The sequence below is a fragment of the Aegilops tauschii genome, chromosome 6 (genome assembly GCF_002575655.3).
Source record: "Aegilops tauschii subsp. strangulata cultivar AL8/78 chromosome 6, Aet v6.0, whole genome shotgun sequence".
Classification (NCBI taxonomy): domain Eukaryota; kingdom Viridiplantae; phylum Streptophyta; class Magnoliopsida; order Poales; family Poaceae; genus Aegilops; species Aegilops tauschii.
In genome coordinates, this window is record NC_053040.3 from 344662036 (window position 1) to 344734124 (window position 72089).

At 47.5% G+C, this 72089-nt stretch overlaps 1 protein-coding gene across 2 annotated transcripts; it reads left to right on the plus strand.

The window, feature by feature from the left end:
• Positions 1-25975: 25975 nt before the first annotated feature.
• LOC109779305 (mitogen-activated protein kinase kinase kinase YODA) lies at positions 25976-39671 on the plus strand. Of its 2 annotated transcripts, none has more exons than XM_020337903.4 (13): positions 25976-26277; positions 27154-27806; positions 27905-28642; positions 29852-29939; positions 30040-30102; positions 30379-30539; positions 30650-30725; positions 31073-31132; positions 31268-31375; positions 36349-36585; positions 36887-36978; positions 38126-38836; positions 39347-39671. In XM_020337903.4, exons 2-12 carry the CDS (start codon positions 27310-27312, stop codon positions 38640-38642), a joined length of 2637 nt encoding a protein of 878 aa, XP_020193492.1. In that variant the 5' UTR covers positions 25976-26277; positions 27154-27309; the 3' UTR covers positions 38643-38836; positions 39347-39671. The 2 variants fall into 2 exon arrangements, with proteins under 2 accessions (XP_020193492.1, XP_040248548.1); XM_040392614.3 differs by having other exon boundaries at positions 25980-26277; positions 27080-27806.
• The last annotated feature ends 32418 nt before the right edge of the window (positions 39672-72089 follow it).

Here is a 72089-nt window from a genome sequence, read left to right on the forward strand (position 1 = left end):
CCTCCACCATGCCGGAGCTGATACCCCGACGCCGTCGGCCATTACAAGAGATCGACCTCTCTCATCCACGGCTTCGGACCGGGATCCTTGCATCCCGTCCTCTCGCTTCATCCCCTCCATTCTCCACCTTGCCGGCACCGCTCCCACGACCGTCTCGTCCACCGTGCCCTGCCGCCACCGTCTACCCTCCTAGATCTGCTTCCACGCCGCCGACAGCCATCGCTACCACAACACCGTCAAATTCTCAGCAGATGCATACACGGCGCCGCACTAGAGGGGGTACTCTTTCATATCTGCTCAACTTATTTATTGCAGCAAGAAAATAGATCGCCACTTCTTTACTCTGATTTCTTGTCCATCACTTACTTGTTTGTTGAAAGCAATGCGACGTTGCCTTTGTCCGGTTTGCACCTTCAGACCCACCATGGCACGCTCAACACTATACTCGCAATGCTTATGGTTTTCCCCTTTTATATTCCACAGTAGTTAAATGACAGTAGACTAAATTTCAAAATTGGGTCAGTCGATTTTTGAGAGCTCGCCGGAGTTCGCCGGTGCGAAGGAAGGGGCTCGGGTGGGGACGGTGGTTGTGGGGGGCGGTGGTGGGGCCTTTCCGAACAAAGAAAACTCGACGCGGGTGGGAGCAGGGCTGGGGGGTGGTGGTGGCGGAGGAACACAGGCGGTGGGGGCCGGTGGTTCGGCCGGCGGCCCGTGCGGTGTTCTGTATGGGAAGCACAGTATGTTCCTTGTCAAGAAGGGGAGCAGGGACATCTGCAGTCAACACCTCTATTGGGCCGGTTCTACTAAATGATTTCGCACTTCAAATTGGTCTGCTATAATACCCCGGAAATGGTGGGAGCCGCGCGGTCTTTGATAGACTAAACTGATAGTAACAGTTGTGCGCCTTCAGATGAATAGAGTTGGTCTGTAGGTGATCGATAGGCTGCATATTAGTAGCGGCAAAACCCTATGTTTTCCAGCCAGTTCCGCTTTCCTGATTTATTTATGGTGGTTATGGTGTACCCCTATTATCTACACTAAGATCTGCCTATTGGCTCTGCGCTCTCGTTATCATGGTTTGGCAATAAACTTTCTATACGGTATATTATGAACCTATCATCTGCCAACTATCCTTACATTTGGGCCCCCCAACAGGGAGCCTATTTTTTGTGTAGTTGTGCCAGATTATATTAATCTACTCACCATATTACAGCACACATGGGCTCTCTCATCAGAATCCATAGCACACAAGGGTTTACATGGAGCCTCTATTATATTACAATATCCTCTGCATTACAAAGATAATCTCACTACTATTTGTGTTTTCATGTTTTACAGATATTGTACGTAATCACAATGAATATAAGAATGCGCACATCAGAAGAATATTGGAGAACAGTTCAATGGGTAACAAACTTGGCATCAAGGGATTGAGGTCCATTGTGGATTCAATGAAACCCACATGCTCCCGACCTATAGATTCGTATTCAGAATATGATCCTAATGACTATTCTGAGCTCAAGGAGTCAAAGGCGGATGGCCTATCCTGTTCACCCAATAAGGTGCCTGTTCTAATTTGGCAAGGTTTTATTGGTTGCACATATCTTGCATAAGGTGTCTTGCATTTCTTTTGCTTCGTTGCACCACCATCTGCTTAGTTTACTCATGATATATGTGAAGATGCCATGCCCATCCATTATCAACACCTATTCCATTTGTCGTCATACCATGTTTTTCCATTCAAATGTTGTTCTTGTGTTTCAAACATCCAAAAGGAAGAGGGTGATTGCAGAACCTGAAGGAGTACAAGCAAAGTCCTTGAAAAAGGTGGTGCTACCGGAGAAATCACATAGCACCCGACGTATATTGGCGATAGAACCAGCGCCGCAAAACCTAGGATATCGCAACTATGCTGGTCGCTGCTTTGCTCTTGTGAGTACCTATTGTCCTATCGCTGTCCTTACATTCATACCTGGTGGATTATGTGACATCATTATGCATTATAGCTTGCTTATCCACTGTTCGCTCCAAATTATCAGATCTATATTAATACTTAAATTAATGTAGAATAAACCCAATGTCTATGAAGAAATTGAGTTCTGCATTGTTCTTGGTATCTGTTGTCCTTATATTTGTCAGCTAGTTCTTCATGTACACTTTGCAGCTTATTTTCCCTTGTCCTCCATTTTTCTACACATCAGATCTACATTTACTCTTGCCAAAATATTGAATAAAACCAATGTTACTGAAGAAGTTTAGCTCCGCATTGCTCTTGTCAGTGTCTTCTGCCTGTATGCTGTATTTACATTTGTACTCTGCATCTTAAGTTAAATAATCGCCATTTGTTCCTATATTTTCACATTTATATTTACTCTTAACAAAATGTAGAATAAAGGCAATACTCTTGAAGAAGAGTGCGAGGTAAACTTCTTGAATTGCCCCCCATCAATATGGACAAGGCCTTTATAGAGGCTGTCTTCACTACTAATGTAAGTTTGTCCTCCTCAAGCCTTCAAACTTTGTTGTTTATATTTGGATAGCTATGAGTGCACATGCTGTTTATTTTTGTCGTCTACATCAAATTGCTTGTTCAAAGTTTATAAAGTAGAAGTACATAAACATAAGTTTGTCATTCTCAATTTCAGTCTTTAGTTGTACAATCTAGTTCCTTATCCGTACCATGTAAATTAAACTAAACATAGCAAGTTATCTTCTTTAGCACTATGTGTATGCTTGTGTTCTTGATCTGTAATCCAGTGGTATGGTGAGACTACCAACAACAGCACAATGTCATATCCTGCTATGTCTCAACTATGAACAATGCCATATTATATTAATATTATTTAAATCGTGTATCTCTATTTACCAATCTGAAATGGTATAAATTGACAGTACACTCACCATTCATGCTTATATGTTGTTTAGAACTACATCTATGCTTGTGTTCTTGATCTGTAATCCAGTGGTCTGGTGAAGCTGGCCGCTCCTGCACAATGCCATTTCCTGCCGTCTTAACTATGAACAATGCCTATTATGTTAATGATATTTTAAACCGTGTCTCTTTATTTCTAACAAAGAAATGTGATGAATTGACAGCGCTGATGCTTATACGTGCAAAACCTGTTATCTACCTACTTGTTTCTCTTTCAGGGTGACAACACTGCTGCTAGGAAGAACTGCCACAATGATAGTGAGATGAACCCATTGTTTGTCCCTCTAACACATATTCCAGAGGAGAAGGCAAAACATAATGAGGGTAGGGATACAACCACGAAGTCACATCTTGATGTAGTGTCAAACTTACTCAGTGACACAAGCTCGATGAAGTCACCGCCTGAATCTGTTTGACTTCTTCAATCTGAAATTCAAGCAGAAATACATGCTTCCGCTCAAATACGACTGGAACTCCAATCTCATGCAAGATTAACTGTAAGTACATGATGTTTATTGATGCTATGCATCTTAAGTTGGTGGATATGAGCGCCAAAGAAGCGCAGTCTCGTCAGGTTGCTAAGCTGCTTGCGCTGCAGCTGCTGGGCCGGGCTAACCTTTCTTGAACTGTGTTGAAGTGTTGTAGGTTCTGTCTATTATTTTGTCCGCCTGTTAACTTCCACTGGTGGCGACCTGCCCAGTTTATGTAATCTGCTGTCTGGTTGCCCTTTATTATCACTGGCGGCGAACTTTGATGCCGAGGGTAATTTCTTTGTTGTATAGTCTTGGTCGGTATGCTGTAATTTAGGCCGGAAGGTTCAGTGGATCTCAGTGTTGTCGGTTTTCAGGGCGGCCCGTTACTCATATGGGCCAAAACGTGGGCCTATAATCATCTTGGGCCATTAGCAGGTCTAAACCTTATGGTTGTTTCCCGCCTTTAACAGGCCGAGTAAAGTTCTGGCCAGCTGGGCCAGAGAATACAATGGGCTTTTAACAGGCTAAAACCTAGATTGGGCTAGCGTTGAGCCAAAAAATTCACGGGCCAATACAGGCCGAAACTGCCTAAGGCCCATGTTTGGCCCAAATAGGACGAGCAGTTAACAGGCCAAAATATATCTCGGGCCCGTTTGGCCCAATAAAATTATGGGCTTTAAGCAGGCCGGTATCCACGCGGGCCATAGGCCCAAAAGTGTCACGGGCCGTTATCAGATGGGCTGTAAGCAGGCTGGATTCAACGCGGGTTGTAATTAGGCCCAACTGTTACACGGGCCATTAACAGGCCGATAGGCCAGTTGGGCTGAAATTTATCCACGAAGACTACGGGCCATTAAGAGGCCAAAAGTTACTTCGGACAAGAAATAGCCCAGTTTCTGCATGGGCCGTTAAATGGCCTAAAGTTAAACCGGGCCGACAACGTACCAGATACTCCACAAGCCGCTAACAGGCCGAAACTATTATCGGGCCGAACTGGTAAACGGACATTTAACAGGCTGAAATACAAACGTGTCTTAGAATGGGCCCAAAGGTACAGTGGCCTGTTAACGGGCCTGACCCGATATGGGCCGTAATTTGGCCCAAAACTCGGCAGGCTGTGAACGGGCCTAATCTGATATGGGCCTCAATTTGACCCAAAACATGGCAGACTGTTAACGGGCCAGCCCACTAGTGTCTGAAAAAACTCGGCAGGCTGTGAACGATGGCATGTGACCCGTTCCCCATCAGCACGGGAGAAGCCCCTGTGACCTAGTAAGAAGAAAACATGGAGGCGTCAGCACAAACATGTACATTGGCACCGGTGTCAATTAACCAATCAGGAGATTGAAATACTGAAAGGATGGTAGGAAGAATACCGTACCCAGATTCCTTCATATCAGTATCACCGATGACAACATTAGCGGACTTGCCGCTCTTCTCATGTTCGCGCTCCTCAAAGCGGTTAGGACACTTCGGAGCCTAGTGATTAGGATCACCGCAAACATGGCAAAGTCCCTTCCCCTTCTTATGAGAATTCTTCTTGAAGTTGGTAGAATGTGACGGCTTGTTCTTTGCATCAAACTTGGCTTTGCCCTGAGTTTTGTTCTTGTTGGGCTGGAAGGTCTTCTTCTGTACCATGTGGGCACTAGAAGCTCCCTCGGCAACTCGAGCACGTGTGTCCTTTGCTCTCGCCTTCTCTTCAATATCAAGAGTACCAATGAGATCCGCAACGGAAAACTCTTGTCTCTTGTGTTTTAGGGAAGTAGAAAAATTGTTCCACGAAGGTGGAAGCTTGGCAATGATGCCTCCGACAACACACACTTGAAGTACTCAAGTTCTTTTGCGAGTGATTGTATCTCATGAGCCTGCTGTACAGCAGAGCGCTCATCAGTCATCTTGTAGTCATAGAATTGTTCCATGACGTACAACTCGCTGCCGGTGTCCGAGGCACCAAACTTGGCCTCGAGCGCAGCCCACATGTCCTTGCCGTTGTCAAATGACATATACGAATCCACAATGGAATCATCAAGAACACTCAGAAGGGTGCCTTTAAAGAGAGTATCGATCTTCTCAAAAGCTTCCAGCTGTGCTGGATTAAGATCACCCTCAGGCTTGCCCTTAGTGGCGTCATAGCAGCACATGGTCTGAAACCAGTAGACTGCTCTCGTGCGCCACCTCTTATATTGCACCCCCTTAAAGGCAGGCGGCTTCAAATGCGCAGCAAAACCACTCGGAGTAAATTGCCTATAATCAGGTTTTTGGATTGTTGGAAATATGAGCAAATTACTACGAGATTTAATCCGAATAAACAGAAGATAAATCATGACAGCAATAGCAGAGATTAAACTAAACATGCGAACTAGCATAGTAGATGAACAGATCACATCTAGGGCACATACTAGAGACATGAATTCTACCACAATCTCGAACAAGAAGGATAGAATCACATCCAGTGCAGCGGGAGCAGCACCGCCGGCGTTGAGGTTGTCGCCCATGTCGTCGAGGATGAGGTTGCCGAGGTCGGGGAAGAAGTCATCGTTGACGAAGTCGTCGCTGCCAGTAGTCGTGCGAGTGCGCTCCCCAAATACCTGATCGCCCCTCTCTCGTACAGGATCATGAGAGGCGGGGTTCCGGAGGCCTGCTGTCCCTTCTCCCGGTGCACGACGAAAGAAGGGATGGAGAAGACTTGCTTGGCGAGGCAATGATCTGGAACGGTGGTGCGAACCATGCCAGACGGCGGCGTCTAGGGTAGACGTCTGCCTGACTATATAGTGCGGGCCGGGTAGGTCGTGGGAGTAAACCCCACGTCCGAGTCGCGATCCAAAAGAATCGGAAACGGTTCAGTAATTAACGCGTCTGTTAATTATTAATTAATGACTCATTATTTTTTCTCGAGCAGCAAAAATATAGACAACGTGCATAGCTCTGTCCTCGGCTCGGCTCATTCCCGCAAACCCACGGCGCGTCGTGACGAGGCGAGGCGTGGCGTGGCGAGGCGAGCGAGGAGGAGGAGCGCGCGTGTAGGTCTCCTATTCTCATGCTCATACAAGTGGTAGAAGAGCTCACCTTATAAAGAGGTGCAACTCTCTCTCAACTTATGGGGTGGGACTAAACTTTAGTCCCACTCACACCACTCACATGTGTGCATGAATGGGCCAAGAGAATTTTAGTTGGGCTTTGGGCCAAAGGCCTACTAGCAAAATTCCAACACCCAGCACCGCCGGGAGAGGTAGGCCGTTGAGAGCGCTCCAGGCAGGATTGAGGAGTAGGTAGCCGGCGCTTGTTTGATGTTATGGTGGAAGATGATGTGGGAGGAATAGGACCCAAGGAGGCGGTGAAAGCCGAGGCAGGAGGGTGGTGAAAGCCGAGGTGGGAGGGCGGCGGGCGTTGGCGGCTAGTTCGGTCACAGAGGCGGTTCGAGTGTCTAAGCAGTGTAGGGTCTGTGGCTACGGCTCCATGGCCACACAAAGGTTGAGGAGGGGCAGAGGAGGGGACATGGTAGAGGGAGGGAGCTCCGGCAATGGCATGGCAAACAACTATCTGGCAGTGGCATGGGTGCGGGGCTACGATGGACCCGAGGAGGCACTCCCTTTTTTTCTCTCTGGCCCTCTTTCTCTTTAGAAGAAAAAAAAGGAAGGAACCAAACTGTCCAAAAAAATCAATTGCAAAACCGCTAGAAACCAGGGCAAGAACCAAGGACACGTGTCGCTCACGGAAGCATCAATTCCTAGCACTGGGAATGCCCCGCGTCGCTCGTAGCTTAGATAGTTTAATTACCTTAATGCACATGATTTTCTTTGATTTGCTTATCCTATGGTGTCCAACAAAAAAAGTTAATTACCTTATATATGGCACATAATTTTCTTTGATTTGCTTATCCTATGGTGTCCTGGAAAAAAAGTTGCCAGGTATGTATCACATCATAATGAACATTAACCTAACTTTATATAGAAGGTAGAATGAGCAAAAAATGCTATGCTTTATACTACTCACCACGCTATATGGTTAGGGTGCGTGTTTGTGCGTTTATAGGGATGAGTGTATGTGCGTATATGTGAGCATCTGCGTTGTACTGTGTTGGCACTGGTGCTTGCATTTTCCTAGAATTATTTTAGGCTCTCTCTCTGGCAGGCTCTCTGGTGATATTTGTTTAGTGGAAGGAGATATTCCCGTTGACTACAAAGGCGTCTGCGGCCACTTCGTCAATCTGAAGATATTGTGCAGCCTCAGTATCTCCAAGGTTCTCATAAAGATAAGATGTGCATGCGTGCATTCATAAGGGTGTGTATGTGTATATGTGAGCATCTGTATTGTACAGTGTTAAAAATGGCAAACACAAAAAGAAAGTATCTGATGAATCAATGAGCATCTACAAAGCAGCCACAAGATGCACGCTTGGGGACGGGGAGACAACGCATTTCTAGATGGACTGGTGGCTCCGGGACGGTCGCATTGAGGATACTATGCCGCATTTATATGCCATGGTCAAGAAACAGGGATGGAAAAAGACGGTCCGTCAAGCGCTCACGGACGGATGGTGGCAAGACATCTCACCGGATATGAGCATGCAAGCACTACTCGAGTTCATAACATTGGTAGACGTGACTCAGAACATCGAGCTGGTGCAAGGCGTGGATGACGCGATCGCATGGAAATGGGAGAGCACGGGCAGTTTCTCCGCCCAATCGGCGTACCGTGCACATTTTGCAGGTAGAATGGAAAAGGCTGGAGCCGTCTAGATTTGGAAATCGCGGGCGCCGCTGGCATGCAAATTCTTCACGTGGCTAGCGACACGTAATAGGTGTTGGACAGCGGACAGGTTGCAGCGCCGCCAACTCCGCACCCATCGGCATGTCCCTTCTGTGATCAAGCCTTGGAGACTCTAGACCATCTGCTGCTCAGATGTGTCTTTGCTAGGCAGATATGGGCCAAGATCACAAGCACATGGGGGAGACTGGACTGGACACCGTCGTTGGATGCAAGCCTCGTGAAGTGGTGGACTGATCTAAACCCGCAAAAACATGTGAGGAAGGAGACGTGGACAATAATTGTTTTGGTGCTCTGGAAGTTGTGGAAGCATCGAAATGACATAGTGTTCAATGGAGCCTTGCCATCGGTTGAGGAGGTGCTTGCGAGGATTGAGTTGGAGGCACAAGACTGGAGGGCAGCCGACCTGCTTCGTGAACAGGGTTCCGTCATTTGCACAGGGCCCACTTGTGGATCTTGGGCTTTCATAGCCGTGGAGGGGTTTGTAAAATGCTTGGCCCTTCTTGGCCTCTTCTATCTATCTTCTTGATGCGCCAATCTTTGATGTATCCCTTGAAAAAAGAGAAAATTTAGTAGTGAACCAACACATGTCAACTAGAAGATCACTCACACCAACATACTTAAAATGCATGATAGCAAGGCTAGCTTAGCATCTTTAATTATTTTTTATATAAAGGGTAGCATGTAACGGTACTAGATACCTAATTATGTATGCAATCACTTTCCTACAACGATGCAACTCGATTACACGTATAAGATTAGAGTCATGGGGAAGAAAACCCAAATTAATGGAATCCTATGCCGCCAATAACAAATGAATTACTCAATTTGATCCGAATTAATTGACACAACCTCTATACAATGTCCTCTATACATTGTATAGATGTTGCATCAAATTTGAATTAGAGGGAGTAAGTAATAAGCCATAGAAACCAAGGTTAACTCGCCCTTATCCCCAATAAACCCCCAAAATGGCAAAATGGAGTAGTAGGTAATGATATCAGTATATAATCATGGGAAACACTTACTTTCTGTATTCTGATAGGAGACGAGCGCCATACCACTCGATGGCCGTTGATTCAGTTTGAATCGCACGTTCACTGTTGTGGTTTTGTCACGGCAGATGTCCTAGAGAAAGGACTTAGTCATGGAGCCATCGCTACGGGTTAACTTAAAGGGGTTAAAGCGGACAAGGGACGCAAGAGAGTTTTTATACTAGTTCGGCCCCTTACGATGAAGGTAAAAGCCTACGTCTAGTTGTGATGGAATTGCTAGGGTTTCGATGACCAGGGAGCGAATACGCTTTGCCTGGGCCTCGAGTTGTTGTCTGTTGTCCTTGAACCGCCGCCGGGTCGTCCCCTTATATACATGGGTTGACGCCCGTCGGTTTACAGAATCCCGAGGCCGGCTCATAATCATGTCCGGCTCGGTCTCTGCTACTTCTATCTTACAACACAAGTTTACATATCAATGCCGGTTTACGTCTACAGGCCTTAAACCGGCTTTGGGCCCTGGGCCTCCATAAAGCGTCACCATCTGTCTTCATGGACTTCAGATACAGATGAACTACTTATGGGGTTAACCCGGCCTCTCCTGGCCGGTTCACGCCCAGTAGTAATATCCCCAACATTAGGCCCAATATTGATTTGAACTGGTTCATGTCAATCCTCAATACTTAAGAAATTTTCTTCTTCAACATCTTCACATGATCTTGTAAACCGCCGTGACATCATCTTCTAGGATCATGGTAAACCGCCGTGACATCACATGTGATTTAAAATTGTGTATAATCCACCCTCATTAATGAGCCTCCGACAATCGAGGCGACAGCTCTGCCTCATATCCAAAATTTAGGCTCCTCGATTTTCGCGCCTGACGCTTATCTTTCTGCCCTTATAAATAGGGCCAGGGGGTCTTTCCATTTTCCCCCTCGTGCCTCTTCGCGTCGTCGTCTTCCTCGCGCCGACCGACCCTCAAGCTCTGCCGCCGTCATCCTTCGCCTCTGCTTGACAAAGGCCACTGCATCAACCTGATCGTATCAGAGAAAAGCGGTGATCCTCCGCTGCTTCCTTCTGCACCAGTAAGTCCCTCTTCTTCTCGCCCTAGATCCGCCATTAGGGTTCGGTGTTCTTCATGGCTTGAAGCTGTTCTTCCTTCGGTAGCGCCAATGGCCGGTTAGATCTGACTATTTTCAGCGCCTTTTGTAGTTTAGACTCCTTTCTTCTTGTTAAGGCACCTGCTTGACATCCAACTCATCTGAACTCACTGAACTTTTTGAGCGCTTGATATTAGACCAGAGTATATTTTGATTATCCAATGCACGGCAGATCTGAAATTCTCATGCCAAACTATGAAACTTGTTTTTCCCTTCACTTATACATCTTTAATACCAGATTGGGCGGTTTAACTTCACAGAAAAAATGATGACCCGGTAGATACCATTAGTCCCCTGTTGAACCGCCAATGCATTACACCGTTTCCATTGCCAGACTCCGGTTTACGAATAACCAAATCCGGTTTATCAATATGCTTGTATCCTTATACCGCTGTATAGTTGTCCACTGTAAATCTTAAACCGGCAATCATCATGTTTCAGATTTCCATTGTCATGGCGAAGCAAGTCTATGAATGCAATTGGGCTCCCTCTCGAGTAACTGAAGAGCAGTTAAACAATCTTGTTAAAATGGGCGCTTTAGCCAAGAAAGATGTCATCCACTGGAGGGTCCCTAGTCCGGAAAATCCTCCTACACCCAAGGACGGAGAGGTAGTCGTGTTTCCTGACCATCTGAGTCGAGGTTTTAGCCCTCCCGGTTCGAAATTTTTCCGAGATGTACTAGCCAATTTTCAGCTGCGCCCTCAAGACATCGGTCCCAATTTTGTGACCAACATCTGCCACTTCCAAGTCTTCTGTGAGGTTTATCTGTAGGAGGAACCTACAGTCAAACTGTTTAGGGATTTCTTTCACTTAAACCATCGCACAGAGTTCTCGGATGGACCCAATACGGAACTGGGCGGAATGGCGGTTCACAAAAGGAAAGAAGTCACCTTCCCTCATCCCAAACTCCACAGTCACCCCAAAGAGTGGAACCAGACTTGGTTTTATTGCATGGATACATCTCCACCTGATGAAAACCCCCTGCCGGGTTACCGCCCTGAACGCCTAAGCAACACACATCCTTTTCCTCAGAGGTTGACTGCAAGAGAAAGGGCAAACTATGCTCCTCAATTATCAAATCTTAGAGCCTTCATGGCAAACGGTTTGACAGGAGTTGATCTTGTTCGCTGTTGGATAAGCTGGAGTATTTTGTCCTTAAGCCGGCGCTCCGGTTTGATGTGTGAGTATACGGGGAGTTTGAAGGATGCTCAGCGGCACATTGACATTCAGCTTACAGATGCAGAAGTCACTGAGGTTGTAAAAAAGATACTGAACGAACCAGAGGCTGTCTGTGCCCAAACCGGACTACTCCCTTTCTGCACCTTCAACAAACCACCAGCTGTACGAATCATATAATCTTTTTATCTGAAGTTGCTTCTGTCCAAATATTCTGTGAAACTGTGATTATTTTCTGACAGGGTGATGATCCGTTCTGGAACAAGAAACCATCACAAGACAAACCAGCGAAGCTGCAAGACAAACTGGCCAAGCCAGTTCGTCCAAAAACCAAGGTTGTTAAAAAACCTGCCAAGAAAAGGACCACTGCATCCTCCGATCTACCAGCTGATGATGATGTGGGTAATCCGGAACCAGAGGTAGAACTTGACTCTCTTGGTTCATTTTTCATACACCTCATTGACAATGATTATTATCAGGATGACGCTGAAGGCAGTCATGCTGATGATGTAGAGGTAATCATTCTTTCCTCCGATTCAGATCCTCTGCCGACATCAAAAATCCGTTGAGCAAACCGGAAAGTAAAATTTTCTCACCCCCTTGCTTACTTGGATCCAAACTTTCTTTTGAAGACACAGCAGCACGAGGCTCGCCGCACAACCCGGCACAGCGGCCAGGTAGTTACCTCCGCCGGTTTACCGAACAGACCGGTTCGGAAACGCCGATCAGAGGTCTCTTATCCCATTGATACTTCATGCCCCAAAACAGGTTGTTTCCGCCAGCCTCTTAACCCGTCTGATTCAAATTATCAAGGTACTTCTCACTCATCTTCTGGCGAGTCGTCGGCCACAAAACTTCCACCCCTCAAAATGGTTCTTGGGTGAGCTATACACTTGTTTTTATCCTTGATGTTGCTATTTTGATATACTGTACTGATCCTCATGTTTATTTTTCTCAGCGCCAAGCCCAGACCCAGCAAGAAAGCTCGGTTGAATAAACCGGCTGATGAAGACATGGCTGTTGAACCAGAGAAAACTCCAGATCCTGAAGAGACCAACATTGATGCCATACTGAATGACCCACCACCTCAAGATCATGACTTCGTTGCTGAGCAGGCAGAAGTTGACACCACAAGCCATGATGACCAGCCAACCAGCCCTATCCGAACTGACAATAAACCGGCAAGTCCAGTTAAAAATACTGACAAACCGTCAACCCCAGTAACGGTTGCTGATGACAAAGATGATGACATTATGATTACTGGCACTAGCCATACCGCTCTGGGCAATCCTGTTGCTTTGTCAAAACATACTGCCAAAGATGAGCTCTCTACAATTGGCAAAGGCAAATGGAACGCCGATTTGTCAAATTATGCCCATCTGAATGCTCAAGACCTTCACTCTGGCTTCCTGAACCGTCTGTACACCAGTCGTGACTATGAAGCCAGTTTGGTAAATATGATGAAGGAGCAATATGAGGTAACTTCATAAGTTTTTCTCTCTTATATTTAATTGCAGCTTATCAACTCCAGTAGCCCCCAAGTGACGGTTTAAGATATCAATTTAAACCGGGACTTGGTAACAATTTCATGTTTGCAACAATGCATCTTAACTTCACTGATGTAGCCCCCAAGGGCCGGTTTAACTTTATAAAGATGAGCCGGAACTTTGTAGAAGAATTCCCATATCAGCATTTTATGAGCAAATACACATTAGCCCTCAAGTGCCAAGCTTAATACTTGTATTGTGCTTGGGACTTGTAAAAATTTCTGATAAAGAGCAAATATGCATTAGCCCCCAAGTACTAAGGGCATAACTTGTTATGTGCTTGGTACTTCAAATATGTACTGTCAACTCATTATATATCTGTCTCTTTATAGGCTGAACTGAGCAAGAAGGAAAACCAAACCGCTGATCTGCAAGAGAACCTCAAGTGCCAACAAGCTGAAACCTCCAAAGCGAAGGAAGCATTGACCAGCGCTCTAGGTGCTATGGAAAAACTGAAAGAGGGCTTCAACAAAGAGCGGGCGGATTGGGAGACTGAAAAATCCACTTTGATAAAAAGGGCTGAAAACTCAGAAGCTGCTCTTAAACCGGTGGTTGACGAACTGACCGGCGTAAAGCGGCAGATTCATGCCATGACTGTTGCTGTGTTCGGTAAACATTTTTCCCTTAATACTTTCAACATATCTTTCCCATGTGTTGTCGGTTTACTGATGTGTACAATGGTACAGGAACTCGCATTAGCCATCTGGGCTCTGACGTACAGAAGAAATTGAAAGCGGCCTATACTCTGATAGAGCAGCTGTATACCGGCGCACAGCGGATCATCTGCACCGCTTCACACAATAAACCTCCTCCAACATTGATCAAGGACACCTTAGAAAGGCTATCCATGCTGCCTGCCCAGGTTGAAGAACTAAAGAAAGCTGCAGCAAGGGCTGGAGCTCTGACCGCTCTAACCCGGGCAAAGGCGTGGGTGCCTGATCTTGATCCGGTGGACGTGGCTAAAGGCTTCCCAAGCTTAAAAGAAGACGGATCAGAATTTGGCCAGGAGGATCTCTGCGCCATAAACCGGGAAGTACGTCCACTAGCTTGTCAATTGGCTGAAGAAGCTGATCTCTCATACTATCAGGCAAGTTATGATGACAAGAACAGACGGGTTGCTGCACCAATTCCGGAAGCGCAAAATCTGATCCCTCCAATCTGTAAGCACAATTATGCCCCTGATATTGAACCGTCCACCCTTATAAGCGACGAAGCTGTGTTCCAAGCTTTAACTGGGATCGACTGGGCAACTGTTGACTTCCAGCCGCTGGGTAGAGATGAAGAAGATGAATCGGTGCAAGATGATCCGCAGCCGTCAGGTCAAGCTGATAAGCAATCATAATCCGGGGGCCGGTTTAGTCATCCACGTGCTGCAATGCTTATTAAGAAACAATTATCCCTTTGGGCACTGAAACGCCTTGTAATAGGCTAGTCAAAACACTTGGTCTGTTATGCCTTCGTGCATATTTATCTGCAACTGATGCATGCTAATCCGCCATGCTTAAGATATGATGTTCATAATCCATAGCTATTTATTCAAGTTGTTCCTGCAGATAAGAAGCTTAAAGCGCCCTGGCGGTTTACCACCGGGCGGGTCATGATACCCAAATATATATATGACCAAGGTTTATAACCAAGGTTGTAAAAGATAACCAAACATGGAAATATATGATACCTGTGACCTTTAGGCATAGTGTTGGCTGACCAACTGTGTAATGAGGGTAATAACCCTAATCTGGAGTAGAAGTAACTCCTGTTATATGATGCCGATTTATCAGAAAACCGTTCCGGGATGTGATAAACACCGGTTTACTCCATACTGGTGACTTTGAGTCAGAACCAGACCGGGCTGATAGTCTCCGGATTATACTTTGATCGTGTACTGACAACTTGTAGTTGACAGCCTAACCGGGTTGATAAACACCGGTTTTAAAAACATCACAAATCTTATGAAACAAAGAAAACTTAGCAAAAGGCAAATAAAAACCGTTGTAGTCGAGGCTTTTCATGGGCTGCCAGGCCCCAAATTCGAGGCTTTTCATGGGCTGCCAGGCCACTGAGTTAAACCATTTTTGCAAAGCCTTTTAAGATGGTCCTCAATCCTTAACCAATCATCATTTTAACTTGACAAGTTCAGGGTCTTCATTTTAGAGTAACTTGTCAAAGTTCGAAGGGTCATACCAGGTTTACCTGGGCGGAGTGACTTACTTAAATAGGCAGGTTAACCCGGGGTTTTAGGTGTATACACCAGGCTTCCAAGCCATGGCTTGATAGCCTATTACAAGTGTAGATTCTGAGTTCATTTCGACAGCAAAGAATCCCCAAGCAACATTGTGAGCTGTGCTCAGTGGGTGCCTATGTTTGAGCTGTTGTTTTACAACACTCTCTTTGGCCCCCGGATTGATGTGGCTTTGAGCCGATCAAGAGGTGTAGCTATGGTTCGGATACGACCAAGCCCCCAAGTGATGCTGTGGCATTGCGCCGATCAAGAGGTGTAGCTATGGTTCGGATACGACCAAGCCCCCAAGTGATGCTGTGGCATTGCGCCGATCAAGAGGTGTAGCTATGGTTCGGATACGACCAAGCCCCCAAGTGATCTAATATAAAGCTTTGAGAAGCTAAATCAAGGGGTAAACCGGACGCCGCTTTGTAAGCTCCATGTAACCACACATGATGTAAGAAAAACAACACATACCCCGCTTTAGCTGAGGTTCCAGTTTATTATATTGATCATAATATATACAATGTCATAACATGTACATAAGCAGAGCCTGTAGCTCAAGTATAGTAGGGCCGAAGATGAGCAATATTCCACGGCCGGTTGGTCTCCTCCGATTTACGTGAGTCTTTGCGCTCTCGAACATCGATTAGGTAGTATGACCCGTTGTGCAGATTCTTGCTGACCACAAAGGGTCCTTCCCAAGGGGGATAGCTTATGCATATCCGTCTGATCCTGGATGAGCCGAAGCACCAAATCGCCTTCTTGAAAGGTTCTGGTTCTAATCCGGCGGCTATGATAACGACGCAGATCTTGCTGATAAATCGCCGAACGGGCTGCCGCCATGTCACGTTCCTCATCTAACAGGTCAAGAGCTTCTTGCCATGCTTTCTCGTTGTCAGCTTCAACATATGCCGCTACACGAGGCGAGTCATGACGGATGTCACTAGGAAGAACTGCTTCCGCTCCATAAACCATAAAGAATGGTGTGTATCCTGTCGATCTGTTGGGTGTGGTATTGATGCTCCACAACACAGAAGGTAACTCCTCAACCCAACAACCCGGCGTCCGTTGCAAAGGAACCATAAGCCGGGGTTTGATGCCTCTCAAGATCTCTTGATTGGCCCTCTCCGCTTGACCATTGGACTGGGGGTGAGCCATTGATGATACGTCAAGCCGGATGTGCTCACGGTGACAGAACTCCTTCATGGCACCCTTTGACAGATTGGTACCATTGTCTGTTATAATGCTGTGTGGAAAGCCAAACCGGAAGATCACCTTTTTGATGAATTGAACCGCCGTGGCTGCATCACACTTACTAACTGGCTCTGCCTCCACCCACTTCATGAACTTATCAACCGCCACCAAGAGGTGGGTCTTCTTGTCCTTGGACCTCTTGAAAGGCCCAACCATATCCAGCCCCCAAGTTGCAAACGGCCAGGTGATTGGAATCATCCTCAATTCTTGAGCCAGTACATGAGCGCGCCTTGAGAATTTCTGACAACCATCACATCTTTTGACCAAGTCCTCGGCATCAGCATGAGCTGTCAACCAATAGAAACTGTGACGAAACGCCTTGGCCACCAAAGATTTTGAACCGGCGTGGTGACCACAATCTCCTTCGTGGATCTCACGCAAAATTTCACGGCCTTCCTCAGGAGACACACAACGTTGAAACGCCCCTGTCACACTGCAATGATGTAACTCTCCATTGATAATAGTCATGGACTTGGACCACCGGATTATCTGCCTGGCCATAGTTTCGTCCTCTGGTAACTCGCCCCGGTTCATATACGCCAGATATGGAACCGTCCAATCCGGGATAACGTGAAGAGCCGCCACCAACTGAGCCTCCGGATCAGGAACAACCAAATCCTCTTCACCAGGGAGCTTGACGGATGGATTATGCAAAACATCCAGGAAGACATTAGGTGGAACCGGTTTACGTTGGGAACCTAGGCGGCTTAAAGCGTTCGCCGTTTCATTCTTCCGCCGGTCCACATGATCCACCTGATAACCTTTAAAGTGACCTGCAACAATATCCACCTCACGACGATATGCTGCCATTAGTGGGTCCTTGGAATCCCAAGTGCCGGACACTTGTTGAGCCACCAGATCCGAGTCACCAAAGCACTTAACTCGGCTTAGGTTCATCTCCTTAGCCATCCGAAGACCATGGAGTAAAGCCTCATATTCAGCTGCATTGTTAGTGCAAGGGAACATTAAATGGAGAACATAACAAAACTTATCACCTCGTGGGGAAGTTAATACGACTCCAGCCCCCGAGCCCTCCAATTGCCTAGACCCATCAAAATGAATAGTCCAATAAGTATGATCCGTCTTCTCCTCTGGCGCTTGTAATTCTGTCCAATCATTGACGAAATCCACAAGTGCCTGAGATTTGATCGCTGTTCGGGGTATGTATTTCAACCCGTGAGGCCAGAGCTCCGGCCAGTTGCTTCCATGTTCTGGATTATATCTCGCAACGGAGCGGAGCTGACCACCGTGATGGGATGACCTTGGAAATACTGCTTAAGCTTCCGGCTTGCCATAAAAACCCCATACACCAATTTTTGCCAATGCGGGTACCTCTGCTTGGACTCAATAAGTACCTCACTGATATAGTAGACCGGCCGTTGAACCGGATATTCCTTTCCGGCCTCCTTGCGCTCCACCACAATAGCCACACTAACAGCCCGGGCGTTAGCTGCCACATATAGTAGCAATGGCTCTTTGTCAATCGGAGCAGCGAGAACCGGCGGATTAGCCAGCTGTCGCTTTAAGTCCTCAAATGCTTCATTAGCGGCGTCACTCCAGATGAAGTCATCCGTTTTCTTCAGCATCTCATACAAAGGGATAGCCTTCTCGCCAAGGCGACTGATAAACCGGCTCAACGCGGCAATCCGGCCTGCCAGGCGTTGAACATCATTGATACACTTCGGTTTGGCCAAGGAGGTGATGGCCTTGATCTTTTCCGGATTAGCTTCAATACACCGGTTAGACACCAAAAAACCCAAGAGCTTGCCTGCAGGTACACCAAAGACGCACTTGGCCAGATTAAGCATCATTTTGTAAACCCGCAGGTTATCGAAGGTTTCCTTCAAGTCATCAATCAATGTCTCCTTCTTCCTTGATTTCACCACAATATCATCCACATAGGCGTGAACATTGCGGCCAATCTGTTTATGAAGACAATTCTGCACACACTGTTGATAAGTCGCCTGGGCACTCTTGAGCCCAAAGGGCATGGACACATAGCAGAAGGCTCCAAAAGGAGTTATGAAGGCTGTCTTCTCCTGGTCTTTAACTGCCATTTTGATCTGATGATAACCAGAATATGCATCCAAGAAGCTCAAACGCTCGCAACCCGCCGTAGCATCAATAATTTGATCAATACGAGGGAGGGCAAAAGGATCTGCTGGACAAGCTTTGTTAAGATCTGTGTAGTCCAGACACATACGCCAAGTGCCGTTCTTTTTAAGGACCAGCACCGGATTAGCCAACCACTCAGGATGGAATACTTCAACGATAAATCCAGCTGCCAAGAGCCTGGCTACTTCTTCTCCAATAGCTTTGCGTCTTTCTTCATTGAACCGGCGGAGAAACTACTTGACCGGTTTATATTTGGGATCAACATTGAGAGTGTGCTCAGTGAGTTCTCTCGGTACACCTGGCATGTCAGAAGGCTTCCATGCAAAGATGTCCCGATTCTCACGGATGAACTCGATGAGCGCGCTTTCCTATTTCGGATCCAAGTTAGCGCTGATGCTAAACCGCTTGGACGAATCGCCAGGCACGAAGTCAACAAGCTTAGTCTCATCAGCCAATTTAAACTTCAGGGCCGGATCATGCTCTGTAGTTGGTTTCTTCAACGAAGTCATATCTGCCGAATCAACATTGTCCTTATAAAACTTCAACTCTTCCGTTGCACAAACCGACTCAGTATAAGCCGCATCACCTTCTTCACATTCCAGAGCAATCTTGCGGCTCCCATGCACAGTTATAGTTCCCTTGTGACCCAGCATCTTGAGTTGCAGATAGACATAACAAGGTCGTGCCATAAACTTAGCATAAGCTCGCCGTCCAAATAGGGCATAATACGGGCTTCTGATCTTCACCACTTCAAAGGTCAAGGTTTCTGATCTCGAGTCATGCTCATCTCCAAAAGCCACCTCCAGAGCTATCTTACCAACAGGATATGCCGACTTACCCGGCACCACACCATGGAACACCGTATTGGATGGTTTAAGATTTTTATCTGTTAACCCCATGCGACGGAAAGTTTCATAATAAAGGATATTGATACTACTCCCTCCATCCATGAGTACCTTAGTGATCTTATAACCTCCCACCTGAGGTGCCACCACCAGAGCCAGATGACCCGGATTGTCAACCCGGGGTGGATGATCTTCTCTACTCCACACAATCGCTGCTCGGACCAGCGCAAATAACGGGGCACCGCCGGTTCAACGGCATTCACCGCCCTTTTATGAAGCTTCTGATCGCGCTTGTCCAAGCTAGTGGTGAAGACATGATACTGTCCACTATTCAACTGCTTCGGGTTGCTCTGGTAACTCGACTGCCGCCGCTGCTGCTGATTGCCCTGATGATTATAGCCACCTTGGTTACCCTGATTACTTTGATTGTTATGTACACCCTGATTATCGTGGAAGCCTGAACCGGAATTTCCTCCACCATAACCCGGCCCATGAGACCCGGGGCCCGAACCGCCTCCTGGTCCATGATCATACCGGAAAGAATCAGAATTTTTTAACTCTTGCATGATGTAACAATCTTTCCAGAGGTGCGTGGACGGGTTCTCCTTCGTCCCATGCTTTGGACAGGGCTGGTTCAACAGATAAGACAAACGGTCCGGATTAGGGCTTGGCCCTCCACCGCGCTGGGGCGGTTTACCCTTACGCCGCTGGCCCTTGTCATGCGTATTAGTATTAGCCACAAAGTCTAAACCGTGGTCCGCCTTACGCTTGCCGCCGTTTCCATGACCCGCCGGGTTGTGGTGCTGCCCCTTGGCGTTGCCGCTCTTTTTTCCCTTCCCTGTCTTATCATCGTCAGACTCGGGATCCTTGGTACTATCAGAGTCGGCATACTTCACCAGTGCAGCCATGAGGGTTCCCATGTCATTACAATGACGTTTGAGCCGTCCCAACTTCAACTTCAGGGGTTCAAACCGGCAATTGCCTTCCAATGTTAAAACTGCGGTGTCAGCGTTGATGCGGTCCGATGAATGCAAAATCTCCGAAACCCGGCGCACGCAATGAGTTGTTGACTCTCCTTCCTCCTGGACACAGACAGCTAAATTCACAATTGACATGGGTTGCTTGCATGTATCCTTGAAATTCTGAATAAACCGGGCTCTCAAATCGGCCCATGACCCAATAGAATTAGTCGGTAAGCTCTTTAGCCAAGTGCGGCCGTCCCTTCTAGCATCATGGTGAAGTATTTCGCACATGCCGCATCATCCACATCCAGCATCTCCATGGCCATCTCATAGCTTTCGACCCATGTTTCAGGGGATAAATCGGCGGTGTAATTCGGCACCTTGCGCGGGCCCTTGAAATCCTTGGGCAGGCGCACATTGCGCAACGCCGGGACAAGACACGGCACTCCCAAAGAACTAGAGGTAACTCCTGGTTCCACCGATGTGGTCGGACGAACCGGAGTAAGCTGACGGGCTTCATGCTGCGCCCCTAGCTCGGCCTCTCTGCGTGCCCGAGCCCGGTCCACCACCTCATGAGCATCACCAGCACCACCCGCCGGGTTATTGCCATGGGGCGGATCACGGTTCCGCGCATTGCTTGACACTGCCGGTTCATCCATACGCCTGCTGTAACTCTAGCTTGGACGGGGAGTGGAATGAATCCGATCGCGACTATATGAATAAGCCTCCTGTTGAACCAAGGCTGTCTGAAGAAGCTCCTTAACCCGACGCGTCTCGACCGCCGCCGGAGAATCGCCTTCGATCGAGATGGCCGCCAGCCGTGAAGCGGCAGCGACAATGTTGTCCATCGGGTTAGAGTAATGACCCGGTGGCGTGGGGACATGCGGTGTTACAATGTTGTTCTGACGAGGCAGATCCACCAAACGTGGCTGAACCGGCGCCCCTGCTCCAGGTGCCTCCGCCCGGTTTACCACCGGCGGATTACTGGTCCCTGCTCCTGGGGTGTTAAAGAGATTTCTAGCTTCATAAACCGGCGGCAGGCGAGATGTGTACCTCCTCTTCAGGACTTCGTTCGACGCACTCTGATCCAGCATAATCCGGTAAGCTTGTGCATCCAAAGCGGCACGCTCCGCGGCCATCCTGACATCCTCAGCTGCTAAGTCGGCTTTGGCCTGGGTGATCTGATCTTTCACTTTCGCGATTTCCGCATTGTGTGCATCCTGATCCGCTGGGTTAACCTCCGCCATCAGCATTGCCAATGCATCAAACCAATTAGATAGAACCTGAGCTGGCGGTCGCACAGGGCCTCCTGCCCCGGCCGCTGTTGCCGCTATCAATCCGGAAATCATCGCCGCTGCGGTCGAGGAGTGGAGCGCCGGTTGCGTACCGGCCATGAAGATCGCAACCCGGTTTGGCAGATCGAAGGGGTCCGGAATACTGTCGCCATCGGAACAGCCCCCAATCCGGCCATCTTGTAACTGATATAACGACTCGGTCTCTCCGGTCGATGACTCGTCGCCGGAATAAACGACAGTCTCACCACCAGATTCCGATCTATCCTTAGATTCCCCTCCATGGATAACTCTCACGAAGGCATGCTTCATGACGGGCTTGACCCGGGCAGATCTCGCACGCTGAGCCGTTTCGACGAGGTTGGTGCAGATGTCCGGCTCAGGGCCCGGTTCGCCGATCTTGCCAATGAAAACGTGTATGCCACCAAAGGGGACCCGGTACCCGTACTCGATTGAGCTGGCCTCGGGGCCCCAACCTGCATCGTCGATGTAGAGCTTGCCACGACGACTCTTGGTCATCCAGCCCACAGCGTAACCCTTGAGTCCTTTGAAGTTGCCCTCCAAGAACTTGAAACCATCATGCGATAGCCCCACGGTGGGCGCCAACTGTCGTGGTTTTGTCACGGCAGATGTCCTAGAGAAAGGACTTAGTCGTGGAGCCATCGCTACGGGTTAACTTAAAGGGGTTAAAGCGGACAAGGGATGCAAGAGAGTTTTTATACTAGTTCGGCCCCTTACGATGAAGGTAAAAGCCTACGTCTAGTTGTGATGGAATTGCTGGGGTTTCGATGACCAGGGAGCGAATACACTTTGCCTGGGCCTCGAGTTGTTGTCTGTTGTCCTTGAAGCGCCGTCGGGTCGTCCCCTTATATACATGGGTTGACGCCCGTCGGTTTACAGAATCCCGAGTCCGACTCATAATCGTGTCCGGCTCGGTCTCTGCTACTTCTATCTAAAAAAAAAGTTTACATATCAATGCCGGTTTACGTCTACATGCCTTAAACCGGCTTTGGGCCCTGGGCCTCCATAAAGCGTCACCATCTGTCTTCATGGACTTCAGATACAGATGAACTACTTATGGGGTTAACCCGGCCTCTCCTGGCCGGTTTACGCCCAGTAGTAATATCCCCAACACTCACGGAACGTGCTTCACATGTAAAAAAACAAAAAGGGAAATCCCTCTGGCCTGGAATTAACATCCCGCAATCCCCGCATGCAATCTCTCCCTAATCACTTGCATCCCATACCTCCTGATTCCACTCGCCACTACCTGCACGCACAACCCCGAGCTCGCCTCGCCCAGATCGCCTCCTACCGCCGCCTCCCACGCACCCGTCTCCATCTCCCGTCGTCGTCGAGCAACATGACCGCCTCACCGGCCAGCCTCCTTCCCCTACTCCTCCCCACCACATCGTCTTGTCCACCGATCTACTGAGGTGCTAATTCTCCACGACACTCATGGGCATGATCTGCCGAGGTGCTAATTCTCCATGACACCATGACCGCTGTCCGACACGGCCGAGGATAGCTAGCACCGGCGGCCGTGAGCAAGAAGTTTGATGGCCAATTCCACGGTGAGCAGTAAGTCACAATGGGAGTCGATTCTAGTGTGTGTTCCTCACTGATTTTCCTGGCCACATTACAATGATTTAATTCTCTTATGATTGATTCTTGTGTGCTTGATTAGTAGGTGGCCGTGATGCCTATCCCAGCAGGGCGGTTGAAATAGGTATCGAGCAATGACCAAGTGACATCAGATTGCTTCCTTCGCCTCTAGCGCCATCCCTTCTCGACAACGATGGGATGGGAGCACTCGCCGGCTGCACGAAACGGTGGCTCGCGTTGTCGGTTGACCTAGTTTTAATTTGATTTCAGTTGTCCTACTTTGCTGTAAAGGAGGTCTCGGCTAATGGTGCACCGTTGCTGCAGTGCCGCTCCATACATGTCAATCCTTCTTAATGTCGCTAACCATGGCAATAGAAGGAAGCACGACCACCATAGGAAGGACGCACACCTACCATCACAAGGAAGCATGGCCGATATCGGAAGGAAGCACAACGACCATGCATGGCCAGCATTGGAAGGACGCACGCCCGCCATCAAAATAGACTCCCGACTATGATCGCAATGAAGCACGACCAACTTTGAAACAAAGCTTGGTGACCATCGGCCAGTGGTGTTTGAGTGTTTGAACTGTGCCTAGATTCCACGTTTTGTTTTATGGAACCAAATTCTGATTTTTTGGATGCAAATTCTAGTTTCTTTGATAGTATTTGCTACAAATGTTTCCTGCATCTCATTTTACAATTTTAGCAATTGTCTTTGCTATCACCGTTGAAAGATGCCATGCTGCCATATTATACTCCATACATATGTTTCTTCGTTTTAGGTAGTTTCTCTTCCATAGTTATAGCTTCCAAATTTTGTCTGTGCCATTCTCTCATGTAAACATTATCTTCATTAATACTGCAGGTACATATAGTACCAATTGTTGCTTCCGACATCCGATACATATGCATCATGCTTAACCGATGCATGCTTCAAGCAGTTGTGTGTGCTCTCTTCAGGGTCGACCGGTGTCGTGAGATAGGTATATATGGAGGCAAGTAGTGCATGCACTAAGAAGCATGGCAAAATGTGGATCTACCTCACAATGAGCACGTCCACCCTGCTCGATGAAGGGAAGCAACTCCATAGTCTTTAGAAAATATACAATATGCACTTAGGAAGCATTATACTATTTGTGTCTAGAAGGAAGCAAATTTGTAGCATATCCGAAACATGTTGTATGTACGGACAAAGCACAGAGAAAACTTGTGTTGGGTTACAAGCAAATTATTTTTACAGTGGAAACACTTATGTAGTGGATGGAAGCAAAAAGTACTTGTATTGGAAACATGTATAATAAAAAGAGTAAATGATGGGACACAAAATTTCCCTTGTGAAAACAAATACTTGGATGGAAGATTTTGGTACATGGAAGCACAGTTCTTGAAAACAAATTTTTGTTAGGTCCAATCAAATTTCACACGCAAAAGAAGCAGGTTATGTCCTTGATGGAAGCAAAAAATATTATGTTGGAAAAAAAAGTCAAGTGTTACCCAAGATACGAGTTTTTATTAGATTTTCGGCAAAAAAAAGCAAATTTATCTTTGTTTTTTTTCTTTCTAAATCAGACATGTAAAAACATTTACCTGTATTGGATGAGACATTTAGAACTTAGTTGAGCGATTTAAGTAGAAGCAGCATGGACACGTTAGGAAGCAAGGCTGGCTACATGGACCCGTTATAAGAAGCAAGGCTGGCTACGTACGTTAATTTCGGGGAATCACGTAATAAATGTTGGACGTCATGCAGAGACATCTACGATCTATCGTGGTACTAATCCTACGGTCATGAGCTAGTCTGATGGGATGCTAGGGATAAGTAGTCTGATCCCTAGTGGTTCCCTATAATCATTTTTCTACAGTGATATGACCCATTACACGATACTAGAATTATAGCCATGGCAAAACAAACCCAAATTAATGGAATCCAATGCCATTATAGAATATGAATTAATTCATACACCATAAAGCTTGAAGTTAACTCTGATCCTATCCTCACCGGACGAGGCTCCCGGAGAGCAGTCGATTACTTGACTTCTTTCCTTGCTAAGCTCTACCATTCCACATGTTTTATGGTGGTTGTTTTCGGTTGTACAATTTTTCCCGTATTCATGCAAAAGCGAAACGAACCTAAACTAATGAAATTTGATGCCGCCACAATAAATGAATTAGGTAATATGCCATGAAAATCGAAGTTAACTCGATCTTATCGTGTAGATAAAATCCAGACATGCAAAATGGTAGTAGTAGTGGGTAGTGATACTTACCCCAAAAGAAAGTAGGTAGTGATACCAGATACACAATTAGGCATATATTCATTTTTCTACAATACAACCCCATTACACCGTACTAGGATTGGAGCCCTGGCAAAACAAACCTAAATTAATGGAATCCAATGCCATTATAGGAAATGAATTAATTAATACCCATAAAAGACCAAAGTTAACTCGACCTTATCCTCTGCGGAGAGGCTCCCAGCGAGCAGTTGGTTACCCGACTTCTTTCAGCAGCAAGCTCTGCCGTTCCTCATGTTTTACGGTAGTTTTTCCCCGTCTTCCTGCGAAGAAGCTCCTGCCGTTCGCGGTAAAAATAAAAAAAATAATACTCCCCCGTCTCGTGCTCCCTCCCCGTACCTCTCTCATTTCTGTTCCAAACCGAAAGAAAAAAACACTTCCTTTCCTCTTCCTCCCGACTCCTGAGTGAGTGACCTACCAACCCAAGCCCAACTCGGCTCAAATCTCCCCCACTCCACCACCGCGCGCCCCGTCGTAGCTCCGCGTCACCGCCGGCGCCTCAATCCCGCCCGGCACCGGCCCCCTGACACCGCCCGCCTCTCGCTCGCGCCGCCGCCGTCCTCTCCCGTCCGTCCTCATCGCAACATCGTGTTCTTGCTGCCTCCGCCGTCCGCAGTCGTTGGCCATTGGGTTCGAGGTATGAGCTTGTTTTCCCCAGCGATTAGTTAGACCCCCACAATTTCTGGGCGTGGCTCCTGCCGCCATCTAGATTCGCCCCAGCCTGCTCGAATGCACATTTGTCATGGAGCTCTTTACAGAGGCCTGCTGATGTACCACATGTGAACGATCAGCTATTAATGCATTTCAACCATAAGAATGGGTCGAATTGTTGCCTGACGGATTACAGACCTTGATATGGCATGTCCCTCAGGATTGAGATGAATTAATTGCTGTTTGCTTGTAACTGAACATTTTGCCCAAAGCTGAATCTGTTATAATTTACTATATCTATCTTTATCGGCATGCATTCTCAAGATGCTCAACAACCCCACAAGGCCTCAACATATAAACATCAAGATGTTGGTAACTTATCTGAGACGTTGGTAACTTATCGAATGGCCCTAAACCAAAGTCTTCAGATTTCCAGACTTTGGAGTGTTTCCACCTTTTAGAGACGCCCTTCCATTTTTGGATGAGCAGGGCAGCAGGCAGCGCTGCAACAAGTACCTTACGCGTGTAAAAATGATTCTACATACTTGCCAGAACTTGACATGGCATTTATCCTGTTCAAATAAATGCGATTTAAAAATTCTGAGTGTACATCTAGATTCACCAAAGCCTAACCAAGAAAGCATGCGTCACGTTGATCCACTCAACAATCATGCACTCATCTATTGAAAATTATATTTTTCTTTCAGTTGTCATAATAATGGCATGATGCTGTGTGCTTATGCTCATTGCTGTTACTTATGTGATGCTTATTATGAATTTGATTTCAGTATTTGGGATGAAGCAGGCATTGAGCATTGATCTCAACATGAACAGGCACTAACAAGAAATCTCTACGTTTCAGATCCCGTTGTGTGGAGGGTTTTTTGTTGGTCCACTGGGGAAATGGATGCTCCAATGCATCAACTGTTTGGCAGAACATGATAGTTTATTAAACTGCAGGACTTCACCATAAATATATAGCCCAGTTAATTCCTCTGCAACTTATTTCTTATTCAACATGCCACCATGGTGGGGAAGGTCTTCATCCAAAGAAGTAAAGAAGTCGGCCACAGAAAATCTAATTGACACATTTCAGCGGTTCATAAGTCCAAGTGAGCAAAAGGGGAGCACAAAATCACGAGGGGGTCGCAGACGTGGTAAAGACCAAACTGCTGAGAAACGTTGCTGGTCTACTGCCCACTCACGCTCCACATCCCCTTCAAAAGAGGTTTCTCGCTGTCAAAGCTTTGCAACAGATAGAGCACATGCACAACCACTCCCTCTTCCTAGATCACGTGCTGGGGTGAGACGTATTGTATCTGATAATCCCGACTCAAAGCCCATTTTGGACAAGAGTGGTACAGGACATCAACTACCACTGCCAGCCCTGAACCGGCTTGCAACTGCTTCTGTCTCCAGCAACAGTTCTATTGACAGTGATGATCGTGCAGATTCTCAACTTCAGAGCCCCGCAGGAAATGAGGTGACCAATGTTACAGCACCGAGTAGTTCAAGGTATGATCCTTAGTGCCACTTTTCATTCAACAACATCATTTTGTTGCTGTAATCACTCAAATACATCGTTATGACTCTTCAATATTCTATTTTTGAAGTGGTGTGCGTAAAGAGTGTTCAGGTGCTACCACCAGAAGGAGCACCAAGGAAGTGACAAAGCCAAGAAATGCTTTTCCCAGTAACCAAATTCTGTCTACATCTCCAAGTGGTGCTGTCACTGACAGTTACCAACCTAGTTTGCAAAATTCACGACAAGTTGCTCTTGAGAGTGCTCCAAATAGTTTGATGTCAAGCCCTTCTCAAAGCCCAAGAACAATATTTCCTGACCAGATTCCAACATCAGCTTTTTGGGTGGTGAAGCCTCAGCCAGATGTAGTTTTCCTTGGGTCTGGTCAGTGCTCCAGTCCAGGCTCAGGGCAAACATCTGGGCATAATTCAGTGGGAGGTGATATGCTAGCTCAGTTCTTTTGGCAGCCTAGCCGAGGTAGTCCAGAGTGTTCACCAATTCCAAGCCCAAGAATGACGAGTCCTGGTCCAAGTTCAAGGGTGCATAGCGGAAGCGTCTCTCCGTTGCATCCAAGGGCTGGTGGGATTGTACCTGAATCTCCAACTAGCCGGCGTGATGAGGGGAAGAAAAGGCAAACCCACCGATTGCCTCTTCCACCATTAAGCATCTCTAACAGTTCCCCATTTTTACCGAACAACTCTGCACCAACAAGTCCTATATCTCGTAGTCCTGGTAGAGCAGAGAATCCACCCAGTCCTGGACCACGGTGGAAGAAGGGAAAGCTGATTGGGCGTGGCACATTCGGCCATGTATATGCTGGCTTTAACAGGTATGTCTTTCCATGATTGAAGTTAGAAGATGTTCAATTCAATATGTATGACAACTGCACACATGGCATGCTTTCCATAAAAAACATAGATATTAAAAGACTGTCTGGAAAAGTCTTGTTTTTTCTTGTGATCACATTTTCTGTACTTTTGAATGCTTGTTGATATGCTATTTATTTCTCATGAGTTTGTTTATGTACTGCTACCTTTACAAGAGAAGAGTTCAACCAAGTTGCACACACGCTACAAAATACACCAGTCTGACTAATCCTCTTCAGTTAACTCTTGTAATATTTCTTGTGTATACCTCTTTCTCAAACTGCATATGCAAACCATATCGAATATGACAATTAAATGATTAATACATTAAGCATTTTTTAATAGTCACCAACATAAATATCCTGTCTTGATAGCCTATAAAGTAAACTACTCTATGGCAATAACTTAATGCTAAAACATTTTATCATCTTGTAACTGTGGGAATAATAAATTATCTTAGTTGGTTTAATGTTGAATTGTGTCCTCATTACTCCATTAAAGTGGTCTTGTGACAATGTTGTGTGTCAGAGCCGACCAGCATTCGACCTATCTTTTATATTAAGGTAAAATTGCACACACACTCCTACATGTAACTCCTGAGTTTAAGGACGTTCCCACAGCTTATTTTTTGGTGTGCACACAGTTCACAAGTATCTCAATTCCCCTAAATGCCTTCCGTTACTTTCTTCACTAGTTTTAATGAAAAAACACTAGAAGAGAAATACTCCTCTGTAAAGAAATATAAGAGCGTTTAGATCATTAATTAATTCTTTACGGAGGGAGTAGTAACTAAAATACCAGCCAGCATGTTAATCATCACGCTAAGTAAAAACTCAGTTTTTCTACTTATATTCTTATCTAGTTGCTCTTACTTTCCTCTGTCGTGTTTAAAACCTTAGTTCACAGACTTGGCATGCGAGAGATGTGTATGTCAAAACTGCTTCATGTTTGTTGAGGTCCTAGTTGAAAACGACAGAGTACCATCGAGAGGGTGGGGGTGGGAGGGGGTGGTGGTAAACAGAGGAATCCTACGAGGGTGTAAATCCCAGTGACAACTGGGGGCACTTATACAATTTCCCTTGTTTTAAATAGTTCCGTTGCGATTGCTCGCCCTTTGCTTCATCACCTTAATTTTGTGCTTTTTTTTGTCATCTGTATGATTGTTGTCTCAGTGATAGAGGCCAAATGTGTGCAATGAAGGAGGTTACCCTTTTCTCAGATGATCCTAAGTCAAAAGAAAGTGCAAAACAGTTGGGCCAGGTATGCCCATTTTTCCATGTTTACACTTAGTAGTCACAACTCTGATTTTTGATTGACATTTTTTATCTTATCTTTTCAATGTTGTTGGTTCAATCCTCAGGAAATATCACTTCTGAGCCGTCTGCAACATCCAAATATTGTACGATACTATGGATCTGAAACGGTATAACCTGTTCCCATCAGTTGTTATTTACTGCTAATAGTATCAAGAAAGCTCATATTCTTGTAATTGTTATTTGCACTTTTTCGTCATTAGTTACTTGCACTTTTTCGTCATTACATCTGTAGCTGAACAGTTTATATGGTCGGAATCCTTTTCTAATTGTGGGGAAAAATGCAGAGACATGCATAATTTTCTAAACTTCACCTTCGTCTGCAGTTCTGCACCTCTGTGTATTTTTCTAAACATGTCTTCTCATTATCCATGTATCCAAAATAGGTTGAAGATAAGCTTTATATATACCTGGAGTTTGTGTCCGGTGGATCCATCCACAAGCTTCTCCAGGAGTATGGACAGTTTGGTGAACAAGCAATTCGGAATTATACTAAGCAAATACTTTTGGGCTTAGCTTATTTGCATGCGACGAATACAGTTCACAGGTAGCATTCCATTTACTTTTGTTGAGTACTTGTTTAGTCTAATTTAGGTATGCTATGTTGTAATTTACTTTGAATTTTTGTTTTTATTTATGCTCTTTCTAAAATTTCAGGGATATTAAAGGTGCAAACATATTAGTAGACCCTAAAGGCCGCGTAAAGCTTGCCGACTTCGGAATGGCGAAACACGTAAAGTTTCTGTTCATTTTTCATCTGTAAATACTAGCTCGAAATTTGAATGAGAATATTATTAGCTATAATGCCATAAACAATCTTCATAGAAGGAAATGGTGTACATTATCTTATCGTTACCCTTTTGTGCTCCTCCACTCATGCTAACCACACTTGAGCTTGGTCAACCTTTTCACCCGAAAAAAAACTCCTTTGATAGAAACAACTACTTTAATTAGGTCCTTGCTATCCCAACATATCTGCAGACTTACTTGAAGAAGGGTTTTCTCTCTCTCAAAATATGATTCTTTTTTTGTTTACTCACAAGTCATGAACATGTATAAGCTTGCTTTCTGTTTTTTTAGATCAATGGGCAGCAGTGTCCTTTCTCACTTAAGGGTAGCCCATACTGGATGGCTCCTGAGGTATTGCTCCAAATCTTGCTTTTTCCATCACTTCTTTAGCTATTTTTATTTAATTTATATGTATCTTCCCTTCACTGTTTCAAAATGCAACCTTTTTCTCATTCTCTCACATCAAAGTACGTAACAAATATGCAGGTTATAAAGAATTCTAGCGGATGCAACCTTGCTGTTGACATATGGAGTTTAGGATGTACAGTTCTAGAGATGGCTACCTCAAAACCTCCATGGGGCGAATATGAAGGGGTTAGTACCAGATTTTGAAGCTACAATTTATATTTGTTCATGGAGTATTAATTTGTCTGCAAGGGAAAAGCTTCTATGTAACATGCATGACACATATCTTTGTTGTTGCTGCATTATAGTCAGCAGTTCAGCATGGCTAGTTATTTTACCTTAATTACCTCAGTGCCCTTTTAAATTATCATGTATAGTTGGATAACTATTATGGTGTGCCTTCACAAAAGGTATATCTCTTATGTTGCTGCATTATAGTTTTTTTTTTGAGAGAGAACGCAGAAGCTTTGCGTCTCGTTGTATTGAAAAGGCAGGGACAAAAGTTATTTACATGCCCAAGCGGGGCAGGGTCGAAACAAGAAACAGAACAAGAAAAGCTAGCTATTGCTATGCTATAGCTTTTTTGTAGCCTAAATGGTATGCTATGGCACCTAATACCGCTATTCTAGCTAACGCCGCCATTGAAATAAATAGCTGTGCTGTTTGCCTCAGAGCGGAAGTAGCTATAGCTGATACCGTTCCTTTGTAAGTGAAAATGGGCCAAAACAGGAGGTTGTTTTCATTTTTAGTTATAAACTAAACCCAGAATTAATATATATAGCTTACACCTACCAGTATGGCATCCACAATCTTGCGTCGGTGCATGCTCTTTTGAGTTTGTATAATGCTACTTTGCCTGATTCAATGGTACGTCTAAATTACTATGGTTTCTTACTTCTTTTTACTGTGACTTTTCTAATATTTTGATGTTTTGTATACTTAATAACAAAACACTATTGGAAATAGCTTTCGCAATAGCTATAGCTTAGACCTAGCCGCGAAGCCATGTAGAACGCGATTTAAAACATTGAGCATCCCGAATTAATTCAAAGAGCAGCCAGGGGCCTAATTTCACTCTGAATTTCTTATCAGTTGAACAATATGCTTGAATTGTTGTTGTGGTATTCCTATATTGACCTAATCCTATCATGTTTGGTGTTATTTGCTGGTACTTTTTGGATTTTATAAGATGTTACTTGGTTCTTCTCTATATGAGCAAACACTTCTTTGCTCTTTGTGTTTTTCCTTTCCTATATGCATGCCATAATTTTCCCTTTCTGCAGTAGTGGGTACCCAGAACACACCTTCTCTGATCTTTTTCTTTTCAAAAAAATTATATGGATCAGTAAACAGAATAAAATTTGAGAAATTTCCTTATATGCCACTGAAATTTGCTTCCTAATCTGCTGCTTAAATGGTGACCCATTCTATGACGATAAAGGGTACCCCCCCCCTTCCCGCTTTATATTATAAAGCAACCATCCGATACATCCAGCTCGCTGGGGCCGCAGCACACACAAGCCCAAAAGAAAAACGAACGAGAGAAAGAAAGAGAAACAAATGCCGACACCGGCAGATCAACGAAGCGAAGATGCCCGGCAACCGCTGCACCATCCGGAGAAGTTCCACCGCGCTCCTAGCACTCCGAAGCGTCGCGTACTGAGCAGCACCTTCAAGAAGGAATGCGACGACGACGCCGCTGCTGCCCGAACTAGTCCTAGGGTTTCCCCCGATACGCGGAGGGCAGTGGGGGAGGGGTATACCCGACGCCCTTCAGGAAGGCCCGGCGGCGCCCGCAGGCGTCACCGCATTGAAGCTAGACAAGCCGCCAGGGATTTCTCCTGGCCCAAACACCCACCGCCACCCCGAACGATCCGAAGTGCACCGCCAACTTGCCACCCACCAGCCTGTGCCACCACGGTCACCGAGCCAACTTCGCCGTCTCACTGAGGCCACTGACACGAGACCTGGAGGACGGAAGAGGGGACAATGGGCTCGGGGGCATCCGCAACACAGCCGACGGGAGGGGACCACCTCCACCGCCGCCGCGGAGCCTACCGGACGCAGCGACAGGGGCCTGCCAGGCCCTGACTGGCCCGGCCGGACCAAAATTGGTCCGGACAGCCCCTGCCGCCACGCTGCAGCTCGCCGGTCGACGAAGCCGCCACCGCCCACAAACCACCGCCACGCTGCAGCGAGCGAACGGGGTTGTCCAGCTTTTCAGATTAAGCAAACAACGAAGAAGGGGAGAGATCTGTGACCCATTCTATGCTACTGAATTGAAATTTCAACCGTCATGTGCCACTGCCACAGCTCCGTTTGGCGCAGCTGCTTTTAACCCTTGAAAAACTTGTCGGTTTCTTGTCAAATACCAATCATACATTCACAAAAACTTATGGCACATGTCATCTGTTATGTGCCATTATCTTCTTTCGTACACCCTCCAAAGATCTTGGAGTGCTGCCACCTTGTCCAGTGCAAGGCAGACGAGCTTTGGGTCTGGTGAAGTCCGGTCAGAGGAGGCCGGCCGATTGGGGGTGGGGGTTGTAGGTAGTACTCTACCAGCCAGGAAGAAGAGGAAGATGAAGGATTGAGAAATGGCAATTCCACCCTTTTGCGGCCCACTTGACAAGAGGCTAACACCACATGGTTAAACTTTCAGCGGATTGGTAAACAGAACAAATTTTGAGAAAATAACTGCATACTCTAAGGCATTTAGAAATGCTATGCTCGCGGCTGTCCGAGCTGGATTCCAACAATCTTGGCCGTTGGATCAAGTTCATGGAGTGAAGTTACATTTGCTTTGACTGCCACAGGACCTACCAAATGCTGGGTCCGCGGCACATCGACCGAGCATGTGCGCACGGTAAAAAGAAAATACCGGGGATGGAAACGTAGCGTAGCTCCCATGCTCTTCCTTTCCCAGTCTCATACCTTTGCTCATGTAGCGCCTTGGACCGATGGTTGACAGTCACGCCGGGTTGCCATGCTATGTCCTCTCGCCTCCCTTCACACAGCCACTCTGATATTGAACCTGAAGTTGTTGATGGATTTTGTCTTTCTATCGGAGCCAGGGATGAGTCCTTGGTTTCCTAGATTTGCGTGAACAAAACTTGCAATGACTGGATACTGCATCTGGTTTCCTTATTTGTACATGTCGACAATCAATCCATTGCAACTAGGGGCGACTCAGCAAAGCGTGCACCTCCACCTCCTGCCCTAACCTTACACCGGTGACGCCGCAGTCCCCCATCGTTGCTTGTGTTGCCCACGCCTATGCAGCACAAACAGAACCGCGTGACGAAGGCGTGCGTCCCCTTTTAGTTCCTTATATGCCACTGTTTTTTTCCCATTTCCTTCTTGGTTGCTAGAAAAGGTAACCCATGCTAAGCCGGCCTGATCCAGTAATGACCGGCTCCCCTGAGGTGTCCCTGTCTTTGGTCCCCAGCTGGTGAGACCCGGGAGGAGTGCGTGTTTTTTTGGCATGTTTGGCTTTGCGCGTCGGCCTCCTTCTGGTGGTCACCCGTCGGCATGTGTACGGACGAAGGAACGACCGATGGAGTTGACAGTGGTGCACGCGGCTTTGGCCGTCGGGCTTCGTGTGCCAGGCTACCGCATGCCTCCTGCCCACATGATGGACCATCTTGGGTATCCGTCGTGTTCCGGTGATGGTGGGGTTGTACCTCAGGTTGACGCAGGTGTTAGCACGCTCGACGTCTGCATTGGTGGATCTGACGTCTCAGCAAATGCCCGATGTGTGGAGTTCAATATGGTCCGTGTTCCGGTGCTGATTGGGACATTACAGCAGGACTTCTTCTTTGGCAAGTTGGTGGCGGAACTGAGAGGACTTCATCTATGGTGGTGCTCTTCGAGTACCAGGTCTCCTTTTCCGGGGTGAAAACTTTAGTTCTGACCTTCACTGATTGTACTTGGCAGTGGCATTATGCCCCCTTATTGAAGGCACTGCCGGAAGCTTACTCAGACTTTCTCTTCTGGGTGAGAACCCACATGGTTGGATCCATCGACAATGGCGTTCATGCACCGTTTCCTTGCTGAAGACGTTGCTGTTGGGGAACCTTCTTGTCGTCCGGGTGTTGTCAGTAGCGGTGGTAGTAGTTGATGTTTTGCTGCGGTGGCTCATTCGCCTCGCCCTGACCCCTGTGGTTCACTTTCTTTTCCGTTTCCTTTTTTTGGCTTTGCGCATCCTGGGCGCGCAGAGGCCAGGTGTGTACTTGTTTTGTTTGTTTCCCCTTGAAGTGACATCATGTGTTAATAAAGAGCGCCCTTTATTGAAAAAAAAACTTTCTATGCTACCCAATTGGAATTTTGGCTGTCGTGTGTCACTGCCACAGCTCTGTTTGGCCCAGCTGCCGTTAACCCTTGAAAAGTTCTCACGACGTGTTTGGTTCGCACTCAGGTAACGGATTCGTTCTGGTATCGGGAAGCCCTGGTTTCCAATGGTTTTCTACCGAATACACGTTTAGTTTGGTTCGAGCATCCGACCCTGTTTTCCGAATCACCTTCGCTCCGGCCGTTTTCGGTTTTGTGAAACGATGTATCGGAAGACACGGTTACCTAATACGTAGTATGCGTACCAAACGCTCGATGCCGTTTCAGAAAGCGCTGGTTTGGGAAGCCGCGACTTTTCCGCCCAACCAAACGCGTCGTCAGTTTCTTGTCAAATACCAATCTTACCGTAAAAAAACTTATGGTGCATGTCATGTCCCCCATCCTGTCTTCTTGCTTGTGCGCTCCAAAGATCTTGGAGTGCTGCCATCTTATCCGATCCAATGAAGTCTGGGCAGTATATAGGCTGGCCAATTGACGGTGGTCTGGTGGAGGTTTTAGGTGGCACACTCTCCTTTTGCAGACCACTTCACAGAAGGCTGGAAGTGGTACGAAAGGAACCAAAAAGTGAACTCAGTGGCATAGTTTCATGGTTAGAAAAGGCGCTAGGCATTAATTTTGCATTTTGCCAACCGCCTTGCGCTTTCCTGGCCAAAGCGCACATTAAGCGCCCACCTAGGCGCGCCTTTATTTACTATGATTTTTTTTCCTTGAGGCATATCAAGAAACAACTTCCAGTTCCATTTAAGAAACTTCCGAATATTTTTTTTGTTATTTAAACCTGGATGCTGACATAACATTTTCTCCTTTTTTAGATTGCTGCAATGTTCAAGATAGGGAACAGCAAGGAGCTTCCACCAATACCGGACCACCTTTCTGAAGAGGGCAAGGATTTCATACGACAGTGCCTGCAACGTGATCCATCTAGCCGTCCAACAGCAGTGGATCTTTTGCAGCATTCATTTGTACGAAGTGCACCACCACTTGAAAGACCAGCTGCCTCTGTTCCATTGGAACAGTTGGCTGCTATATCTTGCAAACCAAGTTCTAAGGTACTAATCGTTGAGTGTTAGTGAACAAGGTGTTATTCTTAGGCTAAACAATCATCCTGCTTGTTCAGCAGGCAGATGCGTATAGAAAATTCTACAAATTTCGTAAATTTAGGTCCCAGTTTATTCTCCTTACATTCCTTTCATTTGTTTCACCTTGTCCCTCGAATATAATTTTTTATAAGGGTTGCACGGATATATTTTGCCTACTTGATTATTGAAGGCCTCATTTGACTCTTATTGTTTTATTTTTAATATTTCATCTGCATGGCTTATATTTTGTGTGTTTCTTTTGATATTCCAGGTGGTTGGGCAGGCTAAAAATATGCCCTCTTTGGGCTTGGAAGGGCCATCCATTTACCAAAGAAGAGCTGCCAAGTTTTCTTCAACAAACAGGTGAACCATTCAGCATTTACTGCATTCACGTGCTTTGGTGTGTGTCCGAATTTGGCGAGCTGATCCACTTTGATCCAGTAGAAAGCCCGGTCAGTCATAGAATAGAAAGATTCTAACCGTTAAAAAAAGATGCTTCTAAACGTTAAGGGGCGCTCAACCTTCCACTCAAATCCTTTTTTACCAGAAGGGAGCTTGCTGCCCTAAACGAGCAGTAACCAATATACTCCCTCCTTTCTGGTTTATAGGGCTCGTCTCAAAAAAAATATTTTTCCATTTTATAAGTCTCAATTCTACTAGTTACCATCATATGTTCAGATTTCAAGGTGCATTAAATCACTGCATGAAAGGATCAAGAGAAAACTTAGCAATGCATGTAAAAGTTCCTGGTCATTTAGTGGTCATGCATGCATGCATTGTAAATAATGCATCAGTAAACACAACTTTTTGAGAAAAACTAGCATACTAATTAAGTATTTTTGCAATCTTCGAAATGTATTCCACTACTCACCATCTACGTTGGTTGGAGAGATTTTCAAATCGAGTCCTATAAACTGGAGAGGAGGAAATCGAGTCCTATAAACTGGAGAGGAGGGAGTATATCTGTTGGGAGATGTTTCACCCTGAAATATAATCTGAAGCAATCATTTTCATAGCAGAACTTTGTGTTCTAGTTTGATGAGGGATAAATTTGGTAAATTTTCAAAACAAACTATCACAATTAACACCAGTATTCCATATATTTCTGAATTACTATTTTCTGGTACGTACTTTATTTTAACAGTTGCCTTCACGTACTTTCAGTGTGCAAATTAAGTCGTACTGTACCGTAGATAAAAAGACCAATGTATGAAATTACACACACAAACAAATAAAATACTTGATTGTACTTGATTTTTGTGTTGTTGTCCCTCCTTTTTCATTTGTGTAAACTGCAATAGACTCCATTATAAACACTGAAGCAGTGTAAAAGAAAAAAAAGCTATCACTTAAGCAGTATATAAAGCTATCACATTGCTGTTGCATTTTCCCTGCAATCTATTTTCGACCACAACTTAGTTCTGTACTTTTTCTCAGAAAACATGCACCCGGTGATTTTTCTTTATATCTGCATAATAATACCTGTCCTCTAATTACTGGTGCTCTGCAGTGGGATTCATATTCGGAGTAATACATCTTGCCCAGTTTCTCCGTGTGGAAGCCCTCTTCTAAGGTCAAGATCCCCACAACATCAAAATGGTAGAATGTCACCTTCTCCAATTTCTAGCCCCAGAGCTACTTCTGGTGCTTCCAGTCCTGTGGCAGGTGTCCATGGAGCTATTCCGTTTAGCCATGCCAGACAACCAGCTTACAGCAATGAGGGATTCACAATTGCACCGAGAGGCCTTGATAAAAACTTGCCTACCCGGCCTCCGGATCCGGTCCTTGGTCATTTTGGTAGAGCGCAGCAATTCTCGACATGCACTCAGGAGAGGGTGATCTCTGAATGTGACATTCTGAGACCTCAGACTGGAAAAATGAGACGGCTCAATGTGCAAGATTTGAATGCTACCACATTGGCTTCCAAGCATGTTTCTCAGCATGGCTCTGGTAGTCACATGAGGCTAAAACCTTCACTGGACTTGACATCTGGTAATCAGCGCCTTGTGCGCAACCATGGTCATTGATTCTGAAGCAAAGGTTGGGCGATAGCGTTGAGTTGAGTTTGATGAGATATCTCCAATGCTAGTTTGCCCATCTCTCTGTTAAGACCTGGAATTGTATCATAATACAATAAGGATATCAAACTAATTATTACAGATGCTGACAGTTGACAATTCATATAGACTCTCCAAAGTGATTTCCATTATTTCAACTAAAGGTACGTCCCTTGTCAGAATTCCTGAGAATTATCAGTCAACATTTATATATTTTCAAGAGTTTGAGTAGGAAGTTTTACATTCGGCCATGTAGAACAAATAAGTGACCTACACTATTTACAGCATCAACATCTTTTACACCTTCACTGGCTATATGATACGTATATGTTTCCAATGAGTGACTTATTACCATCAGTGCTTTTATTTTAACCTGGTTTAATTAAGGCACATAATCTTTGATGTATAAAACGTGACTAGCTCAACACCTTGTTTACTCTTGGTACCGCATTAGTTGCTACACTGTTACTCTACAAGTTACTGTCAGTAAAATCCTGAAACAATGGCCTGATTCAGGAATCAAATTGGTCGAGCTATTGTTACATATTCATCATTTTATCTCTTGGAGAGCTCCAACATCACCCTCTAGACTTCATTTTTAATACATTTTGTAGACATTAAATCCTGTCTTTGTCAGAGTCCATGTGAACTAACGTGGCGTTCCTAATTTGCAGATGAGACTTGCCCTATCAGGAAGAGGCGTAGACTGACTGCCTGGTCTGCAATTGTACATTAGAGCGTCTTCACACCAAATGATCCAAAATTTGTGGTGCTGCTGTGCCCGTATCTGCTTCTTCTTTTCCGTCTTATCATTATGTGGTTCGGAGGCCATTGAAAACTCCATTGCCTTGTACAAAAGGAACCTCACATGAGAGCGCAACTGAGCCATCCAGTTAAGTTAATTATTACCCAAATATGAACATGTATGCATCTCATTCCATGTACCCTGGAAATTGTGCAAAGATTTGGATGTTTAATCAAACTTGACTTCATGAAAAACTCGTTCGTCTATCATTTCTTGTTTGTGGTGTTTAGCTGGTTTGGCGAAGTTGTTGGTATAATTTCTTGTTTCTCGTGTTTAGCTGGTTTGGTGAAGCCTGCTCCCCGTCCGGGGGGCGCGCCGCGCTTTTCGGTTTCAGCTCTTGCTCTTGCGGTCGCGCAATGTATATGGCCTGCCCTCCTGAGTTTATGCGGCTTGTGCTTGCTATAAGCTTGTGATTTCCAAATTGGGCATATGAACTGAAATGTTTCTCTTAGACTGAATACGCTAGTTGTAGCATTGTGTGGCACGCCTTCCATGATCGTCATTCCACACAGTCCAGAAACCCCACTCCACGATGGAAGAAGGGAACCGCCGGCTCCGGCGATCCAGCCAAGCAGGGTGGATATGCAGTATGCATGCTGCCGGTTAGAGCATGCAAATCCACCCTCTAAATGTGCGCGGACGCGCCTGGACACAACCCCGAACAGCATTGGACGGCCCTCAAATGTCCTAGATCTGGACCTAGCAAATCCACCCTCTAAATGTGCATGGACGCGCCTGGACACAACCCCGGACAGCATTGGACGGCCCTCAAATGTCCTGTACGACCACACGTCTCTTATCAAAATCTCAAATACATACAAATCCATGTGTATCGATCACACACATGAATATCACACGTAAATAACATTTGTTCGTAGCAAAAAATATATGGTTTTAAAATAGAATTTATTTGAAGTGGACAATTAAAATATTAAATTCCTTGGTTTTCTTGTGGGTCCAGATATACTCCACAAGATTATCAAGTTGTTGCATGTGCACGTCATGGGCAAAACTCACAGTGGTATCAAGGCATGCGCTCTTCCCTATCTGGACCATCCATCTCACCAACGGTATCGGCGGCGGTACTTAATGCAAACATCCTCAGTGCAGCCATACATTTCTGCAAAGGAGAGAACGAGAGTTGTCTGCAACAATCCCTCTTGACTCTGAAGTAGGGATCATGTGCAAGAACAAGGGTTTGCGCATATGAAAGCCTCGACGAAAAAATACTTCAGGGACCGGGGTGAAAGTAGTCTCCTTGAAGTCCAGAATGTCCTCCACTCCCCCCTCCTGAATGCTGACCAACATCATAGGCAATGATGGCTTGGGCATTGTCTATAGGGCGGCACTCCTTGAAGGTCAGAGAGTCGCAATCAAGCGCCTTCATAGTGGCCGCCAGTTCCAAAACTTCCAGGTGACCGTGGGTTCCTAGCTGAGATGGAAACCATTGGGAAGGTGAAGCATCCAAACCTTGTTCCCTGATACGTCTCCAACGTATTTATAATTTTTGCTTGTTCGATGGTGTTATATTATCATTTTTGGATGTTTTACAATTATTTTATAGCAACTTTATATTTTTTTGGGACTAACCTATTGACAGAGTGCCCAGTGCCAGTTCCTGTTTTTCCTTGTTTTTTACTTCGCAAAAAATCAATACCAAACGGAGTCCAAACGCAGCGAAACTTTTTGGAGAATTTTTCTGGACCAGAGGAACACGATGGGCCAAGAAGTACCAGAGGGGGCTCCGACGGGAGCACAACCCACCTGGGCGCGCCTGGGGGCCCATGCGCGCCCTGGTGGGTTGTGCCCACCTCGGTGGCCTCCCTCACCGCCTCTTCGCTCTATAAATACCCTGAAATTCCAAAAACCCTAGGGGAGTCGACGAAACACAAGTCCACCCGCCACAAGTTCCAGAACCACCAGATCCAATCTAGACACCATCACGAAGGGGTTCATCATCCTCATTGGTGCCTCTCGGATGGTGCGTGAGTGTTCATTGTAGACCTAGGTGTCCGTAGGCAGTAGCTAGATAGCTTCCTCTCTCTCTTTTGATTCTCAATACAATTGTCTCTTGGAGATCTATTTGATGTAACTCTTTTTGCGGTGTGTTTGTTGGGATCCGATGAACTTTGAGTTTATGATCAGATCTATTTTATCCATGAAAGTTATTTGAGTTTTGATCTCTTATATGCACGATTACTTATAGCCTCATATTTCTTTTTCGAATCTTTGGTTTAGTTAGGCCAACTAGATCGATTTTTCTTGCCATGGGAAGAGGTGCTTTGTGATGGGTTCGGTCATGCGGTGTTATTTTCCAGTGACAGAAGGGGCAGCAAGACACGTATTGATCATTGCTATTAAGGATAACAAGATGGGGTCTATTCCTGCATGAATAGATCTTGTCTACATCATGTCATTGTTCTTATTGCATTACTCCATTTTTTCATGAACTTAATACACTAGATGCATGCTGGATAGCGGTCGATGTGTGGAGTAATAGTAGTAGATGTAGGCAGAAGTCGGTCTACTAATCTTGGACGTGATGCATATATAATGATCATTGCCTGGATATCATCATAATTATTTGAAGTTCTACCAATTGCCCAACAGTAATTTGTTTACCCGCCGTATTCTATTTTACGTACTATTGGTGTAGTGATTGATATGAAAGAGGCGATATTAAATTTCAATTTCCCTTGAGGAAGGGTATGGAACACTTCCCTAGAACAAGAATTAAGCCACCATATGAATCAATCATGAGGGCATCTTATGGACCTAGAAATAAAGATGACAATACTTGAACCTTTGCTTTTGCCTAGCTAGGGGCGTAAAACGATAGCGCTTGTTGGGAGGCAACCCAATGAATAAATTTTATTTTTGCCTTTTTCTTTCTGTTCTTGAGTGTTTGCACAATTATGCCTTTGTTATGATTGTTTTTTTATGTTTTAGTTAGTGTTTGGGCCAAGCAAAGCCTTTGGGATCATGTTTGGTGATAGTTGATTTGATCTTGTTGGAAAACATAAACTTTTGCGTCCAGTAAAATAATTTTCAAAAATCACAGAAGTGACGAAAGCTTCTGAATGTTTTACAAAAGATTTATATACAAATTGCCTACATCGTCCTAATTTTCAGATTTTTTGGAGTTACATAAGTATACGAAGTTTTCAGATTGCTATAGAATGTTCTGTTTTTGACAGATTCTATTTTCTTTGCGTTGTGTGCTATTTTAATGAATCTATGGACTTTATCAGGGGTATAAGCCATAGCAAAGTTGGAATATAGTAGATATAATGCAAAAATAAAATGTGAATGGTTTTGCAACAGTACGTAGAGTAGTGATTTGCTTTGTAATACTAACGGATCTCACGAAGGTTTTCTTGAGTTTTGTGTGATTGAAGTTTTCAAGTTTTGGGTGAGATCACGATGGATAAAGGAATAAGGAGTAAGAAGAGCCTAAGCTTGGGGATGCCCCATGGCACCCCAAGTTATTATCCAAAGATAAGCAAGCAACTAAGCTTGGGGATGCCCCCGGGTGGCATCCCCTCTTTCTTCTAACAACCATCGGTATTTTACTTGGAGCTATATTTTTATTCGTCACGTATCATGAGTTTTGCTTGGAGTGTCTTATATGATATGAGTCTTTGCTTGTTTGTTAGTTTGTGTCATCTATCCTTGCTGGACACACCTATTTGAGAGAGCCAAAATTCTGCTATGATTTGTTAGAATTGCTCTTTACACTTCACTTAATTTTTTTGAGCTATGGAATTCCTTTAGTGCTTCACTTATATCTTTTTGAGCACAGTGTGCTTTATTATTTTTTAAGAAATTCTCTCATGCTTCACTTATATTATTTTGAGAGAAGAAAATTTTTGTGCTCATGTTCTTCACTTAGATTTGTTTGGGCAATTAAAAGCAACATATGAAATTAGTCCCAAAGTGATAGATATTCAAGAGGGATTCATGAAAATCATTCGACAAAATAACCTTGATTGTTTGTAATAGTTTTGCGATATGATGATATAATATGGGAGTCATGTTGATGAGTAATTATGCTTTAGTAAGAATATTGGTGTTAAGGTTTGTGATTCCCTATGCAAGCACGGAAGTCAATAGTTATGCAATGAAATTACATCCTACTTGTGGTGCATTATTCGGTGTTAGTTATGCTTAATGCTCGCTTATGTGATTTTTCGTTTCTTGGTTGGATGCTTGTCAATCTATTTGCTAGCCTTCCCTTGTACTAAGTGGGATTACTAATAGTGCATCCAAAATCCTTAAACCCAGTTTTGCCATATGAGTCCATGATGACCCACAAGTATAGGGGATCAATTGTAGCTCTTTTAGATAAGTAAGAGTGTCGAACCAACGAGGAGCAGAAGGAAATGACAGGTAGTTTTCAATAAGGTAATGTCTGCAAGTGCTGAAATTGTAAGTAGCAGAGTAGTTTGATAGCAAGGTAATTTGTAATGAGCAAGTAACGGTAGTGGTAAAAAAAGTGCAGTAAGGTAGCCCAATCCTTTTGAGGCAAAGGACAGGCCAAAACGGTCTCTTATGATAAGCAAAGCGTTCTTGAGGGTACACGGGAATTTCATCTAGTCACTTTCATCATGTTGGTTTAATTCGTGTTCAGTACTTTGATAATTTGATATGTGGGTGGACCGGTGCTTAGGTGCTGTTCTTACTTGAACAAACCTCCTACTTATGATTAACCCTCCCGCAAGCATCCGCAACTACGAGAAAAGTATTAAGAATAAATTCTAACCATAGCATTAAACTTTTGGATCCAATCGGCCCCTTACGGAATAGCGCATAAACTGGGGTTTAAGCTTCTGTCACTCTCGCAACCCACCATCTAATTGCTACTCCACAATGCATTCCCTTAGGCCCAAATATGGTGAAGTGTCATGTAGTCGATGTTCACATGACACCACTAAGGTAATCACAACATACATACTATCAAAATATCGAACACATATCAAGTTCACATGATTACTTGCAACATGATTTCTCCCGTGACCTCAAGAGCAAAAGTAACTACTCACAAATGATAATCATGCTCAAGATCAGAGGGGTATTAAATAGCATATTGGATCTGAACATATAATCTTCCACCAAATAAACCATATAGTAATCAACTACAAGATGTAATCAACATTACTAGTCACCCACAAGCACCAATCTATAGTTCCGGTAACAAGATTGAACACAAGAGATGAACTAGGGTTTGAGATGAGATGGTGTTGTTGAAGATGTTGATGGAGATTGCCCTCCCCAAGATGGGAGAGTGGTTGGTGATGATGATGACGATGATTCCCCCCCGGGAGGGAAGTTCCCCCGGTGGAATCGCTCCACCGAAGGGCAAAAGTGCTCCAGCCCAAGTTCCGCCTCGAGACGGCGGCGCTCCGTCCTAAAAGTCCTCTCTCTATTTTTTCTAGGTCAAAATGACCTATATACCAGAAGATGGGCACCCACTACTGGAATCAGGATCTTTGCCGCCAGCCAGCTCTTTGCCGTCCGCTAGCTGACGACAAAGAACGTCTTTGCCATAAGCTCACAGAAAACTAACGGTAAAGAATGAGCTGACGGCAAAGAACATGTTTGCCGTCAGCCTGCTCTTTGCCGTCCGCTAGCTGATGGCTTAGAAGCTTTGCCGTCAGCTAGCCGACGACAAAGAGGGTGGGTGGCCCACTAACGAGAAGAACTTGACGGCCACTTTCTTTGCCGTCCGCTAGCAGACGGCAAAGCTTTTTTGCCATCCGCTAGCGGACGGCAAAGAAAGTGGCCCACCTAACGGCCGTCCCCCCCGGCCCCACCCCACCACCTAGGCTCTTTGCCGTCTGCTAGCAGACGGCAAAGAGATTTGACCTATCAAAAAAGGTCAGCGCCCGCGCACGCGCCATCCTCTTTCTCTCCTCTCCGTCTCTCTCCCCTCACCGCGCCGTCCCCGTGCCCGAGCCGCCCCCGCCGACGACCCCCACCGCCGCTGATCCCCACTGCCCCGACCCCCAAGGCCGCCCGCCGCCCCGCCGCCCGGCGCCTCTCCATCCAGCCGCCCCCCGTCGCCGCTCCGCCCCCTGGTAGGGTTCTGCCCTTTTATTTTTCTCTTTTTTTCTTGTTGTTTTAGTTGATTTAGTTGCTTTATGTTAGTTGATTTAGTTGCTTTAGGTTAGTACATTTAGTTGCTTTAGGTTAGTTGCTTTAGGTTAGTTGATTTAGGTCAGTTCATTTAGTTGCTTTAGGTTAGTACATTTAGTTGCTTTAGGTTAGTTGATTTAGGTTAGTTCATTTAGTTGCTTTAGGTTAGTACATTTAGTTGCTTTAGGTTAGTTGATTTAGTTGCTTTAGGTTAGTAGATTTAGTTGCTTTAATTAGGTTAGTTGATTTAGGCCCCGTTTGATAGCTCAGTTTTTTCTAAGTATTTATAGAATACTACAATTTTTGAGATTACCATGGTTTTATTTACTGTGAGCCGTTTGTCTATCACTAAAACTGTGTTTTTAATACTGTGGTATTGGCATAACCATAGTATTTTCTCTGTATTTAAAAAAGAACCCTGTACCTCTTTTTTAGTTGCTTTAGGTTAGTAGATTGTAGATTGTACGTTTGCTTTTTTTAGGTTAGTAGATTGTAGGTTAGATTTTAGGTTAGTTTTTTATGTTAAGAAGAAAAGAAGAAAAAGTAGAAGTGAAGAGGAAAAAGGAAAATAAGGAAAATGAAGAAGAAAAAGAAGACAAGAGGAAGAAGGTTAATTTAGTTTAGTTTAGGTAGCTAGGTTAGTTTCTAGGTTAGTTAGGTTAGGTTAGTTATCTTTAGACTAGGTTAGGTTAGTTTCTAGGTTAGTTAGGTTAGGTTAGTTATCTTTAGAATAAGTAGAAGGTGTTAGTTAGGTTAGTTAGGTTAGTTATCTTTAGACTAGGTTAGTTAGGTTAGTTTCTAGGTTAGTTAGGTTAATTAGTTTGAGGGGTTTTGGTGATGTCATTTTGTTCTCCAAGAGATGATACTCTGCAAGATAACCAAATATGGCATTTTTTACATGCTAGAATTTTCTTGGAATTTATAGAGAATATTTCCTATGTAAATATTCCAAAAGCTTGAAATGTCAAAAAAGGGGTTTTGGTGTTGTTTTCACCCACCAATTTTTTTATTATGTTTATGTTGCACTTATTTCGTTTACTCTCTGTCATTGCAGGTGTTGACAGATGGTGGGCGCGGGTCGAGAGCGCTCCGAGCCTCCTTCTTCCTCGGCGCGTGCTGGGAGGGGTGGCTATATTCCACCCCAGCAGCTTCGGAGAGCGCTCGTAGAAAGCATGGGGACACCGGCGGGCCCTTCTTCTTTGGCTGGGATAAGTCGGGGGAAGACGAAGAGGGGTGCATCTAGAGGTGGACGTGGCGGCGGGAGAGGTAGGAAGGATGTTGTGCCTTCCTCGCCGCCCTCGCAGCTGATTCTCCGGACCACTGGAGTGCTCCGTATCAGGTGGAGCCGTCAGACTTGGACCCGTCTCGGACTCCGGTCCATGAGCCTCGAGCTGACGAGCCTCGTGTCGCCGAGCCTTCATCCTAGGAGACTCGGGCCCCAGAGTCTTCGTCCCACGAGACTCCGGTCCCTGAGTCTTTGTCCCACGAGACTCCGGTCCCAGAGTCTTCGTCCCAGGTGACTCCGGAGACTAGTGGCCATGCTGATGGCAAGGAGACCTGGTCTGACGATAGTTTTAGCGATGGCGAGCTGGTTGAGCAGGGCAAGAAGGTCTACCAACGTGGTGGTACGAAGCTCCCGGCCGTGCCGGCGACCCGCGATCAGAGGTGGTTGATTCAGCCTAACGGGGAGAAGTAAGTGAATTTAGTCTGTTTTAACCTTTGTCCTTCATGTTTCTTCAAATTAATATCTAATGTGTTGGCCTTGTCACACTGCAGGGGTTGGATACACCCCGATGGTGTCCGCAGGCCCAACCAGGTCCTTGGTGTGATTTGCCGGCAGCACTTCCCGGGGTGGGTCATGTTGCCCGGTGAGGGTTAGGCTCCACATCTAGCAATGAGCTGGGAGCTGTACGTGGCTGCCCCGGCCCCGCCAGAGGAGAGGGTCGACGGTGTCGTGTGCGAGACGGTGGCCGACATTGTGAGGCGGTGGTTTTGGGTAATTTCTCTTTTACATAATTAAAAATCAACATTACCTAGTGATTGTACTAATCAGTGTTGTCTTTTTCGATTGCAGACCTTCTACAGGGTTGCTGCAGAATAAGAGGCGGAGGCGGCTAGGGTTCTCGAAGCCGAGTGCAAGCGCCTACTTCAGAACTTACAGCACGAGGCTAGGGTGCAGGCTGTTCGAGACTACTACGCCTCGACTAACATTGGGAGGGCCAAGAAGAAGTGCCGCCGCAAGTATCTGAGTAAGAAGTACATGAAGGTAATTACCTATTCTTAAGGCCTTGTACCTAGTTTCCTTGATTTCATTCATAGGCGTAGCACTGAAATTTCTCTTTGCCAAACTTAGGTGCCCCCGAGATGGCGTGCGGATATGATGGACTGTTGGGAGGCGTTGGAGGATGAGTGGTGCTCTGCCCAATGGCTAGCCAAACACAACAAGGCCAGGGATAAGCGTTCCCAAATGCGAGGTGTGCCACACCATCAAGGGAGCTCCAACCTGTCTGAGTACGGGGATCACTGGGTATGTGGTTTCAGCCCTTAACGATTCATGCAATTTCATTCTTCATGCTAGCTTCAGCCCTTAACTAATATGTTGTTCCTCTCTTTTAGGCGAAACACAACAAGAAGTGCCACCGCTGTACGACCTCTACGCCATGGCCCATATGGCCCCGTTCAAGAAGGCCAAGGCATTCTCTGAGGATGACCTCGATCATCCAGAGAGCTTCACCAACATCTCCTCCCACAACAAGCTCGTGAGGTACAGAGACTTTGGGAAGGCGACGAAAGGGGATGACTTCAACCCGAGCCAGAGTCCTTTTGATACAAAGCTCGTGATGTTATCTGGTGATGGGAGGAAACATGGCTCGGTAGCCATTGGGGATGGACTGATACGTTGTCCTAGCAGTCTCCCGGAGATCAAGAAGCGCCACACGAGGTTTCTTCCTGAGATACCGCCTCGACCACGGCCAGTGGACCTCGCCATCGAGGCTAGGGCCCAGGAGCTTCTGGCAGAGGCAAACAGGAAGGCCAAGGAGAGGGAGACCGAGCTGGAGCAGAGGACGGCTAGGATGCTGGAGGAGGAGAGGAATCGAAACGACGCGTCTCATCGGGCCCTATACGAGCTCTTCGTGGTAAGTTTCTCCTGCTTATTAGCCAATCATGCATGTAATGTTAGTTTCATTACTAACTAATATGACTGACTCGTGAAATCAAAATGTGCAGTCTGTGTGCGAGAAAAATGGTCAGACCCCTCCGCCGATGCCTCAAATTGGTATAGCGGACACGGTGAGTTTCATTTGAATGGTCATTAGTTACTAGTATTCACATTTCAGTTGCATCATGCTAACGAGACATTGCAAATGATCTTTGGTGCAGCATGCCTCTCGACAAGCATTGACCGATCCTTCTCCGTCTCGCACTGGCGCAACCCCGACCCCGACCGGTCCTTCTCCGTCTGACACTGGCGTAAACCCGACCGGCCCTTCACCCCCGTGATGACGGTAAGTTTTCTCTAGTGTTTTGCCTACCAAATGCATAAATACCTAGACTTAGCTTTATTTCCTCCAAAATGGTTACCATAATGACCTAGACTTAGCCAATCTTCCTACAAAATGACATAATTAGCTTACTTAGCTCCAAAATGATCTATACTTAACTAAATTAGCTCTAGTATGCTTAGTTACCTAGGTTAGCTAAATAAAGACCTATACTTAGCTTACTTATGTCAAAAATGGCATAATATGCTTAGTTAACTCAAAAATGGCACAATTAGTTAAGTTAGCTCCAAAATGACCCATTTTACCTAGGTTTGCTCCAATATGATCCATTTTACCTAGGTTAGCTCCAAAATGAGCAAGTTTACCTAGGTTAGTTCCAATATGATCCATTTTACATACGTTAGCTCCAATATGATCCATTTTAGCTAGGTTAGCTCCAAAATGATCCATTTTACCTGCGTTAGCTAAAAAATGGCATAATTACTTATGTTAGCACAAAAATGACCTATACTTACCTTAATTTCCTCCAAATTGACATAATAAGCTTAGTTAGCTAAAAAATGGCATAATTACCTATGTAAGCTCTAAAATGACACAATAAGGAATAAGAAGAAGAAAAACAAGGAAGAGGAGAAAAAGAAAGAATAGAAGAAGAAAGAGAAGAAAAAGAAAGAATAAAATAAGAAGAATGAGAAGGAAAAGGGTAAAAACCTTCTCATTCTTCTTCTTCTTCTTCTTCCTTCTTCTTCTTCTTCTAATTTTTCTTCTTCTTCTTCTTCTTCTTCTAGTTTTCTTCTTCTAACTTTCTTGTTTCCCATTTTGCAGATTTCATTTACTTCACGGAAGCTTGCATGGATGGAGTGTTCCCTTTCTGCTTTTGTTTTGTATCGCTGAACAATGTGGAACTAGTTATATGGATGGATGGATAGGTGTTGGATGAACAATGTGATGAAACTATGTGTTGGTTATGTATGGATGGAACTAGGTGTTGGTTATGTATGTATGATGAAACTTGTGTGTTGGATATGTCATATGTCAGCTGTGAAATTTATGTGTTCAAACTTGTGTGTTGAAATTGAATGAATATAAGAAAAAGCAGGGGCTATACAGGCTCTTTGCCGTCTGCTGGCAGACGGCAAAGAGCTTTGCCATCTGCTGGTAGACGGCAAAGAGCTTTGCCATCAGCCAGCAGACGACAAAGCTCCACGTGGCAGCTACCTGTGCAACCTGGGGCACTGGCTGGCCTATTTGGTTACTTTGCCGTCTGCTGGCAGACGGCAAAGAACGTTGCACCTTTTCCATTTGCCAGCGGACGGCATAGCATGACACGTGGCAGCACCTGGGGGCTGGCCTATTTCGCTACTTTGCCGTCTGCTGGCGGACGGCAAAGGTGCAATGGTCTTTGCCGTCTGCTGGCGGACGGCAAAGCACGCCGTTAACCCCCTAATGGACCTAACCTGGCACTTGTGCCGTCCAGGCTCTTTGCCGTCTGCTGGCGGACGACAAAGAGCGTTCCATCTTTGTCGTCCGCTTTGCAATAGCCTATTCAGTCGGACCTGTTGCCGTCTGCTGGCGGATGACAAAGGCCTTTGCCATCAGCCAGGCATGCCTTTGCCATCAGCCATGGCAGACGGCAAAGTGCCTGATTCTTGTAGTGACCGGAGGTGGGCCTGGGTGAGCACAACCCACCAGGGCGCGCCTGGGCTCCCTAGCACGCCCAGGTGGGCACAACCCACCTGGGCGTGCTAGGGAGCCCAGGCGCGCCCTGGTGGGCCCCTCTGGTAGTTATTTTCTCCAATAATTCTCAAATATTCCATAAAAAATCCTCGTGAAGTTTCAGCTTGTTTGGAGTTGCGCAGAATAGGTAGCCTGACATAGCTTTTCCAGGTCTAGATTTGCAGCTGCCGGAATTCTCCCTCTTTGTGTATACCTTGCATATTATGAGAGAAAAGGCATTAGAGTTACTCCAAAAAGCATTGTTATGGATAAAAACATTATAAATAACAGTAAGAAAACATGATGCAAAATGGACGTATCAACTCCCCCAAGCTTAGACCTCTGTAAGTGCATCTAGTGCCCCTTAGTGATTTTGGTGTATTGAAGACTTATAGGTTAAGGGACTAATGTGTCTATAAGTGTACACAGGTCTATAAGTCTATGAGGAGTTTGATATTTACAGAGAAAGTCGACCCCTAAAAATGAATATCTTTGACTGAAGACTTTGGATTTCTGAAGACTTTCTGAAGACTTTGAAAGTGAAGAAATTGGTGTGACCTTGAAGACTTGGTATTCATTCGAGGAATATGAAGCGTGAAGACTTTTGTTTTCGTAGTTGCATTTGCTCTTTCTTGAGTCATAGGAAACACCGTACTGTTAAAGTGGGTCGAGGAAATACTAAGGAAAAATTTCCATGTGATGCTCGACTCAAAATCCTACACCTACCAATCCCTTCGAGTGAAGCCATTGGAAATCTCATACAGTTCAGTCAATTTCTTCAGTGACAGAGACGAAGTTCTTCTGGTCTCCGAGGAATTTGTTCTGACTGAGGAGTTAGGAATTCGCCAGTGCGGATTGCCTACACAGTGAGGAACATGATAGCCCTGAGGTATTTGATACTCAATATTCCGATCGTTGCTGTGCTATGCGCCAGCTGTCCCAAAATATCTACCCACCTAACCGTCATATCATTGAAGGGCATTTATGTCTTATCATGTCGGGCTGCTCCCTAGGCTATAAATAGCCACCCCCTACAACCACTAGCTGGCTGGCTGCTCCCAGAGAAACTGACACTTGTCATTTGAGAGCATCCCATCCTCCGAGGACTTTGAGCGAAAATCATCAAGTGAGGAAAACCCAAACCCAAACACCTACAAACCCAAAGTGATTGAGCATCACTGAAGAGATTGATCCTGCGTGGATCTGACACTTGTTACCTTTGAAGACTGTGCATCTGCCAGATGGTTAGGCGTCATGGTCTAGAGCATCCAAGAGGAAATTGTGGATCACCGAGTGACCGAGTTTGTGAAGGTTTGGAAGTCACCTGAAGACTTACCACGAGTGATTGGGCGAGGTCTGTGTGACCTTAGCTCAAGGAGAATACGGTGAGGACTGTGTGTCTGGGACTGTGTGTCCTCAGGTTTAAATACCTAGCCGCTCTAACCAGACGTACAACTGTCACAGCAGTTGGAACTGGTCTACCAAATCATTGTCTTCACCAAGCTACTGGTTCTATTTCCTCAACTCTTTCATTTCCTCATTACTGTGTTGTGTGCTTGTTCATATCTGTTTGAAGACTTTGACTGAAGACTTTCTCAATTTCCTCAGCTCAATTTCTTCAGTCTGTTTGTCTTCATCCTGTTTTATCCTGTGCTTACGTTTCCTGTACTCTGTGCGTGTTTACATTTCATCATGATGACCATGCCTATGTTCTGTTATGTTTGCATCTGAGTACTTATTTCGCTGCAAGTAGTTCTTCATTTAGGAATTTCCTCACCCTAAAATTCCTCATTGAAGAATTCATAAAAATCGCCTATTCACCCCCCCTCTAGTCGATATAACGCACTTTCAATTGGTATCAGAGCAAGGTACTCCCTTGTTTTGTGTGATTTTGGTTTAACCACCTGGAGTTTTAGTTATGTCGACCGCATGTATGATCAAGGTCTCTGCTGGGTGTCCTACCTTCGATGGGACGGACTACCCCTACTGGAAGAATAAGATGCGAATGCATCTTGAGGCAATCGATAACGATCTCTGGTATGTTGTGGAAAATGGTGTTCCCTTTGTCACACCTTCTCTGAATGCTGCTGATGTGAAGAGATTCAAGCAACTCGATTCTCAAGCAAAGAACATCATATGTGGCCATCTGAGCAAAGGGCAGTATGGAAGAGTGAGTGCTTTGGAAACTGCTAAGCTTATCTGGGATAGGCTGTCCAAAGTCAATGAAGGAGTCTCAACTCAACGTGATTCTCGAGTTGACGTTCTTCGCAATCTCTTCAACCGTTTCAAAAGACTCGACAATGAAAATGTTCAACAAACCTTCGATCGCCTCACTGATATCTCAAATGAGCTTCAAGAATTCAGTGCCACTGACATAACTGACCATGAGGTGGTGAAGAAACTGCTGAGATCGCTTGATTCCTCATTTGATACTCTGGCACTGATGATACAAGAACGTGGATATTAAAAGTCACTTGATCCCGCTGATATCCTCGAGAGGTTAAACACTCATGAGTTCCAGCTTGCTGAGAAGAGAGATATCTATGGTTCGAGCTATGGCAGATCACGTGCCCTGAAGGCCAAGGCAGTCTCTGAATCTGAAGATGAAGATTCTGATAGCAGCCTTGGTGATCCTGAAGAACTGAGCCAGGAGCTAGCACTGCTCGTGAAGAAATTTCAGAAGTTCTCAAGACGTGGTCGCTTTGGAAAATCCTCAAGGAGTAATGATTCCTCATCCAGTGACTATAAGAAGAGGCTATGCTACAAATGCAAGAAACCTGGTCACTACATTCAAGATTGTCCTTAGTGGGAAAAGGAATCAAAGAAGAAGAAATACAAGGATTACAGTTCTGATGATGCTAGGAAGAAGAAGAAATCTTCAAAGTCTTCATCATCAAAATCCTCCAAGTCTTCATCTCACAAGAAGATCAGCTCCAAGAAGGCTCGCGCATTCATTGGCAAGGAAATGGACTCTGAGGCTGAATCTGAGGAACATGAGGAAGAGGAGGCATCTGAGGAGTCCGAGTCTGGTGTGGCGAGTCTAGCTCTCGCTACTGCATTCGTCAGCAAGTCCATCTTCAACTCTGAAGAAAATGGCTTCACCAACAAGGCTGATGAAGGCAATGATGAATACGCTCCCACCTATTGCTTCATGGCAAAGGGTGCCAAGGTACTCAAATACCCCTCGTCTGAATCAAGTGAGGATGAATCTGATGAAAACCTCAAGCCTAGCTATTCTAAACTTGCTAAGATTGCTGTGAAATAACAAAAGGCTTTTGAAAAGGTTCAAAACATGCTAGACAAAAGTGATGATATGTTAGGTGAAGAAATGGATCGCACTAAAACCTTGACTGAAAATCTTCAGAGACTTCAGTCTAAGTTTGACAACCTTCAAAGTCATCATAACACTCTCTTATCTGATCATGAGAAGCTTTCTTATGAATTTCTTCAAAGAAAGCAAGATCTTGAAAAGCTAAGGGTGAGTTATGAAGATCTTCAGAAGGAGCGCGATTCATTACTTGCTCAACATATCAGTGCTACTCAGGAAGAATTTGTTCCTCCATGTTTGAAGTGCATTGAACGTGATTCTGCTAATTCTTCACCTGAATGCTCAAATGCTTCTAACGTTACAAATTCTTCACTTGTCTCTGCTATCACTAATTCCTCGTCTGAGGACATTGCTAGTATCACTGATGATGCAGGGCTAAAGGAATTGTATATGACAGGCATGTACAAAAGCCTCAAAGGGCATCAGACTCTTTGTGATGTGCTTAAAAGGCAGATCCTCAACAGGAACCTTAGGAAAGAGGGTATTGCCTTTGAGAGGAAAATCAATGCTGATGGAACCTATTGGAAGCCCGAGCAGTACCCCAAAACCTCATGGGTTGCTGCAAAGGGACCTCCAGTAGATCCATCTAATCTATCTGGCTTTACATGTGATTCTCCTCATTCTGCTGATGAGTCATTTGACTCCAACTATAAACTGTTCAAAAATCTGAACGGTGAAGTATTTGCTAGATATGTTGGCACTAACTGCAAGAACGGTTCCCCCATGAAGAAAATCTGGGTTCCCAAAAGGTGCCTTGAAAATCTTCAGGTGAATGTCCTCATGACACCACCTGTGAAGAATAGGAACCCCAGATCAAATTCTTCATATGGATCCAAGTCCTCATATGGACCAAATTCTTCACGTGGATCAAAGTCCTCATATGAACATCATCATGCTAACACCTCTGTTTCACAGGGAAGAGCTAAGGGATATGAATATGAGCATTATTCTTCTAACCATTATGTTCATAAGTCCTCGAAGAATTTCTTTGCTTATTCATATGCTTATCCTAACTCCTCTTATGTGAAACGAAGCAGACTGGCTTCTATGCCACCTTTCTTGTATGGAGCTCGCAGAGTGATGAACTCTTTTCCACCCCTTCAGATGTGGGTGGTGAAGAAAAAGAACTAATTTCTTCTGCAGGGTCAGGTCTCCAGACGTGCTTGAACATCTGTACAAATTGCTGGAGACCTGAAAATGCCTGAAAGGACGCAGGCTAATCATGAAGAAATGAATCCTCATTTCTCACGTCCTAATAATGATTTGTCTGTTTTATTGTTTGATGAATTTGATCTGATGAAATTGATGTCATATTCTTCACTGATGAAGTATATGAGTTCGTAAGCAGCACTAATTAATCCGCAGGATGATCAACCCAAAGCAAATGAGTGGGTCCTCGATAGTGGATGTACAAATCACATGATTGGTGACAAGAATCTATTGATGGATGTTCCCTTATCTCCATCGCATCTGAAGCATATCATCTTCGCTGACAAAGGAAAAAGCAAGGTATTGGGTCTAGGTAAAGTTGCGATCACAAAGGATCGACACATGGACAAAGTCATGCTTGTTGAATCCTTAGGATACAACCTCATGTCTGTCTCAATGCTTTGTGATCTTGATATGGTTGTTGTCTTTGGCAAGTATCGTTGTGTTGTGATCATGGAAGCTGACAATTCCAAAGTCTTCGAAGGCTTTAGGAGAGGAGTTCTGTATATTGTTGATTTCTCTACAGGACCTCAACCAGCCGTATGTCTTCTTGCAAAAGCTTCAGAAGGCTGGCTATGGCATCGACGACTTGGTCATGCAGGCATGAGGAATTTGCACATGCTCGCGAAGAAGAAGCATGTCATTGGCATTGAGAATGTCAAATTCCTCAAGGATCACTTATGCGGAGCCTGTGAAGCTGGAAAGATGACCAAGGCCAAGCATCCAGCGAAGACTATCATGACTACTACTCGACCTTTTGAATTGCTTCACATGGATCTCTTTGGTCCTAATCATTATTCTGCAGTTACAAATGATGCATCTCTATATGGCTTTGTTATTGTTGATGATTACTCTCGTTACACATGGGTGCATATTGTCACTTACAAACATGAGGTGCAGGAAGTCTTCAAACGATTTTCCTCGAGGGCTTCAACCAACTTTGGTGTGAAGATTAAGCACATCAGAAGTGACAATGGAACCGAGTTCAAGAATTCTGGTCTTGATGACTATCTTGATGAACTTGGTATTACTCATGAGTTATCTGCTCCTTATACTCCTCAGCAGAATGGCGTCGTGGAGTGCAAGAACATGACTCTTGTTGAGATGGCTCGCACTATGCTTGATGAATACAAGACGCCTCGTCGTTTCTGGATTGAGGCAATTGATACTGCATGCCACATCATCAACAGGGTATATCTTCACAAATTCTCCAAGAAGATTGCTTATGAACTCCTCACTGACAAGAAACCCAATGTGAGTTATTTCAAAGTCTTCGGTGCTAAATGTTGGATTAGAGATCCCCATCATAACTCAAAATTTACACCGAAAGCACATGAGGGTTTTATGCTTGGTTACTGAAAGGACTCGCACACCTACAGAGTCTTCAACAACGTTCTCCACAAAGTTGTTGAAACTGTAGATGTGCGGTTCGATGAAACTAATGGCTCGCAAAGAGAGTACCTACCTTCTGTGTTAGATGAACAGTCACCTGAGGAAACTATCAAGTTCAAGGCTACTGAGGATGTCATTCCTACCGAAGAATCTGTTGAAGAAATCATTCCAGAACGTGAAGAACGTCATGCTGATGCACCTGAAGAAAATGGTGCTGAAGAAAATGCTGATCAAATTCCTCGACGACAACCCGCTCATCCTCGCGTTGCAAACGAAGTGCAGATTGAGAAAAGCATCAGCGACATCAACATTCCAGGTCCTCTCACACGCTCAAAAGCTTCACATTTGTCTAACTTTTGTGGGCACTTTGCTTTCGTCTCTATCATAGAGTCCACTAAGGTAGATGAAGTATTTCTGGAGCCTGAGTGGATTCAAGCTATGCAAGAAGAATTACATCAGTTCGAGCTCAACAACGTCTGGGAACTGGTCAAACGTCCAGATCCTCGCAAGCACAATATCATTGGCACAAAGTGGATCTACCGCAACAAGCAAGATGAAAATGGCCTTGTGGTGAGGAATAAGGCACGGCTTGTAGCTCAAGGCTACACACAGGTTGAAGGAATTGATTTCGATGAAACTTTTGCACCTGTTGCTAGACTTGCTTATGCTAACCATCATGGTATCACTTTATATCAAATGGATGTGAAAAGTGCATTCCTCAATGGTAAGCTTGAGGAAGAAGTATATGTTGCTCAACCCCCGGGTTTTGAAGATCCAAAGCATCCTAACAAAGTCTTCAGACTCAATAAGGCCCTCTGTGGCCTCAAGCAGGCCCCTCGAGCGTGGTATGATACTTTGAAAGAATTCCTCATGAAGAAAGGCTTCAAACCCGGTTCACTTGACCCTACTCTTTTCACTAAATCTTATGATGGTGAATTGTTTGTGTGCCAAATATATGTTGATGATATTATATTTGGCTGTACTGACCAACGTTACACTGATGAATTTGGTTATATGATGAGGGAGGAATATGAGATGTCTATGATGGGAGAATTGAAATTCTTCTTAGGTCTTCAAATTCGTCAACAGCGCAATGGCATATTCATATCTCAGGAGAAATACCTCAAGGATGTACTGAGGAAATTCGGAATGCAAGATTGCAAAGGGGTCAAAATTCCTATGCCCACCAATGGCCATCTATGCACTGATGAAAATGGTTATCAAAAGGTATACCGCTCCATGATTGGTTCATTATTGTACTTATGTGCATCTAGGCCGGATATTATGCTTAGTGTCTTCATGTGTGCCCGATTTCAAGCTACACCGAAGGAATCACACCATAAGGCTGTGAAGCATATTCTTCGATATCTAGCTCACACACCAACACGTGGATTATGGTACTGTAACGCCCACGATGCGGCTATATCTCCCACGTGTCGAGGCACGACTTAGAGGCATAACCGCATAGTGGTTTTGTCGCAAGAAGGGTCATCTTCACACAATCCCATGTAATGAACAAGAATGGGATAAAGAGTTGGCTTACAATCGCCACTTCACACAATACATGAATATAATTCATACATCATCCAAAATACAAACATATAGACCGACTACGGTCAAGATCCAGATGAAAATAAGATAACCCCAAATGCTAGATCCCCGATCGTCCCAACTGGGCTCCACTACTGATCATCTGGAAAAGACACATAGTAACGACCACGTTCCTCATCGAACTCCCACTTGAGATCGATCCCATCATCTGCACTGGCATCGTCGGCACCTGCAACTGTTTTGGTAGAATATGTGAGTCACGAGGACTCAGCAATCTCACACCCACGAGATCAAAACTATTTAAGCTTATAGGGAAGGATGGTGTAATGAGGTGGAGCTGCAGCGGCAAAAGCATATATGGTGGCTAACATACGCAAAAGAGAGCGAGAAGAGAAGCAACGGAACGGTCGTCATCTAGCAATGACCAAGAAGTGATCCTGAACTCCTACTTACGTCATTCATAACTCAAACCGTGTTCACTTCCTGGACTCCGCCGAGAAGAGACCATCACGGCTACACACACAGTTGATGCATTTTAATTGGGTCAAGTGACAAGTTCTCTACAACCGGACATTAACAAATTCCCATCTGCCTCATAACCGCGGGCACGGCTTTCGAAAGATAAAACCCTGCAGGGGTGTCCCAACTTAGCCCATCATAAGCTCTCACGGTCAACGAAGGATAAACCTTCTCCCGGAAAGACCCGATCAGTCTCGGAATCCCGGTTTACAAGACATTTCGACAATGGTAAAACAAGACCAGCAAAGCCCCCGAATGTGTCGACAAATCCCGATAGGAGCTACACATATCTCATTCTCAGGGCACAACGGATGAGCCAGACGTCGGGTTGGCATAGACCCTGGTTGCCCAGGGGGCGCCGGACATCGCTCGGTTTGGACCAGCACTCGAAGGAGCACTGGTCCCGGGGTTTAAAATAAAGATGACCCTCGGGCTCGCGAAAACCCGGGGGAAAAAGGCTTAGGTGGCAAATGGTAAAACCAAGGTTGGGCCTTGCTGGAGGAGTTTTATTCAAGGCGAACTGTCAAGGGGGTCCCATAAATCACCCAACCGCGCAAGGAACGCAAACTCAAGGAACATAATCCCGGTATGACAGAAACTAGGGCGGCAAGAGTGGAACAAAACACCAGGCATAAGGCCGAGCCTTCCACCCTTTACCAAATATATATAGATGCATTAATTAAATAAGATATATTGTGATATCCCAACATATCCATGTTCCAACATGGAACAAACTTCAACTTCACCTGCAACTAGCAACGCTATAAGAGGGGCTGAGCAAAAGCGGTAACTTAGCCAAACAACGGTTTGCTAGGAAAGGATGGTTAGAGGCTGACATGGCAATATGGGAGGCATGATATAGCAAGTGATAGGTAGCGCAGCATGGCAATAGAGCGAACAACTAGCAAAGCAAAGATAGAAGTGATTTCGAGGGGTGGTCATCTTGCCTGCAAGGTTCTCAGAGTTGTCGAAAGCTTGATCCTCGTAAGCGTACTCAACAGGTTCCTCGTTCACGAACTCGTCTCCCGGCTCTACCCAAGACAAGAACACAAGCAACGGAACCACAATCAATCACGAGAAATGCACAAGCAACATGATGCAAAACATGTATGATATGCGAGATATGATAAGCGATGCATATGCGTGCTCCGGGAGGAAAATGATGAACAAGGCAGTAAATTGGCAAACCAAGCATGCCATTGGAAAAATGAGATGATTTCGGTCGAAATCGATATAAATTTCACCGGAAACGGATGCACGGTTTGCAAATGGCAAGCAAAACAAGAATGACACGAATCTATGATTAACAGCATGATAGCACTTAGAATGCAACAAGTAACAATGCTACAGCACTTCAACATAGCAACAAAGCATATGGGAGTAATCTACAGGAGATGCTTGACAAAAGATGAACACTGAGCTACGGCTAGTTCACAACATAACAAGCTCAAACAAGCATGGCAAAAGTGCAAAAGATAACAGGTTCACCGACTTGGTGAAATTACTGGACGTCTGAAACAGTATCAGGTAGCAATGTTCGGAGCATGAAATCAACATGCTACAGGAACTTAACATGGCAAAACAAGGCATGGAAGTATTCTACTAAATGCATATGACAAAAGTCCCTTACTGACCATAAGCTAAAAAGGATCAGAAGATATGATGGCAAGCATGTAAACATAGCAAGTTTCGTTATCAGGTTTCAGACTTGGCAGAAAACAGAGCATGGCAGAAATAATAATATGAAGGCATGTTGGTGAGCTTGATGCACTCACCACAAGGCAATGCATGACAAAAATAGCATACCTACGGAAAGATGGCATGTTTATGAAGCTATCCATGGCAAGAACAAAAGCATAGCATGTATGGATCAACTACAATAAGCTTGGCAAAATTGCATATCATGTTAAGAATCTGCCAGAAATATTTTATAGCAAAAGTAGAGCAAGATTGACTCATGCTATGGTACTCCATAATTGCAAACAAGTGCAGGAACGGATCAATTACAACAATAGCTACAAAACATCCTTACTGAACATCTCCAAAATATGCATGTATCTCTCTGTAGCATCAAGTTTACATGGCAACAAAATAACAGCAGACAAAGACTTGGAGAAAACACTAAGTCCCTGAAATCAGAAACATTACGGAGCCTAGTTTGCATGCTTGTGCTAGTCACCACAGAGATCACAAAAATACATGACATACACCAATGGAAATATGGCATGGCATACAACAAAACACATGTAGAGCTCATGCCCATAAGATGCACATATTAAATGATACAAAAATGACAAATCTCCAAGTTCTGTTAAGAACCAGCAGATAACAGCAACTAGCCCTCTTGCAACAGAGATTTGGGCATCAAGATGACCTGTCGGGTGGTTGGTGCGACATATGCCAAGGGATGGCTTATCATTGTGGGAGCCAATAAAATGTCGCCGGTGCCCGGAAACGGGATGAGGCGAAGACATGCACGCCGGCGAATCTTACCCAGGTTCGGGGCTCTCCGTGGAGATAACACCCCTAGTCCTGCTCTGCGGGGTCTCCGCATGATCACTAGATCGATAAAAGGTAGCTACAATCGCTCCTAGAGCTGTTGAGATCAAGGGAGAAGAAGAACAAGGCTAGCTCTTGCTTCTCTCTATCTATGGTGTGTGTGCTATGCTTAGAAGGCAACTCTATGTTCAGAGGCCAACTATGCTTAGGTGCGAACCCTTTGCATGGGTGCTCCGGGGGGTTTATATAGGCCTACCCCCGGGGGTACAATGGTAATCCGACTGGGAGCTGGTCCCAGCCGTCAGCGTCTACGCTTGTCGGCTTCTCCGCCGGCTACCGGGCCCCACCGGCTGCCAGCTACTTGGTCGACAGGCCGGCCCCACCGCCTAGGGTCTTGTCGACGGCTGCTTACTGTAGCCTCGCCTGTGATGACGAGGGCTTTAGCGAGGTAAGCGTGGCTACAGTGGGCCGCCTCGGGGGCTATCACTATAGCCTTACCTCATCTTGTCTCCTTAATGGGGCTCCTGCTTCGAGGAAGGGAGTAGCCGGCTTCCGGAGGCCGGCTATGCTCTTGGCCGACTGGGAAAGGCCGGGCCGCCTTCACGCCTCTCTCTGGCTGAAGGGCCCCGCAGTCCTTGGGCCGTACAGGAGTTGGTCGTGGATGACGTCGAGGCTAGCATGGCTACAGTGCCGAGCCGCACGGGAGACGGCCGTCCCGTACGGCCTCCTGTAGCCATGCCCGCCTCGGGCTTCGGGGGTAGTGGGCCGCACTGTGGCCACACCCCGTCGTGTCGCCGTTATGTGGGAACAGCTTTGGTGGTTGTGGTCTCGGCCGGCTGCTAGGAGCCGGCGTCCTTCTTGGCCGGCTTCTTGGAGTCGGCCACCCCGTAGTCGTCCTGGGGAGAGGTTGCTCGAGGCTGGGTCGCCTTCTGGGAGTCGGCTTCAGAGGTAGCCGGCCAGGGAAGGCGGCCCAAATGCTTGGAGTGCTTGAAGGTCCAAAGGCCTGATAATTTTTCTGAAGAACCAGGGGTAGTCGGTGGGGCTACCCGTGGCCATTTACTCCGACAGTAGTCCCCGAAGCTGATTGGGCTTCGAGGTGGAGTAGGGGTTGAGAAGCTCGATCAGCTTCCTATCTTGACAAGCCGGCAGCTGGGAGCCGGCCTTGGTCAGGCGCGCCGCCTGAGTCGAAATCTTCTGGAGTCGGAGGGCGGGAACCCGCAGGCACGTGCACCGGGCCGCGGGCCGGCCACGGGCCGTCGGCGAACCACGTGGCCAGAAAGCCTGCCAGCCCACGCGCGTGACGGGACGTCGCCGCTGGGAGGGGGCCCGCCACGTCCGCGCCCTGGCCCAGGCGCGGATCCTTTGTATCTCGAAACCGCCCGCACGTTCCGTGCGGCAGTTTCGGCTCGCATTTATGCGCTATAATCGCGAGACGTGGGGGGAGTAGGCGCAGTTAATCCCACGTCCCCCCCACGTCCGGCCTCTTCGGCCTCGTGAGGCTATAAGTAGGGGGAGGTGGAGGGCGGCAGGCCCTCGCACGCTCCTCCTACTTCCACCGTCTTCTTCCCTCGCTCGTTCTCGCGACAGCGCCTCGCCGTCGCGTTCTTCCACCGCACGCTCCTCCGCCGCCGTGCTAGCTCTCGCCATGCCTCCCCACGTAGAGCAGCTCGGCGGGGATTGGGACGGCTCCATCGTCCATGACGACCACGTCGACTTCCTCCGTGACACGCGGCGGCTGCCCGGCGCGGACAAAGTGGAGGTCCGCCTCGCGCCGGCGAAGGAAATCTCGCCGAGGCCGCAGGAGGGCGAGCGGGTGGTCTTCCGCTCGCACTTCTTGCGCGGCTTCGGCCTGCCAGTGAGCGCCTTCTTCCGCTCCTGGCTCGAATTCTATCAGCTCCAGCCGCACCATCTCACCCCCAACGCGGTGGTGCTGCTGTCTGCCTTCGTCACCCTGTGCGAGGGCTATCTCGGCGTCCTCCCCACCCTTGAGCTCTGGGGGGTTCCAGTCGAAGCTAGCAAGGGCGTGCCGGCTCATACTGGCGCCTTCATCGCGTCGCGGAGATCGGGCGCCGACAACCCCTTCCCCGTCATCACGCTAATCCAATCGGTGAAGAAGTGGCAGAAGTCGTACTTCTACGTGCGGAACATCGCTCCACGGGGCGACTACATCAACCTGTCGGCTTACGTAGCCGGCCCACCGGCGGGCAGGCTACCCCAGTGGTCCTTCCGGTCTGTGACGCTGTCGCAGGCAGGAAACGCCGCCATCGCCCGACTGCGGGTGATGGTCCAGTCGGAGGGCCTGACGGGGCCCGACCTCCTGGCCGCGTTCGTCACGCGCCGGGTTCTTCCGCTCCAGAGCCGGCCTCATCTGATCTGTCAGATGAGCGGCCAGCTCGATCCGAGCCGAATGTGCACCAAGGAGATGCCGCGCCACGAGGTCGCCTACATGGTGAACTACCTCGCAAACTGCCAACTCTCTGAAGAGTGGCAATTCGGCAAGGAGCCATATAGCCGTGCCAATCCTCCGCCTACGGTACGCTCCCCTTGTCTCTTTTTCTCTCTCTCTCTCAGCCTTGTTGCCGAGTATCCCTTGGCCGACTCTGATTTAGTCGGCTTGTTCTTCGACAGAGCCCTCTGCTTCGGCCGGCCAGCGGGTCAGACGCGGAGCGTCGCTTCGTCCCCGACCGGACCGAACACGACCTGGAGGACCCCGACCTGGGGGCGGTCCATATGGACGACGCCGTCGAGCCGGCCGGTGGCCAAGCCGGCGGCGAAGCAGGCGGCTCCGGGTTCACTGCTACCTTCGACGACTGGCCGGACGAGGACGAAGCCGAAGCCGTCCCGCGCCGCCAGCTGGCATCCGGACGCGGCGCGGGCTCCTCCGGCGCGCAGCCTGCTCGGGGTGGAGGCCAGAAGCGTCGCGCCGCCCAGGGCTTGTTCGGCAGCCGAACGAAGAAGCCCAGGGGCGGGGCGGCAGCCACCAGGCGGGAAGAGGCGGCCGCGAAGGCGGCTCGCTTCCGCAAAGTGGTGAAGCAGCCGCAGACCGTGTCGGCGTAAGTTCTCTTTCTCTATGTACTCCCTTTCTTTCTTTTCTTTGGTGGTTCTTGAACTCTCGTCTTTTTCTTCGACGATTAGAGCTCCGTTGTCTCTTGAGCGGGCGGCCGCCGGCTCCGTCGTCGAGTCGCCAAGGGGCTCTGGGAGCACCACCCACCGCGTAGACCCCCGCGCCGACCTCCAGGAGGCGACGGAAAGGAACGCGCGGGAGGTGCGGGAGGAGCAGGAGGCACGGGAGGCGGAGGCACGGAAGGCAGCCGCCGCCCAGGCGGCTCGGGAGGAAGAGGTGGCGAAGGCGCTCGCCGAGGCCGCAGCCAAGGCCCAAGCAGAGGCTGAGGCCGTGGCGGCGGCAGGGGAGGCCTTGATGGTCACCCCCCTGCGCGTCATGGCGCCTGGGGACGTGGAGCCCTCGCCAGGGGGAGCCAGCGGTTCCCAGCCGGGGCTGGGAGGAAGCGGCGACGACGTCATCATTTTGGAGAAGGGGCCGGAGCCGACCCAGCCAACTGGGGCGGCCCAAGGCGGCCGGCCTGATTCGCCGCCTGCGCAGTCGGCGGAGGGCGAGCCGGCCGCGGGGGCTGAGGTGGCGGTCCGGGTTCCGCCAAGCCGGCGTTCGGGGAAGGCCGCGTCGGAGCCACAGCCGGCCGTGGGCTCCAGCTCGTCAGCCCGAGACGCGGAGGCGGCCAGCGCTACCTCGGGGTGGACGCCAGGCGGAGGGACAGCCGTAGTGAACGTGGCTGCACAAGACGTCCGGACCCGGCTCCAAAGCCAAGCCGCGGCGCTGAGGCAGTTCACCGACGAATTTCTCGCAACGCGGGCAGCCATCCGGGTTAGTATTCCCGTCTTGTTTCTTCTTGAACTTGATTTCTTCCCTTGATCTTGATTTCTTCCATGGGGGCGCGTCAGCACACCCACTGGGTGTAGACCCCGAGTTCCGAGTCGGCTGCTGAGCAGGCGGCTTGGAACTTCTTGGAGGATTTGCCTTTGCTGTTTTTGTTCTTACTTTGGTCTTTTGTCCATCTTGCAGGACTACCACAACCTTCGAGCAGCCGCCTTCAACTCCCAGGCTCGGGAGCTGACTCAGAAGATTGCCGACCTTACTGAGAGCCGAGGTACATGGCTTGATCTTTATCTCATGTGGGGGTGCGTCAGCGCACCCACTGGGTGTAGTCCCCGAGATTCGGGCCGACTGCTGAGCAGTCGGCTCGGATCTTCCTTGACGATTTCTTATTGTTCTTCTTCTTCTGCCGTCTCTGCAGCGGCCAACACCAGTCTGAGGGCACAGCTGGGGGAGTCCCAGACTGCTCTTCGTGCCAAGGACGCGGAGCTCGCCGCCTTGGTGCAGGAGCGCGACCGCCTGGTCAAGAAGCTGGCCGACCAGGAGGAAAGCCACAAGGCGGCGCTGAAGGCTGCGCAGGACCGCAAGGCCACTCTCCAGGCCGAGTTCGAGACGGAGGCGGCCGGCTGGGCAGAGGCCAGGCAGACTCTGGTCTCCGGCTATGGCCAGATCGAGGATCTGGTTGACGGTAAGCCGTCTACCTCTTCGTCCTTTCTTGCCATCTGCCACTTTGGCTTGTTTTATGATTTTGGTGTTCTTCTCTTCCTTTCTTCTTCTTCTCTTCGTGCAGAGTATTTCCCTGGCTACTCAACTGCCGCCAACCAGGCCATCGAGGCCCGTCGCCAAGCGAAGAGGCAAGCCGGCTTTGAGATCTCGCCGACCGACGGCGGCTCGCTGGAGGAACAGCTCCTGGCGATCCAGGCTCGCATCCAGCCGGCTCACCGGCTGCTCCACCGGCTTCAGCATGCCGGGTCACAGGTCTTGGCCGCCCTCTGGCCCGGCCAGGTGGTCCCTCGCACCCCCAGTCGGACCGCCGACTGGCTGGAGGTGGCCGTCGGCCGCTTCGAGGCTTGGAAGGCGTCGGCGGCTTGCTCCGGTGCCAGGCGGGCGCTGGAGTTCATCAAGGCCTGGTATCCCGGCCTAAACCTGGACCAGCTGGCTACCTGGCGGCAGCAAGCCGACACGGAGCTGGAGCCGGCGCGGCCGGCCATCATTCGGCGGGCTTCGGCGATCGCCGACTACACCGACACCAACGTCTTCGCCCCCGAGGTGGACGACAATGGAGTCGCCCAGCCGGAAGAGTGGTTCGGGCTGGACCCGGCGTACGGTTAGGACTCGGCGGAGGAGATCGACTCCAGCGACGAGGGCGAAGAGGAGGAGGAGGGTGAAGACGCCGAGCCGGCTGGTGGAGTAGCCGGCCAGCCTCAGCCTGACCGCGCCTCCAGCACTACGTCGCGCGCGAGTGCGTCTCCTGCCGCAGGAGGTGGTCAAGCCGGGACTCGCTAGGCGGCCACTCCTTCAGCCGGCGAGGCCGCCTTCACCGACCAGCTCGGCCTTCATGTCGCGCCCTAGTCTTCTTTCTTTTGTTTTCCTGTCTTGTTACTTTTGAACAATGTTTGGTTAAATTCGCACAATTCCACCCACTGGGTGTATTCGAACTTATGTCAGTTGCCGGCCTGTTGGCGGCTTTTATGTATATAACTTATGCATTCGGCTTTTCCTTGTACTTTTGCTTGTTGTCCTTCTGCTTTTTCCTTTGCCGCCCTCCCTTGGTTGCCGCCTCCCCAGTCAAACAGTTGCTCTGCAATCTGTAGCCGGGGAGTGCCTGGCCGATTGGGGAGGGGGAAGTACTTTAGCTCTGCTGGACTAAAGCTAAGTTTTTTAGGAAGCCGGCCAGCCGGCTGCTTTGACAGCCGCCAGACATATTTGGAGGCCGTCTCTTTGCTATATAGGTTAGTTGTTCCTTAGCCATTTTTCGTGTGGGCGTCCTTTCTGTCTTCTCTCTTGCTAGTCGGACAGTCAGTTCTTTGAGCTGCGACTTTCAACAAGAGAGGACTTGGGAGCCAGCGCACTACTTTTCTGACTTTAGGAAAAACTTTCGATATAGCTTAAGGCGGCCAGTCCTCGGGCCGACTAGTCGAACCCGGTGCCGGACAAAAATTCGAAATGTAATAATACATTCATGGATATGACACTAGTCATTCATAGATAAACAAAGGCAGTCCCCGAGTACTGTTCGGGGGGCCTGTTGGTTTGTACTTAATACAAAAGGGGAGCGTGATACATACTGCTTTTCAGCTGTAAAATCGTCTTAGGAGGTTTGCGTTCCATGGTCGCTCCGACTCCTTGCCGGAGTCGTCTCTCTTGCGTGCTCTTGGTTTTTGCGCGTCAATCAAGTAGTAGGAGTCGTTGCCGAGTGCCTTGCTGACGATGAAGGGGCCTTCCCAAGGGGCCGAGAGCTTGTGCTGGCCGGCTGTTCGCTGGATCAGCCGGAGCACAAGGTCGCCCTCTTGGAAGGATCTTGGCTTGACCTTGCGGTTGTAGTAGCGGCGCAGCCCTTGCTGGTAGATGGCGGACCGGCTGAGGGCTAACAGCCGGCCTTCTTCCAGTAGGTCGACGCCGTCTTCTCTTGCTTCTTTGGCTTCCTCCTCCGTGTACATGGTGATCCGAGGCGAGTCGAACTCGATGTCTGTTGGGATGACAGCCTCGGCACCGTACACAAGGAAGAATGGAGTGAAGCCGGTTGACTTGTTGGGTGTAGTGCGCAGACTCGAGAGGACAGCCGGCAGCTCTTCGAGCCAGCAGCCGGCCGATCGCTCCAGTGGTACAACCAGTCGGGGCTTGATGCTGGAGAGGATGAGTCCATTTGCTCGCTCGACCTGGCCGTTTGACTGCGGATGGGCAACGGACGCTAAGTCCAGTCGGATGCCCTGCGTCGCGCAGAAACGTGCCAGTGCGCCTTTGGCGAAGTTCGCGCCGTTGTCGGTGATGATGCTGTGCGGCACGCCGTACCGAGTAGTGATGTCGGTGATGAATGTCACGGCAGTCGGCCCGTTCAGCTTCTTAATCGGCTTGGCTTCGATCCACTTTGTGAACTTGTCCACAGCAACGAGTAGATGTGTCAAGCCGCCGCGGGCTGTCTTGAAAGGGCCTACCATGTCCAGTCCCCAGACGGCAAAAGGCCAGGTGAGGGGAATGGTCTTGAGTGCAGAAGCCGGCAGGTGTTGCTTGGAACTAAAAACTTGGCATCCTCTGCAGCTCTATTTCTTTAGCATCCTCCAAGGCAGTCGGCCAGAAGAAACCATGGCGGAAAGCCTTGGCCACAAGGGATCTTGAGGCTGCGTGGTGGCCGCATTCGCCTTGGTGGATGTCTTTGAGGATTGCAACCCCTTTTTCTGGCTCGACGCAACGCTGGAAGACTCCAGTGACGCTGCGCTTCACAAGCTCCCTGTTGACTATTGTATATGTTGCGGCTCGTCGTTGCACTAGTCTTGCTGAGATCTCGTCAGCCGGCAGCTCTCTGCTGACTAGGAACTTGAGGATGGGCTGGGCCCATGAGGGAGCTGTGACTTCTTCTTCTGTTAATGTGGCCACCATGACTCGGGTGGGTGGGTTGGGTGTTGCATTGGAGTCGGCCACCGCTTCTTGTGTCGCTGCAGTCCTCGGGCCGACTGCTGGAGTCCCCGAGCCGGGTTCTGAAGTCCCCGGGCCGGGTGCGACTACAGCAGTCCCCGGGCCAGTCGTCGAAGTCCCCGTGCCGCCTGCGGGATTTCTCCAGTCGGATCCGGCTGTTTCTGGCGTAGGCGGCACGAAGATGGAATCCGACTCTGGAGACGCCTTGATGGACGGCTTGAGGAGGTGCTGGAGGGAGACGCCAGTCGGTATGGCTTGTCGGGTGGAGCCGATCCGTGCTAGGGCATCTGCTTGGTCGTTGTTGGCCCTTGGCACGTGGAGGAACTCGCACCCTTCGAAGTATCCGCTTATCTGCTGGACGAGGAAACGGTAGCTCGCCATGTTCGCGTCCTTGGCGTCCCAATCGCCAGATGACTGCTGGACCACCAAGTCTGAGTCGCCGTAGCACAGGATCCGACGTATGCCGAGTTCTTTGGCTAGCCGGAGCCCATGTATGAGCGCTTCGTACTCGGCGACGTTATTGGAGGCGGCGAAGTGGATCTGCAGCGTGTACTTGAGCTTGTCGCCTTTGGGAGAGGTGAGGACGATGCCGGCTCCCAAGCCGGTGAGCATCTTGGACCCGTCAAAGTGCATCCGCCAATGGGTAGAGTCGGGAGCCAGCGGTAAGTACTGGGTCTCGTCCCAGTCGACGAGGAAGTCGGCCAATGCTTGCGACTTGATGGCGGTGCGGGGTTGATAGAAAATCGTGTAGGGCGCCAAGGCAATGGCCCATTTGGCCACCCGGCCGGATGCATCCCGGCTGCCTATGATCTCGGCGAGCGGGGCAGTGCACACGACCGTGATGGGGTGCTCTTGGAAGTAGGGCTTCAATTTCTTGGCAGCGAAGTACACCCCATAGCACATCTTCTGGTAGTGCGGGTAGTTTTGCTTTGAGCTGGACAGTACTTCGCTGAGATAGTAGACCGGCCTCTGAACTAGCTGGGCTCGGCCTTCCTCCGGGCGCTGGACCACAACAACAGTGCTGACGACTCGGCTTGTCGCGGCGATGTAGAGGAGCATGGGCTCCTTCTCAGTCGGCGCAGCCAGGACAGGCGGAGTGGTCAATATTTTCTTCAACTCATGGAAGGCTTGGTCGGCTTGATCATTCCACTCAAAGTGAGTGTACTTCTTCATGAGTCGGTATAGGGGGAGAGCCTTCTCTCCTAGTCGGCTGATAAAACGATTCAGGGAGGCTAAGCAGCCAGTGAACTTCTGCACATCTCGCAGCTTGGTGGGAATCTCCATCCTCTCGATGGCCTTGATCTTGACGGGGTTGCACTCAATGCCGCGTTCGGAGACCAGGAAGCCTAGCAGCTGGCCGGCTGGCACTCCGAACACGCACTTCTCGGGGTTGAGCTTGATCTGGAATCGGCGCAAGTTGGCGAACGTTCCTTTCAGGTCTTCCAGCAAGGTACCGCGCTTCTCTGTCTTCACCACAATGTCGTCTACGTAGACGTGGGCATTTCTGCCGAGTTGTTTCAAGAGACATTTCTGCATGCAACGCTGAAAAGTGGCACCGGCATTTCTCAAGCCGAATATCATTGTCAGGTAGCAGAAAGCTCCAAAGGGTGTGATGAAGGCAGTCTTCAGGTGGTCAGCCGGGTCCAACTTGATCTGGTGATACCCTGAGTATGCATCCAAAAAACTTAACAGCTCGCATCCGGCTGTGGAGTCTATCACTTGGTCAATCGGTGGCAGAGCAAACGGATCTTTTGGGCAGGCCTTGTTCAAACTCGTGTAGTCTATACACATACGCCACTTGTTATTCTTCTTCAGAACCAGAACTGGGTTGGCAAGCCATTCTGGAAAGAACACTTCCATGATAAAGCCGGCGGCAAGGAGCCGGGCTATCTCTTCTCCCACGATTCTTCGCTTCTCTTCTGATAGTCGGCGGAGGGGTTGCTTGACCGGCTTCGCATCAGCTCGGACATGTAATTTGTGCTCGGCGAAATCCTTCGGGACACCCGGCATGTCCTTTGGGGACCATGCAAAGATGTCTCGATTCTCACGGAGGAAGTCGACGAGCTCGCCTTCCTATTTACTGTCCAAGTTCGCCCCAATCACAGCGAACCTCTTCGGGTTCTCCGGGTCCAGAGGTATCTTCTTCGTCTCTTTGGCAGGCTGGAAGGAGCCCTGCGCATCACAATCCTTGGGGTTGGGGGACAAGGCCGGCTGCTTGCCGGCCATGGCCACAACCCGTTCCAACATCTTCTTCTCTTCTGCCACCACGAGGGACTCGGCCAGCCGGCTGCTGGCCATGGCACACTCGATGGACTTCTTGTAGTCGCCGGCTACCGTGATGATCCCCTTCGAGCTCGGCATCTTCATCTTCAGGTAGGCGTAGTGGGGCACAGCCATGAACTTGGCCAAAGCAGGTCGGCCAAGCAGTGCATGATAGGGGCTCTCCAAGTCCACTACCTCGAACCATATTGCTTCCCGGCGAAAATGATCTTTGTCTCCGAAGAGAACATCCATTTTGATCTTGCCGATTGGAGAGCAAGATAGGCCGTGTACGATACCATGGAAGACGGTGCGGCTTGGCATGAGCTGCTTCGCTTTGATGTTCAGCTTGTCCATGGTATCGCGGTACAGTATGTTGATACTGCTTCCACCGTCTATCAGGACGCGGGAAAATCTGGCAGCTCGCCTCTCCATCGCAAGGGTCACGTCCAAGACCATAGCATAGGAGCCAGGCGAAGGCATCACCTCTGGGTGGTCGGCCTGGCTCCAGCTGATTGGCGTTTTCGACCAGTGCATGAACTCGGCGGTGCTAGAGGCGATTGCATTCACTTCTTGGTGCTGCCGGCGTCGGCTGCACTTGTCGTCGGCTTGACTTGTGAAGACGACGTAGGCGGCGTGCTCTTCAGGGAATTCGTCTTGGATGGCGCCGACCGCCGGCTGAGCCGCCGGCTGCTGGGGGGCTGGAGGCGGCGGGCCGGGAGGCGGAGGCGGCAACATTCCTTCGCCCTTGGTGATGCGGGTGAGCCAGTGGCATTTCCGGGTTGTGTGGTTGGACGGCTTCGCGCCGCTGTGGAACTTGCAGGGGGCATCGAGTGCTTGTTCGTAGGAGAAAGACGGCTGCCAGGGCGGCCGGCCACCCTTCTTCTTGGGAGCGGGCCGCTCTTCGGGCTGCTCGTCTTCAACTGTGGCCACCTGCCGACTAGAGGAAGTCGGCATGGGGCCCTTGCGCTTGTGGTCG

Excerpts from the sequence above, each read along its gene's own strand:
- LOC109779305 (XM_020337903.4), top strand. The coding sequence starts at position 27,310 with ATGCCACCATGGTGGGGAAGGTCTTCATCCAAAGAAGTAAAGAAGTCG. Across the intron at positions 27,807-27,904 it reads ACAGCACCGAGTAGTTCAAG|TGGTGTGCGTAAAGAGTGTT; the intron begins GTATGATCCTTA and ends CTATTTTTGAAG. Across the intron at positions 31,133-31,267 it reads CATACTGGATGGCTCCTGAG|GTTATAAAGAATTCTAGCGG; the intron begins GTATTGCTCCAA and ends ACAAATATGCAG.